Raw genomic sequence first — 72,089 nt, forward strand, 5'->3', positions numbered from 1 at the left:
AATTAAACTTCTGTATCAATACCTAAATTTTCTATGTCCATCCAAATTTCTCTGAGTTCTTTAAAAATATGAGAGCCATAACGAATGCACATTCACAAATATTAACTAGTAGACACAAGATTTGGCAACATGAGACAAAAAAAATTCTTCATGGACAGGACTCTGAAGAATTTCTTTCTGATCCTTCAGAGAATTTCCTTCTGGCTGTTGAAGGCTTAGAGTTTTCTATGTCACTGTGATTCCAACATAGGATAATTCTTTATTGTCTATGAAAATAAAGCATTAAGAATAAGACCTGGACTTTTTTTTTTTGCTATTTTTGTCTAAATCCTTAAGAGTGAAATATTTTTTCACAAAGCAACTACAGTTCTAAGAAATAAACAAGGAAACTGATTTTTCTATATATTTCAACATATGTCTTGTTTGGTTGCAAGAATCTAGTGTTATACCTACTGTCCCAATATTCCTTCCAGTTTAGTATTTGTCATTCTAAAAAAGTCACAGTTTGGACAAAAATTTGTATCATTATACTCTTTATGGGATACATTTGTGGGGTCTTTCTAGGATGGAAGAATTTCTATATAGTTTTCGCTTAATCACTTCTAACAGCCCTTTTTCCGCTAATTTACCTCATATCATCAAATGTCTACCCTAGAGTCTCTTGCCTCTCATGCTCATTGCCTGGAAGATGGGCAGGGTAAAGTTAAGATGTCTCACACCCAGCAACTTCTGCAGTGTTTGATCAACCACAGGAACCGCCTTCCTTTGAACAATACTGGGACTCCAGGTTGCTCTGCTGTCTTCTCTTTCATTGTCCCACCAATTAGGAAGGGAAACAAAATTTTACATTTCTTGTCCCACTGTTTTTCCTAATCTTCATATGATTCTCTTGAATAGTTCCATTTGACACTAAAAGGGAAATTTCCTCACCCGTCTTCTCCTATTGGGAAAACAGTTGAAGTAGTCACTATCCTCATTGACTATTCCAAAAACATGATAACTACTACTATTTACTCTCCCTAGTCCACATGTTATACATGCAGTTCATTTAAGATCTTCAAAGAATTATTAGAGTACATGTTTTGTTTTTTTTAAATTAAGATTTTAAAACCAAAGCTGGTGAATATGAAGAAAGAACAACTGGTAATTTCTACTACTTTTTTGTCTGTTTAACTCAGTCTTGAGAAATTGAGAGCATTTTAAAAGAAATCTATAAAAATTAGACTTCTTTACTAGTTACTATACTAGTATACTAGTATACTAATGTAATTAGCATGAAAGGTAATGACTGAAATGTTTTATCTTAAGATAAAAATAACATATATGAGTTATTATGTTTATTGAATACGATATGTGGTACCTCCCTTCTATTTTTAATAGAACATTTGTAGAGCCTGTAACATGTCTCATTGTACAGAAATTTTTTGCTAGATTTCAAGAATAGATATTTTATTTTATAAAAATATACTCTGCAGCCACCTGGGCTAGTCATTATTTCCTGAATATTCTTTACATCTTGGGCTATTGAGCTTTTCTTCTCCTCTTTTTTCCCTCCTACCTCTACATTTACTGATGCAATTCTAACTTTATATCTAATGTATGTCTCTACCTTCCTGCCTTCAATAAACCCTGTCCTAGATTCCATCCACTCATCAACTTGAAACTTTTTTAAAGATATAAGCCATAATCCCTAGGACATAAAATTGCATTTAAACATAATAGAAAAAGTGAGTATTTATTGATTTAAATCAGTAGAAATATATGTAACTGGTTTTAAAATGTTGTCTTTTATGAAGTATAAAGTTTTCACTCAATAATTAAGTTGAAATAGGCTTTTACTCTGTGTGAAGTTTCTGGTAAATAATATGTTTTTAACTTACACATGGTCTTTAACAATTACAAGATTATCTCACAAAGTTAAAAGATAGAGAGGATAGACATTATCTCCATTTTACAGGCGAATACACCAAAGCTGAGGAAGATTAAACTAATTCTTGAGATGGTACTGTTGTGAGTGAAGGAGCCTGATTTGTTAACTAGAGTCTTTTCTTTGTCCATGACATCACTGCATTGTAGGGGAGGGTCATGTGAATCTTTGTATTATGATTTATAAATATGAATAAGTTTTAATAATTACCATATATAATAAACAATTTTCTAGAAGCTCATTCCAGGGTCATTAAAAGTAAGTTTTTATATTCATCAAAGAGCTATTCTAGGTCTTCTGCCCTTTTTCTTCCTCTGTTGTTAACAGGATGGTTCACAATAAACCTAATTCATCTTCTATTTTTTCAAAAGAAAGTAGTATATTAATTAAAACTATTGTAGAAATTTGGAGTGAGGACAATAAGATGGGCTAGATAGACTACTTGTGATTGTTAAAAACAAGAGAAAAAAAAGTGTAAGCCTCTGACAATATGGTGCTCTACTCCCAAAGGAGGCTGAGATTCCTGCAGTGCACACACAGGTCTATTGATGGATGGGGCCATGGCAGCACTGTGCAGATGCTACTTCCAGGTTCTACCCACAACAACTTCCCTATGGGCCTGACATGAAAGAAGAATGATCTGTGGCTCCTGTGAGGTGGCAAATCTCAGGAGACCAAAATGAAAGGTGGTATGTTTTGACCTTTTGCCTTATTATGAGGAAGAATTCTAACTTCTCACTGCACATTCATTAAAGGGCTTCTCCTGCTCTTAGCTTCATAGCAACTGGAGAACCCTGAGGGAACATCAGCTTTAGAAAGCTCCTAGTTATAGTTCTGAGATCCTGGGCCTCATCCCAGAGGGGTCAGCCATTGGGAATTAAGGACCCTTGAAGTGAGAAATTACCTGAAATACCTTTCTATGCCTTATTATTTCAGATTAAAATTCTGGAAAAGAGATGAAGGGAAAAAATAATCTGCTGTATCCCTGAAAAGGTATCATTTAACCCCTGATTTCCAAAGTGAAGAGATAGAATGCTCCTTGTGCATTGGAAGTGGACTCACCATTATAAATATGCTGCTTCAACTATTTTACTTTCCCTTAAAGTTATACATAAAAGGATTGACAGAAAAGGAAATCATTCCATTACTTAAACAGGTACAAAATCTGTCCTTTATGAAGGGAGAAAGAGACTTTATGAGCATTGTTTAATAACTGCTCCTTTCGGCCTTTGTATTACCAGCAGCGATTAGGAGAGAGATTTATTTTCCTTTTAATTTAGCTAACATGTCTTAATTTAAAAGGCACATCAATACTTTTGACCATAAGTAATCTACTTTTTCCATCCTACTCTCTTTGTCCCAAATTTATGCAGTAGTGTTCAAGTTATACACTTCTCTTTTTGAAATGATAGAAGATGAATTGGGTCACCATTTTTAACAATAATGGTGTTAAGAGAGCCTTAGACCCCAGAATAGCTGCTTTGGTGAATGAAAAAAAAAAACTTAAGTCTCCCTCCACACTTCCAGGCCTTGACCTCTGATGTAACAGACAGCAGACTGTAAGTACATATACTAATCCCAAACATTAACACTGTATGATACGGTGGAAAGAGAACTAGACCTAAAGTCAGTGTCACGGTTACCTTGGGTATCACTTACTGTAATGTGATCCACATATCACTTACAGTCACTTTTCTTATCTGTAAAATGGGAATCAAGTTACCTACCTCATTCTGATGAGGTGTTTCCAATAACTTGTTCTGCTCTCATCCATATTCAAGGATCATGTAGAGTGAGCAAGTTTTAGATGTACTTTTCTCCAAGAAAAAGAAATCAAATATCCCTATAAAGAAACTAAATAAAATTCAGGTAATCTATGACTAGTAACAGAAGAATCTCCAGTAGCAAAGGGTAACTGGGCAGGTATGAAAGCCTCAAATTATTCTTTTTATATTAACCTTCCTGTTAGGGATATATGTCCTATATGGCAGCCTCAGGGAAAATCTGCTCATAATTTTCATATACAGACACCCAAATATTTTTATAATTCCTTATGGTGTAACAGAACAGTCTGGAGCATTTAACTGAGGCTTTATTCATTTGGGGGAGGACTACAAACATGAAGGAAGGGAAGACTGTCACAAAACTGGAGAATATCTTATAGGATATAGTTTGTGGCTCTTCAGGCTCGCATTGCCCACCTCATCCAGGTTTCAGTCATGCTTTTGTGTAGTGAGTACCATCTTAACACCATTCCAGAATCCATTCCTAATCATAACCCTTCCTTTAGATCCTAAACCAGATTCCTGACATTATTATCTAAGTACCTAGATTCAGACATATCTGAAACACAAACTTTTCAATTATGGGAGCTAATTATTTCCATGTTCAAATTAAGCATGTTTAAATTGTTTCTCTCATTTATAGCCAAGTTAGTTATAGCACATGATTCATCTTTATAGCTTCCGCAGAGCCTGTTGCTATTATCTTCTAAATAAGTGCCTCAATTATTAATCACACTACTATTTGGAAATTAAAACACACATTATCTCTATGACATGATAATTATGGCAGAAGTAAGTACAGAAAACTTTTAGTCCATTGTTCCATTCACTGAAAAACATTTCTAAAATAAGGGCCAAAAGTAGAATTAAATAAATTTTTGTCATTTATTTATCAGACATAAATTCACTATAAAATTGACTCACATATATTTGAAAACATTTTAAATCATAAAAAAATCATAGTCATAAAATATTAAGTGTTAAATTATAGTTTACATTTATAGTCTATCCAATTTAAAAATTATAACTAGATGTCTGATTATGTTAATGTAACAAAAATATAGATAAAATAAGACAAATGTTAAAAAACATACTTATAACATATATCTGTAGCTTGTAAACCAATTTTATTTGGTTTCATGAAAAATAGAGAAAAAGTGATGTGTTTAATAGTTACCTTATGCATAGCTTTTGGTAAAATTGAAACAAATGTAAAATTGTGTATCTTGAATTGATAGGCAAGAGGTAACCTTATAAAAATTATCACTGGATAAAATAATTCTACACTTTCCTCTGTACCTGTGATGTAAGTTGTTTGTTGAATTCATTTGTCATACTTATTTTTAAATTTTCATTCTCTTAAAGTAATTGAATAGAGCAATTCTTTCCAATGATTCACATAGTTTTTTCTTCTAATTTTTTAAAATTATAGTTTTTCCAATTGCCCTTTTTTCTAGGTACTAGCATATACAAATATGATTTATTTTCAGGTGATTAAAGAACACTAGAAATTCCATTAAATTTTAAAAATTGATACTAGATTATAATTTTCATGGGAGATTAGGTAAGAGAGTGCTGTACCCACAAAGCACTTGACTCTTTAAGCCACTTAACATCCAAAAGCCTCATTAAGGCATCCTGACAAAGAAAAAAACATTAAACCCTAAATGCTAAAGATACAGGTCTGGCCATATACATCAAACAAAAGAGGTGCAAATCAACAAGATTATGGTTAAGAGAAGAAAATCCATTTTTAGAAAATCTTATATACAATATAAAAATATTCATCACAATCACAAAAGTAGGTTTTATTTTTCACTTTATATTAGTAAAATATTAACCATGGTTTACGGGAGAAGCATGGTAAAACCATAAAAATTAAAACATACTCAAGTGAGAGACATTTCCAATTTCTCAAACATCAACAAAATAATTTTCTATACATAATTCAAATGAATATAAAATGTGTTGATATGATCACAAAAAGATGTGGTAATTTTCTTCCATGCTACCATCCATAATATAAGTGAGGGCAAGTTATCATAATTTATCACAAGTGTGCTGTAATTTCTTTAACCCAGGCTGAGACCAAGTTTCATTTAAAAGTTATTACATTTTATGTGACTTTGATTTATGTACCAAATGCATTATGCTAAGCCTGGGTGTTTCCTCATGGGGCATAATACATAGTAAGGCACATAAAAATGCAAAATAAATATCTGTTGACTGGTCAATTTTATCTTACAGCTTGATCATTTAGACTTTCAAAATAGTTATGTTGTTTTCCTGATTCCTAGTGTATTAAAGTACAACAATTCTAATTCTTAAATGTGTTATATTAAAATGAGATAAGTTTTACCCATGAGTGGCACAGATACTAGAATTTGAAAGGCATTTATTTTTTTAAGAAAATCAAATATGTTCTATCTCTTCCTAAGTCATTAAAATACTCTGGAGAATAACATTAGTTAATATCTTGGATTTCCATTCATTAATTTTAAAGTAAACTGGGGGGTAATAAAACTTTATAAAAAAGATTATTTGCTTAGCAAATAGATTACCAAAAGAAAGCAAAAACCAAATAGTAACAATGACAAAAGGTATGTCTTAACTACAAATAATTCTAAACAGCATACTCATGTTCTCAGGCATTGATTGTACAAAGTGACATATTAAGAAGTGAAAAACAGAAAAATGGGAAAGAGGTTCAACATGGTGGATTTTATCATGAATTGAGGTTAGTTCAAAAAACACAGGCATATATCTGTGTTTTGTAGATTTTTTTTTGAAAAAAAAAATAGAAGAAAAACTAGCATGAGCCCTAAGAATGCATTTTTTTTTTTAATTTAGGAAGAAAGAAGTCTTTGACATCAACATTTGCATTAAATCTTTGGACTTATTTAAAATTAATGTTTCTATTTGTTGGATGCAAGTTATCCTCACACAGACTGAATTAACCTGTAAGATGGGCTCATAACAGAAAAAACAAAAACAAAAACAAAAACAAAACTATGATCAGAGCAGTGGTTTCTAGAACTGGCTCACATTTCTTTTTAATTCTATATAAAATTTATCCAACATGCCTGCAGTGCCTATTAAAATTAAAGAGAAGAATGAACTGGGATGGCAGTGTTGGAGTAAAGCTGATGGAACCTCGCTCAATTCATAGAACATTAGTGCTTATCTAGTTTAACTTTTGTAATCTGCACCTAAGCAACTGCATCTTCACACTAGGGAAGTATCTTTCATGAGGTCACAACAGATGTGTCGATCTAAACCTAATGAAAGTGGCCGGAGTGTCTAAATTGCTCACATTTTATCACCACCTAATAGCACAGTGCTTGATACATAGTAGGTGTTCTACAAATATTTTGGGTGGGTCAATGAATGAAAAAAATGAATACATGAATAAATGGATGGATGGGTGAATGAATGAATGAATGAATGAGTAAGGCAACCGCAGAACTAGGCTAGATTGCATTTTCAGAAATAGAAGATTGTCAGCAACTGGGTAGTTAGGAAGGTAACTTGGTCTGTTACTCTTTCAAAAATGTTCTTGTTTGAGCCATATTGGTTAAAGAGACAATGCCGGGTGCCTATAGAAGCTGATACACCATGAGCATTTTGGAGTAATAGTAATTCTCTTTAATCTTTAATCCATGGTATTGCTTATCAGTAGAGTTACAGCTGTTTGAAGAGACCTTGTCAACTCCACCATGAACACGCAACTTACTGAAATGCACTACACATAATGTAACTCATATCTAAATTATGTCTTCAACAATGGTGATGGGCAAAGACACATTTCTACCCCACCTCCAGCTATTCAAACACTCAATAACAGGTACTTGGGGCAATAATGGTGCTTATTCTAAAGGCAGTTTTCAGAAATAAAGAGGAACAGGAGAGGGATATCAGTGAAAGTGTGAAATCTATGAACATTTAAACTGCTTGATGAAAGAAGAAAATATGTTAGATTTGTTAAAATTGGAACAGGATATGTAGGTCTCAAAGGAATATAAAGGCGATTGGAAAATACCTTTTCAAATATAGGGCAAAGGGAGGAAGTTGACAGCAGGTGTTGGTGTGTAAACAAGTCAAATTTAGTTGAAAGAAGAATAGGCATGTTTCATTATGGATTTTTGGAAGCCATTCCCTGAAGATTTAAGTGGGTAATTGAGAGTGACATTTAAAATGGCAGGAGACAGTCCGGGAAATAGCTTTTGTATTCCACACAGTTAGGTTCAAGTGCAAGAAAGGTCTTTGTAAACAGAGTTCATGGTAGTCTTTCAGATGGAAGAGAGGTCACTAAGACTGTTTTGGGACCCAGGTAAACTTCCAGCCTCCTTCCTCATCTCGACGAACAAATGCTTGTCCCTGGTGGAAGGAATGAGTTTTCACATTACAGTGAGGGCTCAGGGATGTAGAAAATGCCATCTCCGTCTTATTGGGTGACACGTCACAAGTATAGTAAGGAAGAGTTTGCAACTCTCCTGGGGGATTTGAAAAGTGAGGAAGGAAGTGAAAATTGTCCCTGTGGCTGGTAATGCTGTGAGAAGAGATTGTTCTGTCACTTCCATAATCAATTGGCAAATCCTCTGTAGGGGCATTTTCATAATCGACTATATCCTCTGGAAACTGGATAAATGCACTGGAGATTCTTCTGGGATGAGAGGACAGGGCACTGTAGTTAGCTGATGAGGTGTCATCGATGGTGTTGAGGTCCTTTAACCCAAGTGTTTGAAGGACCCAGGGATCCACAGGGGGCCCAGGTTGTTCTTCACAGTGAGCAAATTCACTAGACAGGTTTCTCTTGGCATTTTTGAAATGGGGGATCTCAGGAGGAAAATATCTTTGTTCTTTGGGTTTCCTCTTCCTCTTTCTGAATTTTCCATATGCTTTTGAGAACTCACACGATGACAACAATTTCTGGGGAAGTAATATTTGAAAATATACATAGTCAGGTAATAAAGCAAGATTATTTTCTTTACTGTTGTCTAATTATACCTCCTTCAAACATTTACCAGTTACCTTAATTCCTTAGAAAACTTAATTAAATGTTTGTTTTCTCACACACACACACAAAACTGGATTAGCTTCTGTTTCTAAATTAAAATCCATGGTGAGAAGTTACCACCTACAAACTCAAATTTATATTTTTTACAAGTTATTTAAAAGTTGAAAGGAGTAAGTTATGTCTTCAATTAAGGGAAGTAATGACTATTATTGTAATGAAAATAATAGCAAATATCATGTATTGAAAATTAGTTACATGCATAATCTCATTTTATTAAAGTATTAAAATCTCCTTTAATGAAGAAACTGAGGCATAGGCATAGTGACTTGCTAAGTGCTAAGGATCACGCAGCCTAGGTTTCCACTGAAACCATCTGAATCTAGACAGAACCACTGATTGCAACACTATGTAACACCATTTCCTCTTATTTCATTATTTTTCATAGCGCTCCCATGTGATTTGTTTTATATTACACTGCAAAATTGAGAACAAGAGAGGAAAAACTGCCTAATAAATATCACTTACTAATTTAATAACTGTTCTTTTTCTGTACTTAAGAGCCCAGGCTAATGACTGTGAGATGTGCTCCTTTTTTTAACAAAGCTAACTGAAGAGTAAAGGAATCAAATATAGTGTGTTCTTCCTTCTCTGAACTGTTATATCTAGTAAGAGTAGTAAGAAACATCATCAGTTTAGATTAAGTAATATCAAATAATGTGAGGTAAAGATTGATGATAGAATCAAGAGTGGCAAATAAATAACAAAAAGTACAAAACCCAAAGAAATGAAGAAGAACAAAAAAGGACTATGGACAGGCTATTTACCCTTGAGTTAGGAATAGTTCATTTTAAAACAGTAACAAAAAATATTCATTAAAAAATAGTGTAATTAGCGATATCTAACTGTTAGTCAAGAGACCTGGGCTACAGTAATATTCATAACATTTTAGAGCTGGAAAGATTCTTAAAAGATCTTTTAGCCCATCTATTTACAGATGAAAGTAACTGAGACTCTAAGTGATAATGATTTACCAAAAGTCAAACAGATAATTAAAAGAACTCTCTCTCAGATGTGATTCCTCTCCAATGGAATCTAACTAGGTAGATGTTCCATCTTACTCTGTCTTTTGATTAACTTCTGTTGTCTCAGCAATTCTCTTAACTGGTGTTTGATTCTTAAGCAACTACTTTTGTAATATATGACTAAAATCCACAAACTAGATACTTCTAAGGAATGATACATAAAAATTCTTGTAAAAGTGCTATATTTTGTTCAGAAAAATCCATTCATCCTATAAATGCATTTGAAATCACATTGTTTAGTACACTTCCTACATTTAACTAAGAAGTTTTACCCAAATGGTCTCCCATCTCAAATCACCAATCTGTCCTTATAAAGGGAATAGTTGCATACCTTGGTCTTTTCTTCAAGACATTTAACCAAAGCAGAACTCAGGTATTGTCTGAGGTGATTATTCTCTTCATGCAACCTAGCAAGTTCTTCCTCCTTCTGCACCAGAGTATCTTGGAGCTGTAAAAAGTAGACAATGGTGAAGGCTGCTCCACTATATTGACTTTGTAACCTTATAATAATGCCACTGACCCTTAACCTATTTAAACCTGATTATTATTGTTTGTTTTAAGAACTCAAACTCAGGGAGCTCTCGTCCTCAGAGATTTAAATTCAATCTGCACCCACCTACCACCTGATTGTTCAGTTTTGTGCTCTGGAGTTTTTTATTCATTGCAAAGTGTTTGAAGAGATTATATGGCTTTTAAATTGTAACCACAAGGGAAGGTATGTAGGAAAATGAACTGTGTGCAACTGTTTAAATATAGAAAAGGGTGTTTAGAAAGGTTTGGTTGGACTCCTTCCTTACGCATTACAAAAAGGAGAAGAAAGGTGTGGATTGGCTTCCCTCAGCCTCAGGTTGAGGCAGCCCACTAAATTAAACTATTCTCTCAGGAATAACAACAAACAAAACATGGGATATGAAGCAATCTTTGTAAAAAACTTTTATAATTATTATCCCTTCTCCAAGTGATAATGTATGTTTATGGTTTAAAAATATTGTCACACTCATTATATCATTTAATCTTTCCAATAGCTCTTTGAGAAAGGCAGCAAAAATATTCTGATTTCACAGATAAGGAAAAATATTTAAGAGCTCACACAACAAAAATGTGTGCAAAGCTGGGGCTTGACTTCACGTCCTTCTAGAGGATTTTGATTGTTGGTGGTGTTTTTTTTGTTTTGTTTTGGTTTTAGTTTCTTTTTTCTATGACATTTTCACCTAAATTTGATCACTCTGTGGACATATGTCCACTTTGGTTCTAAACTGAAAGTCAATATATAAATTTAACAAGAAAAAAGAAGTAGTGTGACATCGGGGGACAATGTGAAGAATGGACTACATGAAAAATGGCTGGTCTTAATGTTTTGATAATCTGTACATACCTGCTTGTTCCTGTAGAGCTGAGAAGAAAGTTGAGCCTCTTCCCACGAATAAGAGTTAGGAAAGGGGAAATTCGAGTCACTAGATGATTCTACATGAAAACACCAAATGGGTAACTGAGAAAACCCCAGTTTTTGTGTAACAAAGAATTCACCAAAGAATTTCAGCAAATTTAATAGGTTCGATTGCCTTTCTAAAAATAACTATTGCCTCCACACATGAAAACAAAGTATTTAAAGCTTTCAGAAGGGTCAAGCATGCCATGAAAGACAAATACTTATAGATTATGCAAAGTCACTACAGAGGTGAATTTTAAGGAGCTAAGAAGTCACAGTCCTTCCTAACACATGTATTCCTGCTGGCTAAATTGATAGAGATGGTTTCATCTGCATTATTAACTCATTTAAATATTTATGAATTCTCCAGTAGGCATAACATTGCAATTCCACCATGTTTTCCAAGTTCCTATTTTATTTTCTAAGCTTTAGTACTTGCTAATACAGTGTTTGACTCTAGAATAAAATTCTATATTTGATGTTACCATTTTCCCCAGATGAAAATTTCTGCATATCTGCCCGTCAGTTAAATCTGATGGAGAGTATTTATTCAGAATTCCATGTGGTGGCAATTTCTACTTTAAAGTAATTTAGAATTTGTTTCTCTGAAGACCTAGACAAAAATCTTAAAACTGTAATTCGAACGCATGTATTTCAAATGTTATTCTCTGTATGTTTTTTATGCTTTTCCAAAAAGGTTTCTTTATTTTTTTTTTCATATTTGACAGTAAGCTATACCTACCCACTCACCTCACCCCCACAAAAAACAGACTATGCTTGGACCTGCTAAATTGGTTTACTTTTACTATCTTTTACTCACCTAGTACAGTACTGACTCTTGCCTTCCTCTACTTAAACTTAAATATTACTGAATTTTTTTTTATAAAGTAGAATGATGAGTAAGCAGACAAGAATAAAATTTTATACACTGGTTTTATATTCTTGGGCATTCAGTTTCTCTGTCTCTTGTAATAGAAAGCTAGAATTGAAAAACTTCCTGATATATACATGATTTTTCAATAGTTTGGAGCTTTTTGTGTCTTTTCTCAGATTCTAAAAATAATCATGTGGCAGAAGCAGTAGTGCAGATATTTAATTTTAAAGCATCTGAGAGTTTTCCCAGAAACTTGAGTGTTAATACAGAAATTTCTTTAATATTTACAAATATTGTTTACTGAGCCCCAGGTAAATATTAGTATGCAATTTTCCATTCATTGTTCTACTGTACTTCCTTCCAAAGTTGAAGTCTTCTTTAGGCCAAAAAAAAAAAGGGGGAAAGGGAATCATTATTTCCACTTTCAAGACACCTTTCATAGAATTTCCTCTATGAAATAAAAGATTAACTTAATATGTTTCCTTGCTTCTCTCTCATACCCAGGGAAACTTTCCTGAATTCTAAAAGAAATGCTTCAACTGGTATCTTGACTCCAAAAGCATCCCACTAAACTTTGACCCAGACCTAGCTTCCTCAGTGAGTTGGAAATCTCCAAGAACCGTAAAGTATAGGGAGAAATACATATTGTCCAGTAGGCAAAAAGAAGAACCCCTTTTTCATTATTTGGCAAATATAAAGAACAGGTTATTTAGGTTGTAAAATGCAGGAGTCTTTGGGCTTTCTTAAACTTTCCATATCATTTCCTCTTCTAGAGTTTCAGCCCATGATGCTTTGCAATGATGGGTGTTGGAAAAGGGCTTTAGATCTACCAGGAAAGCAGAAGAGATGAACTTACCCTGTGCCTGTGGTGCTTGTTGGGGCTCTTTGTTGTCCAGGAGACCAGTAGCCCAGAAAGAGACCCAGGTCTCCGTGGAAACGTCAACACTAGATTCTGACGTTGTAGTGGAATACGGGCAATTATAGCTCTGGCCTCCTACAAAGTACTGGTCTTGGCAAGGCAGAATGGTGTTCTGTGAAATTCAGTATGAGAGATAGGGAGGTTCCCAGGAGATGGGGTGATGGGAATTTGGAGGGAGGAAAGAGTAAGAGAAAGATGCAGAAATTACATGCAGTGCATCAAAATCAGTAAAGGTGCTAAGTGTAGATCCCAGATTAATTTTGAATTATAAAAATATAATTACTAGAAAGGAATCACCTCCTCGGTTTACCCAGCACTTTCCTTAGGCCCTTTCAGTAAAGAACAGGCTAGTGTTAAATGGACGAAATTTGTAAATGTTCAGGGCTATTCTCTATTGCCATGTCTGAATCATCTAACAGGCTACCCAGGATCTAAGTAAATGAAATTCTACTTCATAATTTAAAGACATAAGAACTATTTGACTCTTTCTAGTAAATATCTTAATTATATTTCCAATAGCTTTGAAAGACAAGGATTCTAGAATACCAGGGCTGAAATGAACAGAACATAACATATAATCTAACCTTGTTATTTTAGTTTCTTACTTTCTGAATTATAAACTTGCCTCATTTGTCTCTTTCTTCTTTCTCTGGCTTTAAATGCTGCTGGATGAATCCTGTGGTGATCTAAATGGTTTGAGATAGATACATAGATATATTCCAGAGATCGCTAATAAATGTTACTCCTAACTCCTAACTCTAACCATAGGAGTATAAAGCCACTCCAAGTAAATATGTAATCAAAGCTAAAATAACTTGGTCAGCAGAGACAGCAAGCTTTAGGTCTTTCCATTACTGATCTCAATACCCTTCCAATGTTATCTTGCCACTCTTAACTGCCTGGCAAGTAGTCTCCACTGGTTCTAAGCCAGAAAATATCCACCCACCCCTGACTCCTCAAACCTCAAACAGACAGTCTTTCCAAATGTCCAGGCAGGGGCAAGTATGCAGCAGTCTTCCTGGGTTAATTTGTATAACAGCCCACTCTTAATTATTTGTCAATGTTTAATCAGGTAAAAGCCATTCATTTCAGCAGAGCCTAACTTTGGACAAACATTTTGACCACTACAAGTCTTTCGTTGACTTGAAGACTTTTGGGGGCATAACATAAAACAGAGAGAAGACAAATGAGAAGAGAAAAAAAGTCAAGATAAAAAAGTCACACTTTGTTAATGTTCTCTGTAAATTAAGATTGAAAAAGTCCTGTATTGAAGTAGGTCCAGCTTGCACAGTGCAGACCAAAGAAATTTAGCCACAAGTTTATCAAGTGCTATTTTATTCTAAAAGGATGTTTGTAGGTTTTTTCCCTGAGGTTATTACTGGAATTAGAGCTGAACTATTATGCAATTGACACCTGAGAAGAAAACCCCAAATACCCCTAGACTAGTTCAAGTCCAAGTGTTTGCAAATATGTGCATAATCTAGAGGAAGGGGTGGAATGAAAAGTGAGTGCAGGTGTACAGGGAGAGAAAGCTGAGAGAAAGTACAGAGTAGAAACAACGCAGAGGATAAAGGAAGAGAGAAAGGGAGAAAGAAAGGGAGGGAGGGAGAGAGAGAGGGAGACAGAGAGACGAGAGACAGAGACAGGGACAGAGCCAGAGTGACAGATATGCAAGGATACAAGAGACGAAAAGGAAATGGGCAACAGAGAAGACCTGTCATCATTGGCAGGTAGAGGAATCTTATTTCCAAAGCTGAAGAAATTCTAGTTGCAAAACTTACTAGTCCTCAGAGCCCCAGGTTTCGCCAGCGGACTAGCTAACGCCAGCTCCTCACTTACCATCTTGCTGTAAAAGAAGGCGGTGCAGAAACTGAGCCCACTCTTAATTTTTTGGTTAAGCGGATGGGAGCTTTAAATGGGACTGAGGGGAGGAGCTAGGAGAGGCGAGTTCTAATCTGCCGGAGCTGCGGGTGACGCTCGGGGCTCCCGGTGAGCGCCGCCCTCTGATTTGGAGCAAGGCTGTCAAACTGGTGACGTGGGTCTGGAGACACCAGCCAAAGCCAAAGTCACTGGCACTGACGGCGACCGCCGTGTCGGGACCTAAAACTTGCGGGTCGGGTGCCCAGAGCTGCTTCAAAATCCGCGCCTGTGCCGACTCGTCGCGGATCAGCGGGGCGTCAGGAGTGCGGGTGACCCTGCGGCCCGGGCCAACGGGGCGAACACCGGCTTCGGCCCGCGGGAGGAGCAGCGGCCAGGCTGGGCGGGGCGGACTAGTGGGCCGATGCCAAGGCGTACGGTCTGCCCAAACCTGCATCTCAGGGATCGCCGGCAGCACTTGGGGAAGCCTATCCAACAGGTTCCAGAATCAAAATTGTTCCTGTGTATTTTCTGGACAGTGATAAATATCAACGGTGCTGTACGACATTGTGAATTGATTGGCTTTTTTCTTAATTTTCTATTTGTCATGTCTCATTTTCCCAACTCCAAAAGTGGTTGTTTAATGCGAAGGTGATATATGTTCATTCTAGAATGAAAGCTTCAGGAGAATGGAGGTTTCTGTTTTGTTGATTGTTGTCTCCACAAAGTGCCTGGAACAATTTCTAACACGTAATGGGGTGCTCAATAAAGAACAAATTAGACTACAAATTTAAGAATCTAAAGTGCCTGTCTCTGTGTCGGTTTTATCTTCACTACTATTATATAGAATAAATTATTATAATTAAGAAAAAATGGTGTGTTAATATTCTCAGTTAAAGTGTTTGTTTTCTGCCATCTTTTCTCACGATTCCTGTGATGCTATATCCTGAGGAGAAAGAGGAGTAATTTACATCCTTAAAACTGTTCGTCTACCACTAATAGCCAGCTCTTATTTCAACAGATAATAACCTAGGAGGTAGGTACTCTTGTCTCTGTCTTAAAGGATGATGAATGATGCACTGAAGCTAAGAAACTTGCCCAGTGTTTACGCGATTAGATATTGGCAGACTCTGCATTTAAACCTCTGGCTCCAGCATCCACACTTTTAACACCATAGTTACTTTTTTTTTTTTTTTTTTGACTCTGACTTCTATTGCAAGTTATAGCCATTTATGCGATAAGTGTTTTTATGGATTGAATTGTGTTCCTCAAAAATTTATATGTTGTATTTCTAACCCTCAGTGCAACTGTATTAGGAAACAGGGCCTCTAAAGAGAAAATCAAGGTTAAGAGGTTAAAGGGTGGTACTCTAATCTAACAAGACTGGTGTCCTTATAAGAAGAGAAACACTAGGGATGATATGCACAAAGAAAAGGCCATGTGAGAACACAGCATGAAGGCAGTCATTTCCAAGTCAAGGAGAGAGGCCTTAGGAGAAACTGATAATGCTGCTGACATCTTGATCTTGGACTTCCAGCCTCCAGAATTGTGAGAAAATAGATTTCTATTGTTTAAGCCACCCAGTTTCTGGTTCTTGTTATAAAAGCCCTAGCAAACTAATATAGGCATGGTGTAGGAATCGAGAGAGCTGGTTCTGGTTTACATAGTTCTTTCTGTAAACTGATTGTTTTTTCTTCTTTTTTAAAGATAATTCTGAAATACAGTTTTTTATATATAAAACAAAAATTAGCATTACAAAATTTGGATGATGGTTTTAATTTCCCAGTCTTCATGAAGGTTATATATTTGATAGCAGTGATGTTTTTCCTTTATGCTTTGTAGCCTTTTCCATTTTTATCCTTTTCTGCTATCAGTTTTGACCTCTGTTTATTCCGCCTTGCATTGTACTTATCATCTGTAGCACTTAACGGTGACTAACATACAGCATATGTTCATTAAGTGCTCTGTGTCCAAAATTAAGAAAGGAAGGGAAAAGGAAGAAGAGGAAGGTGCCAGATGTGGTAAAGTTCTTTCCCCTCCATTCCAATCTGTCTATTCAGAAACATTTTTGATTGAATAATACCGAGTTTGAAAATGATTGCCTGGAAGATTCTGCCTGGGTTACTCAATGTGACTCATTCAGTGAGTGATGTAATAGAGTGGTCCCCTCTCTGCTCTCACTGCAGAAGCTTCAAGAATACCTTGGGAATATAACCCTGAGATGATTGGGGAAAGGAGATCAAAATCTATTTAGGCAGTGAGAATCAATGATTTTGTTCAGAGCAAAGAAAACTCTAATTACTTTTGTGAAGAGCACCAGGGGAGGAACAAAGAGGATCGAGTTGTGTTCTGTCTGAAAACTGTTGTAAGTGAGATGTGTGAACTTCTGAAAATGAGCTTTGAGTCTAAAAATGACTCAAAATTGGCAATTGTGAAAACATGGTATGAAAATAAAGGACATAGGCTTTGAATCCAAATATACCTGGTTTGAAATTATTGTTCTACTCTCTGAGATGGAATCACCTAGAGATATATTATCATGATCTCTAAATCCTCAGTTAGGGCCTCTAGTAAATTAAGAAATACCTATTTGAGAGGTTAAAAAACTGACCACTAATGCTCGAAAATTTGTATTTCACTGCCTGTATCATGAATAGTAGCTATTATTATTGTTAGCTGTTGAGGACTGCCTTTAAACATATATGCTGCCGTGCCTTGCTTGTTAAAAATAACTGAAAATGACAGAAACATTTATAAAACAAGTTTTTTTTTCTTGAGAGCTAGAAATATTTTTTTAGAGTCTTTGATGGATTTTAAGCACACAAATGTTTCATAAATCATTAACTACTTTAGCTTGGTAGAAGTGGGAGTGTATATGGTGGCAGAGAATCCCTAAAGTTAAACAGTCAAGAGCTATTGACAATTAAACATAAATCAGAAGATAAAGCTTTCCTGAAATAATAAACTCATGGAAAAATTTCCGAATTCTTAAGGCCTGATATAAGCACATTTTTTAAAATTTAAGATCTACTGCTTAGATATAAGCCTTACTTTGTTTGTTTGGTGATTTATGATTTGAAAAATAAGTCAAGTAAGCAATAATGTGAAATCCTTTGGCCATTTATTATTTGTATTTTTGAAATATAGAAGTGTAACTCCTTAGTAATTATAACACATGTAGATGATTTTTTATCTATGAACAATAAGATCAGTTAAAAACTGCCTCTTGTATTGTGGCTAAAGTGATGGTGTTAAAGGGGAGGTGGCTAATAACAACCCAGTTGTTGAATCAGGGCAGTGCCTCCTGCCAGGGCAAAGTTATAACAAAATAGAAGGTAATTTGACCTGCACACAAACCAAGCCTGCAAACAGAAAAAGGTAGGGTGTGATCAGAGGTGGGCCAAGGAGATAAATAGCTTGGCATATGGAATGTTCTTTAATTTCATCCCTGGAGGACACTTTAATCAATTGCTTCATTAGTGAATTCAGTAGAATATATAATAAAAGAGCAATTTTAAATTCTCTTTACAAGCATAGTTTTTTTTCTCATAGTTTCAACAGCTGAATCTCCAGGCAATAAAAAGATAATATTTCTGCTTTCACATAGGTAAAGAAAAACATAACCCTTAGAGAAAATTCAGTGCAGTAATGATTGACATTGGGAGATTTAAAATTTGCATTTTTTTCAGCATATCTGGAGAATTATGACACGTTCAGTTTGTCGAGACATAGTTTTGAATTTCATCTCTCCAGAATGATATGTAGAAATCTGTCTTGTTGCTGTGATTGCCTACTACCCACCACTATCAGTATAGCCTCTAGTAACCATCAAATGTATAATAACTTATGCCATGGTGAAAAACTATTTCTACATGAACAAAGATGTATACAAGAAACTAAACTGTGAATTCTGGCAACAAAATGAAAAAAAAAAAGTTTGAGAAAATTATATCAGTTTATTAAACAAAAAAGAGAAAGACCTTATTTACAATCAAATCAAAGAAACTTACTTGCTATTTTGGATGTTTCTAGTCAAGCATTTTTGCATATTGTTTTAATAAAGAGAAAGCAAAATGCCAACTTCTATCCAGTAGAAACATTTATATATTCAAAAACAATCTGAGAAAAATACAGAGAATTATAATTTCTATGAAATTAATAATGCTAAGTGACATTTGGATGAATGAACAGAAGCATAAGAATTTTAATAAAGTGCCATGTTAGTAATAAAGTAAAACTTCAAAATACTCTATAAATATAGAAAAAGAGGACTATGGTAAAGACGATGTAGATAAGGTTTTGTTTTGTTTTGTTTTGTTTTGTTTTCTTATTCAACCAGAGGCCTTCCTGCTATTACCTCTAGAACAGCAGTATTATCACTGTATGACCAAATCATAGCCAATAAAATTAAGTAGAAAAATAAATGTCAATAGCTTTGTTTATAGGTGAGAGGGCATCAAAGACAAGCAAGCAAATTGACTAAACTCTTTAAGAAATGGTTTATTATCCTAGACTATGACTAGTAAAATCTAACATAGCATATGACAGAACTTGAATATTAAAAAAGAATTATTAGCAATTATTCTTTGTGTATTCTTTAGTATCCATCTAGATGTATATAAGTGTACATATTTATATGTTTGCATACATACATATGGTTATATCTGGGAGACTGATTAAGCCCACTACCTTGAAAAACTTACAGGTAGAGCGTAAAGGTATTGGGAAACAAAGATTCTCCACTCCTCCTTTTTCTATAAAGGAGCAATGATTAGCTATGAGAAAAGATTTTTTTTTTGACTGGTGAGATTGGAAGAAGGAATAAAAACATGTTCCCCACGTTAATGTCAGCATCTACATGACACATTCTTTCTCATTCCCCTGAAGAAGGCTTCAGGAAAGGCTCTGTCCCAAATAGAATTGTGTGTGGCTCACCTGTAATAGGGCACGTAAATCTGTATTATTCAGCAATGCATATTAGGAAGCCAATTAAAGCTACACATATAAGTCATGTTTGGCAATAAACTTTTTTTTAAGTGATAAAAGTAATTTTATTTTCATGTATCTGTCTTTGGGTCTCTTGCTTATTTATTTCTTAGCTCAGGAGAGAAGGGAGTCTTATAGTGTCGTGTGTGTGTGTGTGTGTGTGTGTGTGTGTGTGTGTGTGTAAAAATAATTGTATGCTTTGTATTAAAACATAGTAATAAGGAAAAAAATATGTAAAATTCAGCCATATAAAAATATATTTAAAGAACTTTAAAATATTCAAATACTTTAAGTCAGCAAAGCAAATCAATTTATAAAAATAATAAAGTTGAACAGGAATGATATATAGCTTTGTTCATATCAGTTTAACAAATATTTGTAAAAAACTTTCTAAATATCCAATAATAAGAAATTCTTTCAATAAATTACACTACATCTATAGAATGGGTTGTATAGCCACAGAAAATCTTTTTTTAAAAAGTTAAAGATGTGGGCAAACAATATTAGGTTAACTAAAGTACACATAAGTATATTCACACAAGTGAAAAAACAAGGGGAAGATATATTAACATGTTAATGATGTTTATTGTTTCTTAAGAGAAGTGTTGTGATTATGATTCTATTTTCATCTTCCTGTATTTGCCCAAAATTTTACAAGGAACACTTTTTTTTTAATAATCAGAAAAAGTTATCAAAAATATATGTGAAATTATATATATGATTAGAATGATATATTTTATGGAATAATGACATATTTAAAATTAAAGCAAATTGAACAGTAGGGAGAGATATCCGTCTATTGTTTAAAACAAATATTCTATGTTTCTACTTTTATTCAGATTTGCAGAAAACGGGGTGAAGTGGGGGTACAAAAACACTTTATTTATTTCCACCCCACAAATTAAAAACTGTTTTAAAAATTTTACAGATATACAGACAGGAAAAAAAATATTTTACAGCAAAATAGCCATTTTATTTAAATACTGTATTGCTCCAAAACACCGATAACTACAAAGACTTAGTAGGGCTTTGACACAAGATAAAAAGATGATAAAATGAAAATTAAATTTTTATATAGAAAAAATTAAATAGTTTATGATTATAATCTTCAAATTAAAAGTATTGAAGGGATTAAATAGAACCAGTTATAGTAGGTAAAATTAAAAGGCAGATTTTAGTTTAAAAAAGAGATATTTATAACTCAGGACTATGTAAAATAGAACTTGATACTCTGAATAGTGAGCTTTTGATAACTAAAGGAATTCACAAGAAGATTGGATTATAGTAATCTCAAATATTTTATATTTCATCCTACACTGGTAATAAAAAGATATGCTCCCTAAAATTATTTCCAGTGATAGGAAATGACAATTCAACATGAGTCTGCTATTAGAAGTCTGCCTTTGTAATTAATTTTCATACAAATCTTTAAAGAGACAGAGAATATTTTGCCTTTTCTTAGATGGGGATAATTTTGCTGATATTTAGTGGAACTTCCATCAGAATGAAGGGTGATCTGGAAGACAGGATGAGGCAGCAGTGGACGAGAACATTTGTGGTACAGTAGGATCTCTGCTTCTTATTACCATCCTTATCGCATCATTTTCTTCATTTCACGGACACTAGGTCCTTAGAACTAGTCATGGTAAGTAGCAGAAGCATATTTAGTGAGAGGATATTGAGCCCAGCTCAGGTCTTAAGGGCTTAAGATTTAAGGGGGGGCGGGGGAAGAGAGAGACCTTGGCTACAGGACCCTTATGGGTCATCTTATACTGAGCCATAACTTATCAGAGGTCAAAGGAAAGTTAAATTTCATCACGTTGAACTTTCCTCCCACATTTATGCTTTGATTATGCTGTGGAGACTTCAGACTGTGAGCAGATCGGGATTTCCAGAAAATTAAAAAATACACGGTGAAAGTAGATGACAAATCTTGGATAAAATGTAAAATTTAATAAATAAAAAGAAAATAAGGAGACAATAGTCCAAAAAGCGGGCAATTGAAGAGAAGAATGTCAAAACTAAATTCCTGAATACTTCGTTTCTTTGAGGTTAGTAAACCACAAGTTAAGTATTTTACTTTTGTTCTTTGTGGAACAAAGTTTGACCTTTCATCTTTTGCTCTCCTTCGATCAGCCATTTCCCTACAGGCATCAGCTTGCACTATTCCTTTTGCACTAGAAATGTGCCTGTGTTCTAGTTGCAAATGTATGTATAGACAGAGAAAGTCCTGTGTAATCAATGACCCACAAGAATCACATATTTTATGTAAAGTTAGAGGCCAAAAGAGAAAATGAGAGAAATTACAGGGACACAGATTTATGTTCAATAGTTGAACGAAGGTGCTTTTAATAGACTTGTCAAAAAAGAAATACTTTTCCTTATACAGCAGTGGGGTCTCCATCCCTGGAGGTATTCCATCAAAGGACAGAAAGCAGAAAAGTTATTTAACGAATGTGAGCAGCATTCATTCAAACGCTGAGTTCCTTTTCCCGCTGCATTATATAAGTACTGGGGCTAACTAAAAATGAATAAAACAGACATAATCTCTGTCTTTATGGTGTTTATACTCTAGGGGGGAAAATATTGCACATATTTATGTAAATTCAAACTGAGATAGTGCAATTAAGGAGAAATTACAGAGTGCTTTGGGAGTGTTGAATCCATATTCCTGACCCATCTGAACTGGGGGAAGAAAGGTAGGAGTAGACTGAGGTGTCAAGTATATTTTCCTGAGAAAATGGCATTTTACCAAAGACTTGACTGAAGTATAGTTGTTGAACAGGTGGAGAAGAAAAGGGAAATAAGCAACAGGGAAGACAAAGCAGCACATGTATAAAGTAATGTATAATTATTGTACTTTTCTTGAATTGTGAATAGAGATGATAAGTGTGTCCATTTCATAAGGTTATGATGGTGAGGATTAAATAATGTTCACAAAATGCTTAAATTTACTCAAATTATCATCAAGTTGCCAGTATTCTAATATATAGTTCTTGTATATTTAGTTACTGTATTGAGTGTCATACAAAGGTCTATGACTACATATTTTCTTCACAAAGTGTGCCTTTTATTAATACATGCCATCTCACTTTATACCCTGTTTACCGCTTTTAATCCAAAAGTCTACTTTCTGATATAATATTGTTATTCTCTCTCTCTCTTCTCTCTGTCCATCTCTCAATTGCATTTACTTTCACATGTTCATTACTTTGTTTTCATTCTGATTCTCATAAATCGCATAGAACTGAATTTTTTTAAAAAATACAGTTTAAGAATGTAAGTCTTTTATGGGATATTTTAGTCCATTTCCAATTTACATAATGATTTGTTTATGTTTTTATTTATTTGGTTTGCTACATTTTAGTATTTTTTGAAGAATAATTTTAATTTTATTTTCATTTTATTTGATGAACATGTATCTTTTCAAGATCTAGAAAATCGGAATTACTCTTTTTTTTTACTCAACAACTATTTTTTAATCCATAAGACATAAATACTATCTACCTTTGTTTACCTCTTGGTATTATTGGAATTATAAAACAATGTAGATGTATTGCTTAAAATATATATATAATTAAATTTTTAACATGTCACTAATATCTTAAGGAAATATTAATATAAAAATAAACATTAAAAACTAAAATAGGCTTATTCTATTGTACAGTTGACACAATTCTGTTGTTACTAATACATATAATTAATTCAGCAAAGGTTACTACATTTTTTTAAATTACTACACTTTATTATTTTTATTAGTTTTAGAATAATCGAGTAGAAAATATAGAGTTCTCATACACCCTCTTCTCACCTCCCCAAATTTCTGCTACTATTAACATTATTAACATCTTGCATTAAGGTGGTACATTTGCTACATCTGATGAGACAATATTGACGTATTATTATTAACCAAGTGCCATAGTTTACATTAGGGTTTATTCTTTGAATTATACATTCTATGGGTTTGACAAATATGTGGTAGTGTATATCCACCAATACTGTATCATATAAAATAGTTTTACTGCTCTAAAAATTCCTCACTCCACATTTTATCTTTCACTTTATTTTGCTTTTATTTATTTGGTTTAACTATTTTTAACTTTGCTATCTTTTCATTCCTTATCTTTCTTTCTTTGTTTGATTAAGCTGGAATTCATTCCATTTGTCACCTTGTTTATTTGTAAACTGTACCATATTTTTCCATTATTTCATGGTTGCCTTTTTTTCTTGATGTTTGTGTTATGATACATTTCTATACCACAATTTGGCTGAAAGTAAATAATAATATTTATTGAATAGATTATGTGCATATTTTAAGTGTTAATAATCTATATTATTTTAGATCATATTATAGACAATATAATCTATATTATAGTAAAGAACATATAAAAATCTGCATGATTTAATATAGTCCTCAGGACAATCCTGTAAGGTAGATATAATTATCATACCTAACTAATTTGGAATCCAATACAGTGGAACCAGAATTTTGAAACCAGATAAACTGAGTCTAGCCAAAGCTTTGAAACTCTAAATTATATACTGATTCTTGTCGATTTGAGTTTTTTACCTCAGGAAGCATTCTATTTCCTCATTCTTCCTTTCTACCCCAATAAGATGATATTTTAAAAGTACTTTCACTTTTCTCTCCTTTAGCCTCCTCAGCTTCTCTCAGGAGACCTTTGTAATGCCTTTACACTTTTTGCCCATAATCCATTCCTAATTATTTTTCTGAAATAATTTAGAATATTTAGTTCTGGACTATTAGTTTTACAAGCATCTTTTATTTAATAAATTTAAATGGGATACTATTTTTCTTAGTTAAAAAAATTTAAGTGTATAATTCAATGTTTTTGAAGCTAGTACACAAACAAATTGGTATGTTTCTGTACAACAGTTTGACAGATATAAATAATATTTACATGTTAATACCTACTGACCTATTAATTCCACTTTAAGAACATATGATAAAGAAATATTCAGAAATTAATACGTAAATTTAAATAAAATTGTTTATTACATCATTAACCGTAAAAATATAAAATCTATCTAATATTCCATCACGAGCTGATTAGTTTTAATTAATATGTATCCCTATAAAGGAAGTTTGCTCAGCCATTAAAAATAACATATGAAGAATTTAATCACACTAGAAAAATCTTAAAATAAGGCATTAAGAAAATATGAATATAGACCTACATAATCTGAAAACAATTATATAGCATACATAATATGAGAATAGTTCTGTTTGGACTTGGAGATAATCAGTAATTTAAAAATTATTTTTACTTTGGGATAGGCCAAATAATTTACAATAATTACACATTACTTTATAATCAGAGGCCTTACATCTCTACACCTTTTATTTTTAAAAAATCTTATGGTCTTTTCAACAAAAAATGATTTAATACTGAGTCGGCTAAAACCATGCTGCCCTCTATAGGATTTTGGCTGATCCACAATTTTATTTATTTTTCAACTGTGGCCCAGAGATTTGCACAATGCATTCTCTTACATTAAAGAATCCTATATGTAAAGTGGATATATAAAAGGAGTGTACGTTAAAGGGCCAAGATAGTCACATGTGGCACTGAATTAGTGTCATTGGCCTAATATTAAACTCTCTACAACTGAATGTAGAACACATGCCTGGTAGAAGTAAATCTAAATTTTATAGAAAAAAAAATTGATTTAAATAAATTTAACTCTTTAAAACAGTGATTGAAACATAACCAATCAATAACTTTGAAAAATAAATGGAAAAGAAATGTGTTAGTTGTACATAAATTTGATATTCACTTGCAAAGTCATTTGCCCTTGTGCAGCCCTTGGTAGATACAATGAGGCTCATTTAATTCCAAAGATGTAAGAAATCTTAGGCACCCTTTAGTTAATTTCTCTTGTTTTATAGACAGAGAAACTAAATAGGAGAAAGATCATGAAACTTTTCCAGGCTAACACTCAAGACCCTAGCAGAGCTCTTTTTTGGATATAGTTCTCTAGATTTCTAGGCCAGTACAGTCCTTCCATGACACAGAAATATCTCTCTTCTGTTTCCGGGCTATATAAATGTCTGCCTTTGTGTTTCAATGTCTCCTTACATGGAACATTTTCTGGATTCCCCACTTTTTCTTTTCTCTAAACTTTTCCCCTCCTGCTTTCTCTTTAGTATTGCCTCAAGCTCACTTAGCCCATTAGATTATTCAAATTAAAGAAACCACTGAATAATTATGGTATAAAAATGATACTCAAATCTCTTATTTAAAATTTAAGATGTACTATATCTGCAGAGTAGATAACAAAATATGCATGAATCTAAATATTGAATTAAGTCAACTAAGACAGATTATAGAGAAAATTTGGACTTTGAATTCAGACTATGGTTTAATTCACAGCTCTGTCTCCTGCTAGAAGTGATATTGTGAACAAATTACTAAATCCTCAGTGTCTTTATACATATATTACTGCATACTCTGCATAATCATAGTGAAGAATAAATGTAATTAAAGATTGCAGTACACAGTCCCTTACATTTATTAGGCACTTAATACATAGTTTCTAAAATAACTGAATATTTAATGATGCACACCCCAAATTTGTGTATTATTTATTAATCCTATCAACAGTGTATTGAATATTTACATCATACTAAACAAAAACACCTTTCTTACCATGTGAGTTGCCTTTGTACTCTTATTGGTATTTTTTTGATGTCCCAAAGTTCTGAATTTTAAAATACTTCAATCAATCAGTATTTCCTTTGTGGTTTTATATTTTAAAATGTTTGGATACCCCAAATGTATAAAGACAAATCTTTTCTCCTTCATAAATATTTTCTTCTGAAGGTTTTATTATTTTAACTTGTACATTTATATTTTCAGTCGATCTGAGATAATGTTTGTATCATGTGAGATAAAGATTAGAATTCATCTTTCTCCACATACATATTTAATTGCTCCAATATATTTATTAAAACAGTTGTTCTTTTTCTCCACTGCACTGCAGTGTCATCATTGTCATATATGACAAATCAAGCGATCATATAATTGAGTCCATTTTTTTTTTTTTTGCCTCAGTACAACACTGTCTTAATCACTAGAAATTACACCTTGAAATCTTACAACTTTTATCTTAAAAGACTGGGCTATTGACCATTTGCATTTTAATGTTGGCTTGACAATTTTCACCAAAGACTATTCGAATTTTGGTTAGAATTATCTTGAATCTATGTGCCATTTTTAGAAGAATTAGTATACCAATAACACTTAGTCTTTTAATCATAAAGTTAGTGTACTCAAATGCAAAATTATAAATAAAATAAGTATCCTCGAAGACAGAAAGAATGTAGGATTCAGCATCCAGAGAAAGACCAGTGATTAGAATTTCAGTGAGAAAAACAAGTAATTGGTGATAAAAAGATTTGGAAGGAAATTGATGTTACATACCTTTTGATAGAAAATTGAAGAAGTGCCTACTTGATAATTTCTATTTTCTCTATTAAAAAAAGGAGAAAATAAAGCAATGAGAGACAGGCACAGGCTTGTGGAAAGCTATGAAGGTTGAAAATTAGCACAGAAGAGAGAGAAAGAAGGAGCTGATCATTAGCATAAGTGATTCAGATAAAGAGAAAGACCATGTATCTGTAGTAACAGAATTATGTGCTCAGCAGCACAGGGATGGAAAACAACTCAAAAGCATGTTTTGATTGATCTTCAACCAAACATTTGAGGGTTTGCTGAAAAATTTTATAAGAACTTCAATGTAGTAACAGATTTGAAGGGTTTGATAAAGGAGTGGTAGAAGTGTTCCTTCATAAAGAAAAAATGTCTCAAGAGGGTGAAAAAATTTTAGAGGATGGAATAGTCTAGACACTAGAAACCTTAGTGAAGTCAGAGAGCAGGCATAGGAAAAATAAGTGAGCAAAGTACTGGAAAGAATGATGGATTATTGCCAGATAATGGGACAAGGTGGAGTTACAAAAGCTGTCCCAAAGCTTTTGATCTCTTCCTCTTGAATATAGTATAGGACTTATTTTAGCCATGCTTTTGAAATAATCATTTGCAGAATAATTTGCTAAACTTGGGTCCCTCTCACAAATAACTGAATGCTCCTGGGTAGAATGGTGAATAAGGAGGAGAAAAAGAAGTTGTGGTAAGAGTTGAAACTATCAACTATATTTGATGCAATTGGAGCTTTTATAGAAGCTTAGAGATTAGCTGATTATACCACTGTGTTTTTAAAAAGAGGAAAATGGAATGTTGATGGAAATATTTTTTGCCATAAGGGCAGAATTGCAATGGGAACGAACTTAGATCTCCTTCTGTGTCTTCTCTTCTACCAGGGTATACCCATCACACTTTCCATGTACTGTACTAGTAGGTATTCTATTTCTTGAACCAGATAAAGTTGTTCACTGGTTGGAAAATGTTTACAACATTTTAGGTTAAATGGCATTTCCATTAGATTTATAAAACTTTCATATGTATAGCTCTATGAGATTCACTTAAATGTTTCATATTTTCAAAAAAGGAATCATACAATATTGTATATACCACCTTAAATACAGAAACTTGCTGAAAGTAAGGTGGGGAAGCATTGCTAGGAATGCTTTGATGCTTTGACTATTTCTCTGACTATTGGACTGGTATAGTCCAATAGGACTACCCAATGATGAAAGTTTTTTTGTAAAAATAAAATGAGTTAATGCTTGTAAAAGTACTAAGAACAGTGCATGGCACAAGTTGGGTTCTAAATATATTTTAGCTTATTAGGTTTTTACCTTTATTTATGACAATGATGATGAAAATTGAAGATGAAGAAGAGAATGAAATTCCTATGAAGTCTTTATTTTTAAAGAGGACTTCACAGTAATTTGATGCAAATGATGAGAGTGGCTAATAATAGATTCAATAGAAGCAAGGACATTTTCTATATCTCCAAGTTCCTACAATTTTTGTCTGGCATAGAATGGCTAAATTAATGAGTAAACAAGCCAATATTGAATTTCGTTAGTTGATTCCATGAAATATATCATATAGACTTAAGAATTCTCATCCACTTACATGCTATTCCCCAAGCATATCTAACACTTTTTTAATTTGATGCTCACAGTTTGTTCAGGTGGAAGCTTTTTATCTAAAACATTTTATGGCTGTCCGAGTCCCACTCAAATCATATCTTCTTTGTTCCCTGACCTTCTACACTGGTATTATGGATGAGGAGGAACTCATGCATTGGTTATCCTTAGTACCTGGAGATATGTATATTGAGAATATGCCTCTGGAATGCTCTAGCATCATATTTCATAATTGCTAAGACAAAGAAAAGGCTGAGAATTGAAAGATACTAAACACAATATGTTCCCATCTCCAAGCCTTTGTACTTTTGTGTTTACCCTCCAGACCATGAGCTCCTCGATACACATCTCTACCCTTACAGTACACTCTCACATTCACTGCTCATTAAAAAGAAATGGTTGAATATTTTTCACAAATGAATTCAAATTGATATTTTTAGAGATAGTTCTTATAGTATTTCTTGAGAGAAGACTTGCTTTTTTATTCATTCTGGGGGAAGGAAGGGGAGACCAAAAGTTGGGCACTTTATTTAAAGATAATACATCGTGACTTTTTAAAACTAACAACCTCACTGGCAGATTATTATTATGAACTGGAGTGGGCAGGAAATCAAGACTATTGCCTTGTTATGACATTTTCATATTCTGTATTACAGTAAACTCTATTGACAAGAATAAGAGAATACTTGCTAAGTGACAAATTTTAGTGAGAAATTAGCAGCTAAAATTCATTAATGATCTTATCTTCAAAACCACAAACAAAATCCAATTTTTGCATATCATCATTTTAAGAATTCTTCAAATCCCCTGTCAAGGAACTCTCAAGTATTATAAATTTTAACCTCCTCATCCTGATCCTCTTATGTCTGCATTCCTATTCTTTAGAGAACTGTAGTTTCTATCTCTTTTTGCTAACTTTCTTATTTTTTTCCTTTGTCTCAATGACTCTTCCTTTATCTCTATATCCTTTCGATTTAAAAAATCCCTTCAAATTCATCCTGCAAATTCCTTGCTTTTATTCTATTCTGAGTCTTCTTGAGCCAAATCCAAGTCTGTAGGTTGTTAAGAGACCTGAGTTCTACAACTCGATATACCATTGAATTTCATCATGAATTAGACAAGCCATTTTATTTCTGGGCCTTCAGTTTTCCTATTCATAAACAAAATGGCAACTTGAGTTGATGGTCATCATTGTCCCTGTGAGCCACTTTAGAGTAGACACTAAATTATTCACTGTCTCTCTCAAATCCTTTGCTAGTGAGCTGTTGCATCCTTCAGACACTAGAGGGGGCTTCCTGAAGACTTTTCTAACATAAGCAGATTTAAATAAGGAATGAGTGTTTCTTATTGACAATTCACATTCTGATTGAGAGATGCGATACTACTTTTTTTACTTTAGAGTAAATGTGAAAGAAATATTTCTTTGAAATTTAAGGAATGAGCTCGTAATGCTTTTATTTTTAAGTGGATCTATTAAATTACACTTTTTTTTTTCTTCAGCATGCTCTTTAAAACATATACAGGGCTATCACAACTTTCCTTTAACACTATCATCAACTAAAAAATATCTTAGTTGAAAATAATGACTTTCAGAATCCTTCTCTCATGATTGCACATTTCCATTGGTTTCTACATAACAGCCCCATATTTTCATAAATTTAAAGATAGAGGATAGAAAATTCCAGACCTGGTTGTTATTTAAAGCAAAATAAAAGTAGCCTCATGCTAGAAAAGCATATTAATATTTATCAACTTCTTACAGAAGAGATCTTGCTACCAACAAAATATGAGCTGGTCACTGACTCATGTTCAGTCAATGAGCAGCCCCTCTTCCTATGGGCATAAACCAGAAAGACGGTAAAGAAGTTAGAATTGTAGACAGAAATGTCCTTCTCTATGAGTTAAAGCAGACATGTGAAGAGTTATTTTTCCTTTCACAACACTGACAATTAAGTAAAACAATGTAAAAAGTGTTTGCCAAACTATAAATCACAAAAAAAAATTGAGAGATTTACAGATACATTTATTAAAGGAGGCATTTATTTATTTGAACTATTTGTGCTCCAGGTGGAAACTACAACATTTTTGAGGACACTTTGCATAGGGTGCTTATCACTTTTGTTGGAGTGTGGTAGGTACTCAGTACATGGTTTTTGCTATTACAAGTGTTACTAGACTTAATTATTTGACAGCTCCATTCAATCCTATCAATAAAATCTGTACATTTCATAGGGTTTTCTGAACTATTAAAATCTCTATTATTTATAGTAGTATTATTAGTAATAATACTAATAGGGACTTTGGTTTGGAAATCATAAGTTTATAATTCAGTTTCCTATAATAAATGTTAAGTATTGATATAGTTTTCAATTATTCTTCTTAATTTCATTATAAATGACATCTCTTTCCTCATGATTCCCCTTTCCTCAAAATATTCCATTTCCTTATCTATTATGATACCATAGTCCTCTTAACTCTCTATCTCTGACTTTAGAGTCTCCATTGCCAACTCCTTCTCCTCTAGCAGAACATTAGAATCACTCAGGCTTGTAGTCTTGTCCCTTATTCTATGAATTTTTTCTGAACAACTCGATCCGCTATTATGGTTTTGACTTTCTATACCTTTATGACTTCAAAAGTTCTATATTTAACATGAACTTTCTCTTGACCTCAAGCTGTGTATATTTATTACATTGTTGTTATCTCCTACTGGATATTTCACAGGCAAGACAGGAATGACTTGTACAAAACCGAACACATTCTTTGCTATTATTCTCAACCTTTCCATCTCAGTAAATGGTAACACCATCCACCCTCTTGTTTGAGCCAGAATTAATCATGGAAGTTACACTTGACTCCTCCTTTATCCTCACCTTCTACAGTCACAACATCTCAGTTGTAAATGCCCTTCCTAAAACTCCAGTCACAACATCTCAGTTCTAAATGCCCTTCCTAAAACTCCAGTTATTTCCATTCCCAGCCCGTCACTATGATCCAAGCTTCTATATTTTTTATCTTGAACCATTATGATAGTAAATATCACTCAGATATCACCTTGCTGAACTCAAAGATTAATGAGTAATCTTGGTAATTTACTGGCTCTTTAATAAAATTAGAAATCAATAACATAAACCAAAGCCAATATAATCGAAGAAATTAAAAGCCACATCTACATGTCTAAATAATCAACACTCTAAAGAAAAATCACAGTGAATATTATAAAATCTTTAGAACTATATATAATGCCATTTTCAATAAAAAAAATTGTGAGGAATAAAGACAGGCGATTTGAAATAAAAATGCTGGGAAACATGAAAAGTCAAATATAAACTTTTTAATCTAAGGAATAAGAAAAAAACCAGAATTAAAAAGGAGAAGAAAAGAAATTATAAAGGAAGAAAAAGAGCAATTGCAAAAAAGAACTAAAAACATATTGTGTTAATCAATTACCTCAATAGTAAGTTTTTAAAAAATAAATCCAATAGACACATCTATGTATGTCTTGATTATGAAAAGAGAAGTTTAAATATTAGAAATAGAAAGGAAAGTATAACTTTAGATATAGTTTAGTTTTTTTAATCATAATATACCATGATGTCAGAAATTTAGAACAAATGCCCAGTATTTTAGAAATATGAATCAACAAAATGACTCAAGAAAATATAACTCAAAGTATTGTGAAAACTTTTAAGGAAACAAAATGTGCAGTCAAAACTCTCCTTGAAAAATATGCGTTAGGCTCAGATGGTTTTATAAATGAGTTTTTAATCAAACTTTCAAAGAACTGATAATCTCCATTATTACAAATAGTTCCAGAGAATAGAAAAGGAGAAAACATACCTCAATTCATTTTATGAAGCTGGTGTAATCTCCATATCAAAATATGGACAAGAACAGCATTAGAAAGGAAAATTTTAACCAATCCTTCTTGTAAGCATAAGTTGTAAGTAACTAAATAATACACTGTAAAGTGTTGTCTACCACTCCTTCATATTAGTTTTGAGGAGTGCTATGCACTAATAGAACAGTCTATAATACCTCATATTGATTGACCACTCTGGGTCTCATGCTTTAGAAAAGGAATTTGAAAGATGCCTGTGATGGTTAATCAGGTTTAACTGGATTTTAGCCATTTTCTTTATCTTTGACCTCTATGTTCCACAAGATGTTTTTACCTTTTCTTGCTTTTTAGAATTTCATTAAGTCTAGTAGATGTTGTTACCTCTTTTCTTAACACTCTTCCTGCATTTTCATTCCTGACTTCTTTCTCATCCTCCCCTTTACTCTGGGAGTTAACATTTAGGTCCTAACCTATTGCACTTCTTAATTTATATCCACTCCCTTGCAGAACACGCTCATTTGCATGCATCTAGTAATTCTCATCAAATTGATAACTCCCAGACTGAAAAGTTCCCCATCTGCTCATGAGAACCCTAGGCCAGTCAGATACTGAGTACTATTATACATAACTTTCATCGACTTTATTTTGACTAAAACTAAACTCAGCATTTTCTGTCAAAAAAACTGACTTCTACTTATTTTCAGAATACTTTTGCCACTGTCATAGTTTTTGCTACCAAAGCTTGCCAATTTGACATTATCATTTTGATTTTCTCCTTCTGGAATTAGCTGTGGCCATCTGATTCAGTATGTAATATATCTCGTATTTGTCTTTCTATTCAGTCCCATTTTCACTATCCGTGGTCAAGTACTTGTTACTAATATTGAACGTAGCATCTTCAATAAGCCCCGTGTTCTCCTCCAATATTCACTGCTCAGTTTTTGTTAAGCAACCTGTTCATCCATCATGTCAGATCACTATTTTCTGTTCTTCAGTGGTTAACTATTTTTATTGCAACAGGGCTGCAAGATTTTAAGATTCCTCAAAATTATTTTTTTAATCTAATCAACATTATTTCCCGTTTCTAATCTATCTGCATGTCTCACATATAATACTTATTATAAATTAAATCTCATTATAAGTTAATCATATTGGAAGCTAAAAGAAAGACGCTTGATGTGTCTTGTCTGACATTATTGTAAAGGGGTTTATTAAGAAAATTGGCTGTAACTTCTACCAATCTGTGGTTTCTGCATTTTCCCTTTGGCTTATGTTTTCTAATTCCCTGGTCCCAAACCACATCATTTGTTTCTTAATTCACTTTAAGCCGCATATCATCATGACAATGTCTGTTACTCAAGACCCCTAAGTCTCTTGCCAATCTCAATGGTTATTTAATATAATAGCAGAGATTGTTTGATTGACAATGAAATTAGATCTCAAGCTGATACCTAAAACAGTGAACTATCCTTCATAAATATCTAGATGTTGGGTTGCTCTGCTCCTATTCTTTACATTGTCCAAAATTCTTAGATTACTTCACAAGAGAATTTCCTGATAACGGCAACTGTAACAACAAAATCACAATATTTTATTATTAACATTGTTTAAAACAAAAATCTGTTTTCTCATTTATAATGATTTTGACATAAATTTTTTAATCTTATTTTTTAATTCTATTTTTTATCTTCTTGCTTGTTTATATCTACATTTTTGGTCTCGTGAGTGTCATTTGTAAACATAGTGTTTTTTTTAAAAAACACAATTGCATTTTGTCATTCACAATTTTTATAGCAATTTTTATTTTAAGAGTATACATTACAAATACATATTTTTGCCTAATATTTTTATTTCAATTTAAATACACTAATTTATATAATTTAAAAATAAAGTTTATAATATTTGTTATAAAAAAATCATAAGTTTTCTCAAGTTTATAAATTTATTCCCCACATTCTTGAAAGCTCCAAAACATATTCCTTTAGTATTAACTTTTAATCCTTTAAGTTATATTAATAAATTTATTAGATCATCTACATAAATAACTGTGTCAAAAGAGTAATTCTTCAGTGATCTCACTTAAATAAATTTAATGAAAATGTGCACTTTTTTCGAAATATTAGACATTTTTTCTTTAGTCATACGGGAACAAAAAAGATTTCAGAATTCTCATTGCCCTAGAACATTTGTAAAACATTGTTTTCCCATAAAGAAAAAAACACACACTCAAACATGTAAAGGCTCAAAGAGGAGATTGAAATTTTAATTTACATGTAGCACTCTTACCTTTAGATGAGATTTCTTAGCCAGCATTGTACATAGACTGCTGTCTCTAACATTAATTTCTCACTGCCTGGTAACCTCACTACTATCTAAAAATGTGTTCCACTGGCTCATAAACAATTATATCATCAGTCCCCTCTGTGTGTAACAAGAGACCTTAACCACAGAACTGGGAAATAAAAAGAATTGTGCCAGAAGTAACAACGGTGCCAGAAACCTGCTTTGCAGTGATTGGCTAAATGAGGCCAACCAGTTGAGTTTCATTCATCAGACTCGTTGAGTTAACCTACAAGCATTTTTTTTTTTTCATTTTCTCTATTTTTCTTTTCTGGGGTCTCCTTTGATTTCATGCTGGCTTTTTAAATTGAGGATAAAGTTAATTCACTTAACAATGCCACAGCTGGAATTAAGTATGCCTCTTCTCTTACCGCTGAGGGGAGGGGCTGATGCTGGTTGGTGGTATCTTATTGGATGCCCAACACCCTTGAGGGCTGTTGCTGAATCAGTGATGCCTCTAGCGACAGGCAAGAAGTTAACTAATTATGAACATATGGTTTGGCAGATACCTTGTTAGCTTGCTGCTGTGTAGGTGTTTGGAAGGAGGTGAAGGGGAAAGTTTGAGGTAGAGGTGTGGTTAAAAGTCCCACTGACAAGCCTGGGGGAGATTTGATTGATCCTAATCTATTCTTTTTGTCAGGAATCAGCATGCTTCTGGCAGCAACAGCTTGGTAATAACAGAGATTTGTGGCCCTTAAGCTCTTGTGGTGATAGCCGGCACACGACCAGTCAACTGGCTTCTTACAAGGTCCCTGTTTAATTGGCCACAATGGTGGGAACAGAAATAAATGTTAGGTCAAGGTACAACACATGGCCTACCTGAAATGGTTCACAATGATCTGAGGCACAGATGTCATCTTTTATTGGTGTGATTGCCATCAGAGGACTAACAGAAGCTTTGAGAAAAGGGCTGCAGGAAAGCCTTTAGCAAGAGCTATGCGAGTGCACTACCTAGAGAAAGAGGCAGATGTATAATAGATTGGGAGGCTACGTATCAGACTGGGTCGAAACTAGATCTGATAAAAAATTAAGTATATGTTCTATTTTATAAAAAAGGAAGTTTCTTGGGGAATTAATAGTAGATGCTTTAAAATAATTTTTGAATTTTGTCTGTCAGATAAATTGAAAAATCACACACATTCCTGGTATCCAATTTCATAGATATAGCAAAGAGATATTTTTCCATCCTCCATAAATCCATATATAGTATTTATATTCTGTACATGTCACTTGTATAGACATCCTTTAGTCTCTGTACCATAAAACTTTCCACTCAAAATCAACCTCAATCAATAGGAGTATCATTGGTTTTCATTCATTGACTCTTAGATCTATTGTCTAACTTTTATAAACTGAATCTAAAACTAAATTTTCTGGATTTCAAAAAGAAAAAAAAAATCCATGATGTCTATAGAAGACTGGTTTACCTACCAGCAAACATTCACTCTTGAAAGATTTGCTAGATACTTTCAAATCCTTGTTTTCTACTTACTGATTTTCTTATCTTAATTACTTAGGGTGCTACAGATAATATAGATATTATATAGCTTATTTTAAAAAGTATCGAATTATAAAAAGTGATTATATAACCTCCTTTACTAGATGGTCACTAACAACTTCACAATATTTATTAGTAGATTTATAGAAGGAAGAAGTGTTATAAATATGACCGAGTACTCACCCCTATGATCTGCCATTACATAGAATACACATGAACACTGTTGGGCGAATGAATATGTGTGTGTATGTCTACGTGAATATAGTTATTGTTGTTTTGTTTTTCTCAGAATGGGTTGTACAGACTTTCTTTGTTCAAGCAACAACAACTCATTCTTTAAACACTTAAAACTACATCTTACTGAAATATACCCGTAGGAATCTTTAAATAAGAAAGATCAGAAGTGGGACAGTGTAGAGCATGGATCTGCAGTGAGACAGTTGTATTCGATGCTCTAACACATAACAGCAATGTGACCTTGGGCATATTGCTACCTTCTTTAGGTTGTGGTTTCCTTAACCATAAATAGCACCTGACCTACCTATTTTCCACAGGGAGCTAGTGAGTTAAGATACATAAAGACTTTAGCGTCAGACCTGGCACAATTTATTTGCTAAATATATATTTGCTAAAATGAGACAAAGAGGCACATATATTATTCTCATATAGTTCTAATTATCCTTAGGTAGCCTGATACCTCGGCATAAATTTCATAGAAACATTGAATTCAAGCCAAGAAGGTCAGGATATAGCAAGTATAAAAATAGAATTAATTTAGGTCATTAGGTAAAGAAACCACACACAAACAAAAAGTTGTTTCAACCACTCTACTTGCCTGCCCCACACTTAGAGTTAACATTAGGAGCTCACACATCAGTGCTTTCTCACCATAGGACTTCATTTTTTAAAACCTTCCACAATGTCTTCAAAACAAAATGGCTTTTCATCAGCAACTACCTATACTACAGGCCTGATTAGCTGACTAGTTCCACTTGATCATGGTGCCCTGCACAAAAGAAATGTTATGTATTTGCTTATGAAAAAAAAAAAAAAAACTATTTTCTAGGCTCTTTATTTCAGCTGATGGAAGTTTATTGAGCAGATCAATAAGGATTAGATCCAAAAGAGTCTGAATTCCTTAGTATTGAACTACTGCTAAATCCACATTTTTGGGGGGTTTGTTTTATACTGTCACAAATTGTGAGCTAAGATTGTCTGATTCTTTTAAGCCCTGGATACATAATTTCTCTTTTTCTTATTTACATAAAAGTCCATAAGTCATCTACATCCTGGTAGGATGCTTTATTGTTTTCTCTTTCAGATAAAGCCATTTCAATCATTAGGATAATTTGTTTTTAAGAGAATATATGTATTTGAAATGTGCATAAAGATAAATTTTTCTATCAGTAGTAAGACTATTTTATCTTTTCCACAGAATCATGGGTAACACTTGGATTATATATTTTGCATGTAACAAGTTAAAAAATATCATTTCCCAAATATTATCTCATGTATTTTTATTCATTTAAGACATCTATCTTTTTAGTTATCAGCATAGAGACAGGAACAGCTTGTAGCTTTAAGACTTTACCAAGATTTACTTTAAACTAGAAGCAGAAATTTTAGGACCAAAGATTATTTGCAGCAGGAGACATTTAAACCACCTAATTCAACAACGTATTTTATTTATTTTATCTTTACAAAAGAGAATCAAGATGATGAGTGAGTGGTGTGACTTGCTCAAATTCACAAAGTTGAGACCAAATGCAGAATGTCCGTGTCAAATATTTCTTATACGCGAAGTTCCATTTGTAGAAGAATTGCATAGAAATATGGGACAATCTTGTGAACAAAAAAATTAAGTTGTTACTACTACAATTTTATTTACAAATAAAAGAGCCCAACTTTGCTTAGAGAATGTTTTGTTGCTTTAATGCTTAACATAAGAACCTATTCTTAAATCAAACTTCTTATATTTATCAGTCATCTCAGAATTCCAAGAATTCACGGTTAGTAATATTTTTTATTAAATTGAAGACTAAACAGAACTAGTACCTTCACATTATATTTTATAAGATATTTAAATAAAATCTTTCTCAGTAAAAATTTATCAGGCCACAAAAATTATTATCTGTGTTAGATGATGAACATCATATTTACTTGTGACTGCCACATTTTCTACATTAAGCATTACCTAGTCTATAAATGGTTTTAAACCCCTTTTTGAGGAAGACTGGGATTTCCATAGTGAAATCTTAAGGAGGCAGTGAGGAACAAGCAGGTGACTGAGCAGATAGGTTTTTGAGCTTCACCACATTCACTGACACTCCTCTCTTCACAAGGTGGAGCTTGATAACCTCCCCCTCCCCCCTTTGAGCATGGGGCTGGACTTAGTAAGTCACTTGAAATAAATAGACTGACAAAAGTGACCAGGTGGTCACTTTAAGACTCTGTCATGAAAAACATTGTGGCCCATGCCTTTTCTTCTCTCTGGAACTAACTGTGCAAAAAACCAGTTACCATGTCATATGGTCAGGCAATCTTGTGAAGAGGCCCATGTGATATGGTACCCAGGCCTTCTGCCAGTAGCTGTGTGAAGCAGATCCTCTAGCTCAAGGCAAGTTTTAAGTTAACTACTGCCCTGTCCCACAGTTTTAAATAAAGTACACCCCAAAGGGTCATAGTTCCATTGAATATGACCCTGGCATAGCCAATTCTAGCTGAGTTTCTAACTTCACTTTCTCTGGTTACTCACAGCCTTGGACGTACATATCTCTGTGTCTTATTTCTTCCCCTTCCTTCTTCCTCCTTTAATGACTATCACCAATGTCCTATCTTTTAAGAATTTTTTTTAATCAATATTTATTGATCATTTATTACATTTTAAGCACTACAGTCGTTATAATTATCATTTTTCTTATGAAGAAACTAAGGAGTAATTTCTTTAAGGTCTCACAAATTTTGTAGTTACTGTGGTTAGAACTTAGGTCTGATATCTGATTATAGGCCCATGCTCTTTACCACTAGGTATATCTCCATGAACTATGTCATTCAAAGTCCTTGCTTCTGCTTCTGAAATAATATAGCTCATCTATTTTCTGTACCATCTACAAGGAGAAGGAGAGAGATAGATAGAGGCGGGGAGGGGAGAGAGAGAGAGAGAGAAAGAGAGAGAGAGAGAGAGAGAGAGAGAAAGAGAGAGAGAGAGAGAGAGAGAGAGAAACACAAGGTAGCAGGAGTAGAAAGGGCTAGAGAAGTAGACAAAGCTCAGACCATTCTGAGGCTAATAAATTGTCTGAAAGATTTTGATTTCCATCATCAGAACACTGTGTGAAAGCATTACATGGTTTTAAACAAGAGTGGATAATAAAAATAAAAAAAAGTTACATGCTTTCCAAATATATATTTCCAGTATTTCCATATATATTTTCAAAATACTAAATATGCTGTCTTATACTTTGAGAGCTCTATATCCATTTTGCTTAGTCAGTGATTAACAAGCAAGTGCAGGATTTTACAGCTTTGAGTTCTTTCACGATTCCTATGCCTTTATATTCAGGCTTTGTTGAATCAGAATGAGCACTCTACATGAGAATTTGGGCACTGAGTTAGAATTCACTGGCAGGCTGTCGAATGCATGGGAACTTTTGTTTGGACTTGGTTAAAGGAAAAAGATTGATCTGTTTTTACTCCGATTGCAGTAATATCAATTTACTTCTAAATTCCCTTTAGGATTTCACTTTTTAGTAACTGGAAACACCATGCCTAGTCATTTCTTTTCCTATATTATTTATTTCTATCTCCAGAGAAATACCTTAGGGACACAGGTCCTAATATTCATAGACAGTATAGAGTAGGTAAATAATACTTATTTTTATCTGAGATTATGTATCCTTTAGGGAATGGGCTCTATTTTGTCCACCTTGTGGTCACTTGCAATTAGTGCCATATCTAACGTTGTGTGGCTCATTCAATAAATGCTGTATAAAAGAACTTGCCTACACTTGTGTTTGAACATATGTCTAACATGTAAGAGGGTCTTGGTGCTGGAATATCTGTTGTCAGCTCAGCATCTTCTCTATCCTGTTAAATCATGCTACTACTGTCTATAGCATCTTTATCAAATCATCTCCACTTTCTCCAAACCTCCAACAGCCCCCAGCTCCTTGACTGTCGTCGACTAGTTATCTCCACCTTAAAATATATAAAAAGAATATAATAGTAAAAAAGCCCCAGTTTTCTTGATACCAACCACTAATTTATTTATATCTGTAGCTTTCCTATCTTCTTTTTCACTCTATAAAGAAACTATTCCTTTTATTTAAGACCGTTACTTCCACTGTTACCTCCCAATGCATCATTTATTTCTTCATGGGAAAGCTTTCTTGTCTCAAGTGGATTCTTCTCCTGAAATTTTAAAAACACTTGTTTCTTTTATTAAGAGGAAAAGAGGTGGAGAAAGCACTCAATCCCACATTCTCTCTACCTCTTTTCTATTTCCTCCCATTCAAACACATTGCTGGCAGGAGAAAAGAATGGGGAGTCAATCAGTGTTCAGTGGGTACCGAGTTTCAATTTAGGAAAATGAAGTTCTGGAAATGGATGGTGGTGATGATTGCACAAAAATGTGAATATAATTAATGCCACTGAAATGTACATTTAAATGGTAAAAATGGCAAATTTCATGTTATGTATATTTTACTACCATAAAAGAATAAGTTATTTGTGTTTAATATTACTATTTCCTCATCTTCTACTAACTCTTATACTCATGCCAATCTGGCTTCTACTTTCTATCACTCAACTGAAACAGGTCCTATTAATGTAACAGATAAGGTCCTTGTTACTAAATTCAATGGACAGTTTTCAATCCTTATCTTAATAACTTCTCAGCAGCATTATTTAACTCTTATCTTCTGGCTGAAATCCCCTCATCACTTGGTTTCTTGACTCCGCACTGCTGGAGTTGTTTTTCTCTACCTCAGCAACAACTTCTCTTCTTATCAAGTCTTTTTTTTTTTTCTTTTTTTCCCCTGCACCTGACCATTGTATGTTGAAGTTTCTCAAAACTGAATTGTAGACCTTCTTGTTTTCATTTTTTCACCTTTTCCCTCAGGTTTTTCATCAATGTCCATGGCTTCAACTACCAACAATATGCTGGTTCCTATAAATATATATCTCTGTGCAGACTTTTTTCTTAGCTCTAGACACAAAAATCTACTCCCTCCTTGTATATCTAATTGGGATATCTTCATATACAAAAGTGAACTAAGTCCACACAGCACCTCCCCACCTGATCCAGCATTCCCCCACTCCCTAAATATCAACCTTTTCCAACATGTCGTCAATTAGTGGCACCACCATCTAGCAAGTTTAAAGTTAGAAACCTGATCCTTTTCTCTTCTTCACCTTATTTGTCATGTAAAATCTGCCACCAGCTTCTCAGATTTATATTTCCCAAATATCTCTCAAATTTATTCCACTTTTTCACCTCTAGCGCCATCATCACGCCCAAAAACCAGCACCAATCTTAACTCAAACTATCATAAAACCTAACTGCTGATGGATTTCAAACTAGTCTTCCCATATCCTTTTAGACTTTCCTCCAATTTAAAACTCCAAATTCCATAATACAATTAAAATAATCTTTCAAGAATGTAAATTTCATCTTATCAATACCTTGATTTAAAATCATCTAATGTTTTTACATTGTTCTGATGAAAAAGATCAAAATCCTTATAATGATTTATTAGTCTAAGCGTGGCCTGGGCTTTATCTACTTTTCTAGCCCTTTTGGACTCCTGCTCCTCCTGTGCTCACTCTCCCCACTCCCGCCCCCATCCACCACCCTTTCTCTCTCTCTCTGACTTCCAGTTGCACTAACCTCACAGATTGAGACAATCATCGTTACATAACTCCCTAGAGGTCATTTCTAGTTTTTATCCATAGCCTAGAATTTATTGAAGCATGTTGTATTATTTATATAAAACTGACTTAGAAGAAAGCTCATGGCTGGCACTATATTTAGTCTGCTAGTTCAATATAGGTGCTGATATGGCTGATCTGGATATCTTACTAGCCAGCTAAGAGGGACATAGTGTCCAAATAGTACAGAAAGAGATATTCTTTTAGTAACCAGTGAGTTGTTTAGGTGTTAAGATGAAGTAACAGTGAGTATGAATAAATACGGAGCACAGCCATAGGAAGTTCATATTCAGAGAAATGAAATCTTAAGTAAGCACTTACTGTGTGTTATGTACTATGCTATATCTTAGTCATTTCTATAGTGAAGAAGAATTAAAAAGGAGCTAATGTGATGAATGCTACTATAGAAACATCTAAAAACTTCTTCAGGAAATGGTGCAAAGAGTAGCCCCTTTCAGAAAAATTTAAGAAAGATTTCACAGAAAAGATGATATTTTAGCTGGGGCCTAAGATTAAGTAGGAGTTCGTCAAAGGGAGAAGGGCAGATGAAATTTTAGGTAGAGGGAAGAAAACACAGAGGTAGTCTATATTTAACCACGCCTTTAGCTGAAAAAAAGGTCTGCAAACCTGAAATTTTATCTTAAAAATAAACAATTATTTATCATTAGATAGTATTGGTAATAACTTTGTAATAAAATATTACTACTTATACTATTTATAATTTAAAAGCTTGGCACATTGGTCTCTTTCCCGCCAAATACGATGTTGCCATTAGGGTGACTTGCATCCTGCTGAAAGCAGTATGTCTGATGTGTAAGGCACAAAGACATTGTTTAAAGAAGCCTTATGATTTTGAACAAACTAGCCCAGCAGGGACATTTTAACCTGCCCTCCCTAACATGTACAACAGCCTGTGTTTGTAAACAGAGCCTTATTGCACTAGTGTGAGCAGACACAGAACAGTGTCAGCTCATTAATTGGGTGTCAGCACCCTGCTAGGAAGAAAGCTTAATGAGTCATCTTTTCATAAAGATCTGGAGCTCGAAGGAGGGGCAAATGGCTTAGAGAAAGGAAAAAAGATTTTTCCAGCAATAACTACGTGTATAGAAAAGCTTGCAGCCCACCTGTCGGGATAAAGAGAGAGCAGCATTTGGGAACTGATGGTTTCTCTGTATTCTGCTATTCAGAGGGAAACCTGAGTTTATTAACTTATAAATGCAGTAATTATGAGTGCATATATTCATGCTTATTGTGAATATAGTAAGTTGAAATTATTCAAAACACATTTTTGCATAAAGTTTATGAAATTTTTATCGTATTATGTTCAGCAAACATTATGAAAAAAATATCAAATTTGTGGTGTGCTTTATAGTCATTACATATTTTAAAACTATTTAATAAAAATACATTCTGAACCCTTAAAAAATAATCTCCTTTCTTATTTCTTATTTTCAAATTTATCCCAATATTAATGGACGAAGGTATGCCAGGTTTTCATATAATGCTGCAGGCTTACAAGTCATATTAGTTTATTATTAGAACACTATGTTCTCCCACCTTGAGTCATTGATCTTATTAATTCGTGAGATATTTTAATATTAAAAACGTTAGTCTATTGTTATATATTTCCCCCAATTTGTTGTTTGTTTTGACTTCTCTCATGGTATTTTTGCTCTGCAGTGAAAGCATATGTTTTCTTCGCTAAACAGTTTTTTCCTTGAGAAGCAGAGCTTTTAGGTTTGGTTTCAGTGCTTAGACTGTGCCTTGTAAATGAGGCAGCATTCAATTAATTTGGAAAAGAAAATTTCACCCATCTCTATGCAGTTCATCCTTTTTTTTTAAAAAAAGAATAGTTTTATTAGAATATAATTGACATACAATAAACTACTCATAAAGTATACAATTTGATAAGTTTTGACATATGTATAAACCTATGAAGTCATCACACCAATCAAGATAATGAACACATGATACATTATCCTCACAAGTTTTTTCATTCCCCCTTTGAAATCTCTCACTCCTATAGCTCTCACCCATACATTTCTTAAGCAATTCTTCATCTGTCACTATAGATTAATTTGTATTTTCTAGAATTTTTATATTAATGGACTAATAGCATATGTGTTCTTTTTTGGGCCTAACTTTTTTCATGTTATTATACATCATTTTTTCATTACTAAGGACTGTTCCAAATCTATATACAGTTGATCCTTAAACAATGTGGGGGTTAGGGGTACTGACCCCCATATTGTCAAAAATTCACGGATAATTTGACCTGCACAGGTCAAACCCATGTTATTCAAGGGTCAACTGTACAATGATTTGTTTATACATTTGTCTACTGATGAACATTTGGGTAGTTTTGTGTACTAGATTTTGTATGGAATGTCTAGGTCATATGTTCAGTGTATGTTTAATGTGCCAAGAAAATGCCACACTGTTTTACAGAGTGGTTATACCATTTTATCTCCCCACCAGGAATGTATTAAATTCCAATTACTACATATCTTTGCTGTCAAATAGTATGGTAGACATTTTAATAGGTGTGTGATGCTATCTCATTGTATTTCTAATTTATATTTTCCTAATGACTAATGATGATGAATATCTTTTCATATGCTTATTCACTAGTTATATATCTTATGCTGAACTGTTTGTTCAAATATTGCCCATTTTTAAATTGAGTGTTTTTTTTCCCTCATTTTTGAGTTTAGAGAATTCTTTATGTATTGAGTATACAAATCTTTTGTCAAATATGTGACTTACAAACTTTTTTTCTGTGTCAGAAGATTGTCTTTTCATTTTCTTAACAGTATCTTTTGAAGAACGTAAGTTCTTGATTTTAAGATATCTAATCACTATATATTTTTTTAATATTATGGCTCATGCCTTTAGTACTATAACTAAGAAAATTAACCCTAGGTCACAAACATTTTCTCCTCATTTTACTTGAAGAAACTTTATAAATTTAAGTTTAACTTTTAAGTCTACGATGTATGTCGGGAGCCATTATGAGACACTGAAGAAGCCACGTAGCTGCTAGCCATGAAGCAGCTGCTGAGACTGCTTAACAATGGTTCAAGGAAGCAATATGTTAACTTAAACATTACTGACCCTGGTGGGGAGACTTGCATCATAAAGAAACCCTTTTAAGGTAATGGAATGTTTTACAGCCTAGAAAAGAAGGATGTTCAAGAACTTATGCAAATGCAAATGTCAGCATTTCTGATGGTATGTACTTTGTGCTTTGCTATTGCATCCAAAAACTTATATAAAGGCTATGCTAAATAAACTCGAGGCTGCAGCAGTGACTGTATGCGCCCCCCCCCCCCAGCACTTTCCTGTCTTCTCTTTTTTTCTTAGGCTTCACGCCCCTCTTTCAGGTACTGATCGACTTTAGCTGGCTGGCTCCAGCAGATGTATTTTAAGATAATTTTTGTATCTGTTGCTAGGTATGGATTTAACCATTGTTTTGCATATGGATATCCAATTGTTCTAGAGCCATTTGTTAAAAAGATTGTCATTTCTCTATTAAGTAGCCTTTGCAAATCTGTGAATTATCAATCATCCATACCTGTATGGGTCTGCTTCTGGATTCTCCATTCTCTTTCATTGAACCATCATCTGTCTATCCATTTGCAGTTGTTCCACAGGTCTTCAACTCTATATTTATTCATCTTTTAAATATTTTTCTCTTTTTTTCAAATACTTTCTATTACTATATCTTCAAATTCACTAATGTAGTCTTCGGCAGTATCTATCATTTATCTAATCTAGTATATTTTTTCTAGACATTGTGCTTTCCATCTTTAGAAGTTAAATTGATGTTTTTTCATATCTTTCATTTTTTCCACTTAATGCTCATTATTTTTCTCTAGATTATTGTGTACATGAAATAGATTCATGATACTGTTTTTATGCCCTTGTCTACTAATTATTATCATCTGTGTCATTTTGGAGTGTGTTGCATTTGACTAATTTTTCTCCTTCTTGGTTCTCTGCATGCCTGGGAATCTTTGATTAGATAGCAGAGATTACAAATTTTACCTTGTTGAAGAATGCATTTAAAAAAATGTATTTCTATAAATGTCCTTGAAATTTTGGGGGGATTAAATTGAGTTCCTTGGACACCGTTTGATCCTTTCGGTTCTTGCTTTTAAGCATTGAAAAACATGACCAGAGCATATTTAGTATAGAGTTAATATTTTACAACTACTTAGGAGAAATCCTCTGAATACAATCCTCAATGTCCTATGAATTATGAGGTTTCTACTCTTACTTGTGGAAACAGAAACAGGAACTAGTCTATGCCCTATGTGAGTTTTAGAGGTTGTTTCTCCTAATTCTTTCAGGTGTTCTTTTCATGCCCTTGGGCAGTACTCTCAAATAAACACAGTTCAATTTGTTCTCAGAATTCAGTTAAATCCTCAAGGGGACCCTTTACTGACCTTGAGTTTTCCCTTTGTGTAGTTTTCTTTACTCTTGAACTCTGCCCTGTGAACTCTAGTCACCTTGACCTTTCTGGACTCTAAAATCTATTTCCCCAATGCAGAAAGTCTCCCAGGCTCCACCTGTGTCCCCTTTTCTATGCCATTGCCTGGAAACTTTCGGATATTAAACTAGAGTAATTTTATGACTTAACCTCTTTTCCTTCTCATATCAGAGTTTGCTGTCCTTCATTGGCTAATTATATCTTTAAAATCATATTTTCCATTTATTTTACCTAGTGTTTTAGTTGTTTCAACCTTGAGGGTCTTCTGCTCCCTCATGACCAAAAGTAGAAATCCTTCACAATGTCTTATTTATTTTTGTGACTTTTATCAACTTCATTTTCTCATTAAAGTTATCTCTAATAATTATGCTGTTACTCACTGTTCTCAATCTTGATGCAACGAGACAGTATATTTTTTTATATGTCTACCATGTACAAAACCTCAGATGCTGGGAAGACAACAGTGAATGAAACAAGCATGCTACCTCAGGGATCTGACAGTGTGAGAGATGGGTATTAAACACATGTAAGGAGTAAATGAGCATGAAAATAGCAGGCAAGAGGATGTCTTAAATTGAATTTAACAAGGCATTTACTTACTGTGTTATTTTAGCAGGTTGCTTAGCCTTCTTTAGATGAAAATGGGAATTATAATAGTACATGGAGTACATAATATTTTATAGTGTTTTGTGGGGATTAGATGAAATAATTTCTATAAAGTAATAAGTATGATAGCTGACACAATGTAAATGGTGAATATTTACAAAAATAAAATAAAATTAAATGGATATATGAGAGGATTTATTGAGAGGCCCACATTTTGATAGAGTATAAACAAGCAGCAAGAAACAAAGTTTGTGAACCCAAAAGGAAATAAAAAAGTCTGGAAGATGAGTTGGAAACAACTTTTACTTCTGTTCATTCTTGCTAAGAAAATTTCCTTCCAGAACTCTTCTTGTCTCAGAATTTTTATGGTTTTTGATTTAGCAAGGGTAAGTATTTCTTTGTAGAACTTAACTATTTTATTTATTTTTCTAACACAAAAGTTGTATGAAATTATACACATAGGTTAAAATGAGAAAAGAAAGAAAAGAAAATGTCTAACCTCAGAACTTTGATAATTTGTTAGAATGCTAATGCTTGATTTTGGTGGAGGGATCAACAAACTTTACCCTCATATTCAAGTAGAAAATAAATTTCTTCTTAGAACTTCAGTTTGAGGTCACCATCAAGACACCCAACTGTCATGTTCACTGTCCTCCAATTATTTAATGAATATATGTCACTTTATTAAAGAATGAGTCCCCATTCTGAGATCAGGGGCTATGTTTGAATTTTTGTTTGATTTTCTTCACAACACTAAATACATTAAATAGAAACTTTCCTTCAATATTTTCCTTTCATTGACACAACCTTTTCTTATTAACCCTCATTTTCAAACATTCATATTTGGCTTATCTAATAGCACCTTGAAAAACCTTCCTTTCCCTATCTCGACATGACTCGTTCCTCCTCGGAACTGTGGCACATTCTCTGTTCTTCTCTAATGCTGTTTGCCCTTTACCTTGTGCAAGTCTTATCTACTAGTCTGCATGTTTAGTCTTCTTTAAGCAGGATGATAATAATAGTGCTGATTCGAGCTTTCCAAATTGCAAAACTTATTCAAACACATAATTTTATTTGATTCTTATTTTCTATGGTATTATCTATGGTGTAGCAATTTTGTTCTCTCTCTCTGAAAATCCTTTTCAAAATCCTTTGTAATTCAAAAAGCGAGCCTGCCTTTGAACCCAGATATTCTATTATCTAGTAAAGTATACACATAGAGAAGTTAGCTAGTCTCTTAGAAACTTACTTTCTTTACATGTTGTACAAGAACATTACACTTAAATTATATTTTGTGTTTTTGTTAGTGCTTGGTCTATAGCTATATTCAACAAATTACAGTTATTATTATCAATTGCACAAAAACAGATAACTATATCAAGTTTGAATTGTCAGTATATTTTAATCCAGCAGCCAGCATTTGCTTTTCCTCTCCCACATCAAAATTCTAAAGAGAAAGAACATATAAAACAATATCCCAATCCTATACAAATTTTTTATCTGTTTTTGAATTATAGTTCTGAATGTATGTGTGGCATCTTCTACATGTATTTACCACTTAATGCACTGAGGAATTAAATAAATATAATTTAGAATAATCAAGTTAACTAAATTCACTGTCCTTCTTTGATGAAGACAGTATTTCTAATCTATCAGAAATACTTGTACTTTGAATCATTGTGATGGCTCTTGGTTACAAAAATATCATTATCTTAACTAGCCTGTGGTTTGGATTACAAGGTTTGAGAAAAATCAGCAGGCACCTTTATAGGAGTCAAATCTGTGACTCTAAATTTTTAGTATCAAGATGTATTTGAGGCCTTTCTCTCAGTGACAACTATATTTTCTAGAAAGAGTTTATGATATTGACTTCAACTTCTTGATAGGCTGATGGTAAAGCATAAGTCTCAGCTTGAGTCAAAAGATTTGAATCTGAGTCCTTGCTGGTATTTTCCTCATCTGAAAAACTTTAACACATAAGATGGTTGTAAAGAAATATAACATAAACAATGGGAGTGCCCCTTTAGTAGATTTTATATTTTTAAAGATCTTCTAAACTCTTAGTTACTGAATTCATAAGGCTTTCTAAAAAGAAAAAAAAAAAGTAGAAAGGAAAAAGAGACAAAGGAAAAAAATACATTCATCCACTAGAAAGCATCACAAGTATATAAATGCCCATACTTTCAGAGGTCATACTATGCATAAAGTGACAAAATTCTCCAAGTATAGGTCAAGCCCCCTCAAGCCTCTTTTTTAAAGGTTTTGATTTAAGTTTCAACTTTAAGAGTTATAAGAGGCAACATACTTTGTAAATTCCAGCTAAGTAAATTATAATTACACTCCAGATTCCAATTAAGAAATTTCAACATTGCTAAGCTGAGGAATGAAGCTTAAAGATACAATTAATATGAGCTTATATTAAAGGCTTTAGAGGAATTAATAAACTTTATAACAATAGATTATTACTAAATCTTGAACACAGACAACAGGTTCTTTCTGTCAATAACTAGCAAAGCAGGCTACCTTCTATTTGCTGCTTTTGAATAGTGGTATTTTATCAAATAAAACCCTGTAACCAATGTAATTATGAAGGACTTGGATAATTTTAATGGAAAATAAAGAAAAAAACTCTTGAAATCCCACAGATTAACATTTCCATTTAACCTTCAAATATGAATAATGTAAGTACTGATTCTGAAGTATGCACTATGAAAGAAAGGATAGTAGAAAAGAAAAAAAATGAGTAATTAAGGAAAAAAATGCTTTTCTTCAGAGAAACTAAGGAGATGCAGAAATACAGAGATGTTAAGAGAACAAGAAATAAAGACGAGATTTTGCTTAAAAAGATAAGAATAATGTATTGGTTACTTTGTATACCTGGGTCACTTCCTATCAATATAGTAATAAATTGGTTGGTACCCTGAAAGAATAGTGATTCCACTCAGTAACTTACTTTTGTGACTGAATTTATCCAATTTACTGACAAATTCAGTCAAAGAGCTATCTTTTAAAAAGCCCCGGCATTCTCAGTATTTCTCACATTAATAAAATTATATTTTTCTTTACCACCAAAGCTGCCTTTCTCTGTGACTATCAAATAACAAATGTAGCAGACAAATGACTCAATTGTTTACTTTTTAGGAATTTCACTTTGAGAAGTAATTGGGTATGTAAAAAGAAAACTTGCTATTTACTTATGAGTCCTTTGGAAATAAGGCATAGAGATAAAGTAAGCTAAAACTAAGGTCTTCCACCATCTCCTCTGTCCCTACCCAACCCCCAATTCTTATTCATGTACAACAAATATTAACAAATTCAAAAGACTTGGGCCAAGAGTAAACTTCTTGGATTACTCTAAAAGCAGAAACTCATTAAAGATTATAGTGAAAAGGAAGGTGAGGTTTAAGAAGTAAAACAGAGAAGAGACAGCAGACAACAAAGCATATAATCTTTAAAAATCATGTGTAGGCAACTGCAGCTTAATTCCAATGGGGAAACTTTGAGAATCAGAAGACACACCCCAGAGTTATTCCACCTAAGGTCCTGGCTTGGACTGGCATAATAAAAAACCAAGACTGAGTGACTTAAAAAACAAAAATTTATTTCTCACAGTCCTGGAGGCTGCAAAGTCCAATATCAAGGTCCAAGCAGTGTTCAGCTTCTGGTAAGAGCTCTCTTCCTGGCTTGCAGACGGTCCCTGTGACCTCAAATGGCCTTTTTTCTGAGCAAAAGTAAATATGGATTTCTGGTGTCATTTCCTTGTTTTATAAAAGCACCAGCCCTACCCACCCTTATATTTAACCTTTATTATCTCCTCCCAGGTCCTATCTTCAAATACAGTCACATTGGAAGTTAGGGCTTTAAAATATGAATTTTGGAAGGACACAAGCATGTAGTCCATAATAGTAGCTAAGGTCTTTATACACTAATTCCCATCACATCAATACTGGCACTTCTGGAAGACCAAAAGAGTGAACAAAAGGGCTTCAGCAATCAGAGGAAGCCCTTAGATAAAGATGTACAATTTGTGGCAATTGGGAGTAGGGAAGGTATACACTGAACATGTAAGATGGGGGAATACGAATGGATGTCAACTACTTCTTTAATATTTTCTGAATAGCCTCCTGTAATTTACCCTCTTAAATAAACTTAGTCATGTAACTGGAAATTCAGAAATTCTGGCTTTAATTTAAATCACCAATAGAAATGTGTAACAAAGATCAGTTTTTACTGAATTACTTTATTTTATAATTTTATTTTTCTTAATCATTTGTGCTCTCTTCCTATTGTGCCGATAAGAGATATCCAAAACCCTAAACTGTAGAATCAAATTCGTTTTGAATTTTTTATGATAAAATAGGAAATCATTTTCATTTACTCATATTTTCAAAGTGCATCTGAATTTTTATTGTAATTTTATTGTTTTCTGTACTTAATTTTCCAAAACTTTAAAATCAAAACTATTGTTTTGTGTCCTATACCTCAGCATCTTGCTCTTGGGTAATATAATCCTTTGTAGTTATGGTTGTTTGGAAATTTTTCTTTTTATATATATATATATATGTTAAGTCATGTTTAGATATATATACATATATATCCAACTTAAATAGAAAAGTTAGCAGTCATTAGCAAACGAGGTATTTTAACAAATTTCTGAATGATAAAATGCAGATGGAAAAATGGACCTTTATGGCATTATGCTAAGTGAAATAACTCATACAGAGAAAGATAAATACTTTATGATCTCACTTAGATATGGAATCAAAAAAAAAAAAACATTAAGCTTAAAGATATGGGGAACAGATGGGTGATTGCCAAAGGAAGGGTAGTGATAGGGGGATGGAAGAAATGGATGAGGAGGATTAACTTCCAGTTATAAAATAAGTCATTAGAATATAATGTACAGCATGGCGACTATAGTTAATAATACTGTATTGCATATATGAAGATTGATAATGGTGTAATTCTCAGAAGTCCTAAGAAAGAAAAACATTCATAACCATGTATGGTGACAATGTTAACTAGATTTATTGTGGTGATCATTTCCTAAGATATACAAATTTTGAATTAGTATTTTGTATACTGGAAATTAATGTTATATATCAATTATACTTCGATAACTAAAACAAAAATGAGAGCAAAACAAAAACAGATGGAGGAGTAGCTTTGGATGTCAGAACTATTGGGAAACTGGAAGCTAATGGTTAAATGACATTGTACAGAAGAGTTTGCCTAACACGCAGAGGGCAATGGCAACAAGAAGGGGATCATTTTTTTGATGCAGAATCTGAGAGAGCTTCTGGACTGTAGAGAGCTGATGGAAAATATTTGATAGAAAGTCTGAATAAAATTAATGATAAAGTTTTTGGAAACAATGCAAAGAAACAAAATAGAATTAAAACTGATAGAGATACAGATGTGATCACTGGCTCTGCATGACCCATATTTATGTAATCAAAGCAGAGTAAACATTTTATTGACACACCACTTTTAGAAATAACCTATAAACATAGGAGAGAAAACATAAGATTATATAGAATGCAAGTGTTATCAAATCAGAGAGCATAGAAAATTGGGAAGATTACCAGAAGTGGAGGGATGGTGATAACTTCATTTCACAGAGTGCAGAATGGATGGCGCCATCTGTGTTGACAGTAAGGAATAAATGTGTTAGGAATTTATTTAAAAATATATTCTTTAATACAATTCAAAAATCTCCTATCTATAATTCCAAAATCCTGAGAGCTCTGAAAATCAGAAGTTTGCTTTCCCCTAGACCAATTGGCTATGCACTTTTACCTGATCTTAACATATCTGGTGATGAAATATGACCAGAATAACATGAAGCTATCTATAGTTTTTATTTATCACATTTGTTATAGGTATCTATACATTTTGCTGTAGAAATATTAAAACATTTTAATTATAGGGTCTGCTCCAGACTTTGACCCTGCAAAGCATGTTATATAATGTGTAATATCTATAAAGAAACATTTTTCTTAAATCTGAAAAGTTCTGAATTCCAAAATATATATGACCTTTAAAGTATTGAATAAGAGATAATTGACGGGCATAAAAAATAAAGACTTGTATGAAAATAAGAAATGCCAAATTTAAGAGATGGCTACTTTTGAAGGGAAAAGAAAGAGAATTTGATAGAAAGGTTTTTAAGAGGATCTTGATGTATTAATAATATTTAGTAAGCTGAGTATTGGTCACATGTGTACCTGTTATATTAATTTATAGTTCCTTTTCCACATCTATAATAGTTCATAATGATAAGAAGGTAGCCAGAAATAGAATTTAAAGTAGTGATATAATCATATTGTAAGTATAAAAGGAAGAGAAGACAAAAAGGTAGCTTATATCCTAAATTGGTTTTGGTCAGAGCAGGAAGACAATAACAATAAATAGATTTTTATTTTAAAAAAAGGAATAATTTTACATACATAGTATTTAGATATATGGAGGTAACTAATATAATAATGAAAATAAGCTAGAAGTCATTGCCTTTAGGAATAAAGAGTGGGAATGAGGCAAAGCACTTTTGCTTTTAATCATGTCCATATATTACTTTGATGGTAAATTTAAAATGTAACTTAAAAATCAATATTGATGCATTTCAAAGAAATTATATGGATGAATAACAATACTTTTATAAAGCACAATTTCTGCTCTTTTGCAATAAAATTGAGTCTATTAGATTCATCATGATTTAAGGAAAATGATCATTGTGAGAATAAAATGGAGTAGTGAATGTGAAATTACTGTGTAATCTGTAAATCACTATACATGTAGTTACATAGAAAATAGTATTTGCAAGCAAAATACAAATTCTCCCTATTTAATAAAAAATAATCTTCTTTCATGTAGAAACACAGTTTAACATTTTCTATTAAATTTAGATAATCTAAGTCACTGCTAAATATTACTAAAATATATATATAAATCTTACCATAAAGACTTTCGGTGGTGGAAACTTCTTTTCAACTGTTGTCGTTGTCCTTTCCTTTCATCAACAAGAATCATCAAGTTCTTCCAAATCATCACTGACAGGGCTTGCTGCCCTCTCACTTATAAAATCTCTAGCAAAGTTTTCATGAATTGAAACTTTATATTTCAGAGACTTTCTGCGTTATAATTTCAGAAAGGATTTATAAACGCAATTAGGTGTCATATCATTCTTCATTGCCCCCAGCCACATACTCCTATTTTTCTCCCTTATTGCCACTGTGTTTGATATATTATCAGCCTCAACTATCTACTTTTCTCTATTTCTTGTTATTTAAAAACTACAAGGCCCAGTTCAAAGCGCCATATTGCTCACAATGCCTTTCTTGATCACTCTAAGAAATTTGTTTGGAGCTTTGTTCTAATTTGGAACAAAGAGAAAGAGAACCAACTTGGTCTCTATGGTCCATGCACAATGGTACTCCCCAATTATATAAGTGTTTGAGGACAATTTTGAGGTATCACTTATTGGATTATTTATTTATTCAGCTAGTCAGCTGACAAATAGAGCACTTACTATGTGCCAGGAATAACAATATTTTACTTTCCATCTTTCTACAAAGAAAGTATAATATGCCTCACTGTAGAAACAGTTAAACTTTGTTAGTAGGATAAGGTCATAAAGCCATAAAAAAAGTAAATATTTTAGCTTTAGAATTTTAGCTATGATCTAACAGCTGAAATTTAGTACATAGAAACTAAAGAACACAGTTCTTGAAAAAAGGAAGATGAGCTTCACCTGCATTTTGACCATGAGACATAGACTTAACCCTTCCTGATCAATTATTTTTCTTGCTTGAGAATTTCTTTTTCTAATTGTGGGTAAAAATCCCTTAACATCAAAACTACCCTCTTAGCAAATGTTTAAATTGTTAACTACAGGCACAATGTTGTCCAGCAGAGCTCTAAAATTTAATCATTTTGAATAACTGAAACTTTATACCCATTGAATATGTTCTGGAAGATCTTTATGCTAAAGCATAAGTTTACAGCATCAAAATGGCTAAGTCTTAGAAATAAATAGTACTTTTAGTTTTCTGGAAATACTTCTTCCTAATTTTCACACCCAGTGTTAGGATGAACATCGTGGAAAGACATTTATTTCTTTATCTATTAATTATATAAGGGTTAGTACTACCTTGATTTTCTCTAAATGCCTTACAATATTTTGTGAATATTACAGTAGCCCCTTTTTTTATTTGTGAAGGATACATTCCAAGAACTTCAGTGGATGCCTGAAACCATGCATGTATAATACTGAGCCTTATATATACTATGTTTTCTTCCTATACATACATACCCATGATGAAGTTTAGTTTATAAATCAGGCACCATAAGAGATTAACAGTAATAACTAATAATAAAATAGAACAATTATAATGATATACTGTGATAAAAGTTACATGAATGAATTCTCTTTCTCTCAAAATATTTTACTATACTGTACTCATCCTTCTTCTGTGATGAGGTCAGATAATAAAATCTATGTGATAAGGTAAACTGAGGTAAGTGATGTAAGAATTGTGGTATTGCTTGAACACAAACACTGTAATACATCAACAGTCAATCTGATAAACAAGATGGCTACCAAGCAACCAGCAGGCAGAATGATATATGCTGGATAAAGGGATGGTTCACATTCAGGGTGGAACAAAGCAAGACAGTGAATTTTATCATACAATTCAGAACAACATGAAATTTAAAATTTATAAATTGTTTCTGGAATTTTGCATTTAATATTTTGGACTACAGCTGACCACGGGTAATTGAAACTGGAAAGTGAAACCACAGGTAAGGGAAAACGACTGTACATTTTACATGTTAGGTGCTCAGTCAATTCTTTTCCTAATACAAGAGGAAAAGAGAAATAAAAAATTTCCTCTTCTGTCTCTTGAAGTCCACATTGAAACCTGATTCTTAACTTTTTTACAATCATCCATCGAAATAGGGATACTGGTGAAGATAATCTTAAATTACTATAAAAATCACCTAATTTAAAGACATAATCTTCGGGGAGAGGGTGGTTAATTTAATTCAGCATTTTCTTTCCTCTTTGAACTTTTTATCTCTTTGACCTTGTTCTTCAATATTTAAAGAATGATAATAATGTTCTGGCTTTTTAGATGTAAGTTTGAAAAAATCATTCTTTATTTTCATGGTTAAGAAACAAAAAGGCTGTGTGTAAGCGGATTTCTTGGTCTGGTTTATCTTTAGAAATGCTTTCGTCTTAACCCTGTACTACAATATGCCAAATCTTAATTATTAGTCTTCATATTACTGTACATAGTAGATTGATAGATGATGATAGATAGATAGATAGATAGATAGATAGATAGATAGATAGATAGAAGATAGACAGCAGACGGACAGAGATGGAAGGAAGAAAGGAAGGAAGGAAGGAAGGAAGGAAGGAAGGAAGGAAGGAAGGAAGGAAGGAAGGAAGGAAAACTAGTAACCATTGTTTAATAATCCTATCATTTCCATGGCTTCTTATTTAAGTTTTGGTCCCTATTGTCCCCATGTCTCAGCCTTCTCTTAGTGTTTTCAAGCAATTCTTGAATTATTTCCTGTTTTTTCCTCACTATTTCATCCACGGTACTATTATCTGACCCCAATTTTCTCCCGGTTATATACCACAGCACTCACCTTTGCAGTCCTACCTTTTAAATAGATTCATATCCTTTTCTAAAATAGCTAGTATAGAGCAATTTCCTTTTTCATAATTTTAACTCTCACTGCTTACATATTTTAAGGAAACTATGGAATAATTATGTTAATGCAAGAAGCTATATAAAGGAAAATCTCGTGATAACTATATATCTATAATGTATGTTAAATTTACTCTTATATGCACAGCTCTATATAATTACCAAAGTCTACAAAGTGCAGATAGATTATCATGTAGCATCTGATGGCTGCCCTTATGCTGCAAAGTGAGTTTTCAGAAATAATTTCCTGCCACATTCCTGACTGTATTTGCAGGCTGAGTTGATCCCCTTCCCTGCTGTTTTCTGATCTGCCCCTGGGTTACTAACAGCCCCAACAGACAGACTGGCTCAAGCTACCTGCTGCTCAGACACAGATTAACTCACTACCAGCCATATGGACTAGCGACTTCATAAATTCCTCTCCTTTTGCTTCTGGCTCTTAGAAAAGTTAATGGACAGTTTTCTGGTGGAGAAAAAAAAAACAACCTGGTGGTGTGCAGGCTGGGGAGTAATCACCTGCACCGGACACAACTGGCACCTCCATCTGCCTTTCTGCCACTATTTGTGTGAAGGGGATGGATTACTGCCTTAGGTGCTACTCCTGCCCTGCGTTGTTAGCCACTGCCATTTGCCTCAATCAGAAAGTCAAATGATTTAACATCGAATTCATATTTATATTATTTACCATAATTACTGAATGCATCCATTGTTAAAGAGGATCTCAAAATATTTCTAGGGTTAAAAGAAATATAAATTATTCTGATCTATTTTGACTAGCACATTAAATCACACATGCTTATTTTTAAGTGTAGTAAATAAATCCTCTAACAAGCAATGTAGTGAATTTGGTTTGGGTTCATTGTGATTTAGTTCCCTTTCTGTGCATTAATTCCCTCTGATATATCTGAGTTTGTAAAAGTGCATTGTAAACCGTACCAAAGAATAATTATAAAACACCACTGTTAACTATTAGTTTTTTGCAAATCAAAAACAGAGATTATCCAGAAATTTTTATTCTCCATGTCAAAAATATTAAGTATTTTTCATTAGCAAGAGATTAATAATATGATCATAATGTTAACAAATCCAGGTGTTTACAATTGCACCAATCTTCAACTCATCATGATTCCTGCCCCCCCACACACAAAAAAGCTTTTTAATGATTTTAGAGATAGAATTATAGAAATCAAATAATTGGCTTTGGAATTAATAATCAATTAAAAATATTTTATTTCATAAATTTTTTTCTCAGCTAAAGGCATAATTTACCGGACCTTTTGATAACATTATATGCTATAAGCTAAGACATTTAATTAACATTTAGTCATTTTGTGAAGGGGATAATTTGGAAATCATATAAATAATTAAATTATTTCTATAGTTATCTTTCCTTCATGAAATCTCATTTCTTTTAGACTTAGACTTCTCAGAAAGAATTCTTTTTAAACTGAATAAGTAGTCTGTTCTATTACTAAGTAATCTACCAACTTGAATACTTTTTACAAGAAAATATAGTATATAAAACTGATCTTAATTATTTTTTCTCATGTTTTGTTTTTATTTGAATTGGATAATTATTAAGACTTTGTGGAAGTAATATTAATGCTAATTTGATATTGATTTCCATGGACAAAAATCATATTATAATGTTAAAACATTACTATTAATTTATTCATCACATAATATATATAGTTTTACCTATATTATGTGTTGTGTGATTGTTATTGGATTGCGTGTGTGTGTGTGTGTGTGCGCGCGCGCATATTTTTGAAAATATATCTTTGGCCAAGTATACAGTATTAAAAAAAAAACTGGTATGTGCTTAAGTCACGTATTCTGTCTAATGAGAATATATTTAGCTATTCTTTCTATTTATTTTTAAATATTTAAAACAGGTGGGAATAAATCTTAGTTGACTTTGTATACCACTGTCTATCAGAACCTCATATTATTAATTGCAATATAAATCTTTAATTGTTGAATCATTACATAGGAGCAACCAGGAATAATGGAGACTATTGTGTCCTCTTCCTATTATAATATGAGGAGTTATTACACTGGCTTGTTATCTTAGAAATCAGAACAGGTGAATAAATTAGTGAGAGAATATGAACTGTAAATGATTATGAAGTCAACCCATGTCTAATATTATGAACAGTAATCCTAGTTAAAATTGATTGGATCCAGTACTTATTTTAAACTATGTATGATATTTCCCCTAAATTTCAAAAAGAGTTTTTGGTTAAAATTTGCAATTGGCCATTGACTATGTTATTTTTAAATGATCTGGATGTTCAAAAATAATCTACAGCTTCTTGTTGGAGAAGATTGCATGCATCCGTTTCTTCCCTTTCCTCCCCAATACAACTATAAACCCTAGAAATAATTCAAGAAGCAGCCAAAGGAGAATGATAAAAGACGAAAGAGGAAAGCCAAATGATTTGGTATGCAGGACTGGTGGAGCAATTTAATGGGATGAAAGCTTATGACCCCTTTTACCTGCCCTCACCACCAAGGTGAACCCGGGAGTTTCCCAACCCCCAATCAAGTAGCAGAAGGCAGCCCGGCTTGGTTCATCACTTTCCTAGATTAAACAGGAATTCACTGCCAACACCAGGTAATTATGATACCAGGAGCAAGGGGGTTCCCTAGTAATAACAGCCAGGGGAATTATTCTTTTTCCAAGACAAGTCTGAGACTCTTTTTTCCACCAAGAGATATTGGACATCCACGCAGCAACAGCAAAAGGAATGCTGTCACAATACGCAACGCAACTAAGGATACCTTTTGATTCTTGTCGGCCCGAGACTAACTTTTTAAAATAGGAGTGATGTGGTAGTGGGACAGCGCCAACAAGTGGAACTCTACCATAACGAGCGGCCAAACCCATGAAGCCATTTTGTTTCTGAGACTCATTCCTTTGTTTAGAGGCACTGGGGTCGGAGTGGAGGAATCTGGTATGGGAAATCCCACAAGAATGCTCTCTGTCTTCCACACACAGGGAATCACACTACAACAAACTGCTGCCCACAAAAGCCTCTTCTCCTCAGAAGACTTGAGACTTACCTCCCCCATTGAGAGACGCTGGGCAGCCCTGGTGGGGAACCATCTCTGCCCTCCTCAGGCAACAACTGCAGGAACCAGTAGGAGCCTTGGCAGTAACACATAATCTTACCAGATAAAAATAACATTGCAAACTCTGAAATTTAAATTGTCAGAGAAACAACAGCCCACAAAAGTATGCCAGGACAGGGGTGCTAAATCTAAACAGGATGACTGCTAGAATAAAAGATTTTGAAAGATCCAGTGTCTCCTAACATAACAGACAAAATATCAAGGATACAGTGGAAAGTTATGCAGTTGTATCAGGAACCAAAAAAAAAAAAAAAAAAAAAAAATCATGACTTGAATGAGAAGACTAATTGGCACCAACACCAAGATAAATAAGATTTTGGAATTTATAACAAGGATTTTCAAGCATTTGTCATATGAAAAATAAAAATTTCCACAAGAATGGAATGGAAGTTATAAAAGAAGGAAACGGAAGTTATAAAAAAAGACCAAATGAAAAAAATAAATCTGAAAAATACTATAACAATAGTGAAATACTAACGGGCTCAATGGCTCTCAGAGACGACAGAGGATAAAATTAGTGAGATTAATAGAATTTAAAAGGAAGACAATAGACTTAAAAATATATGAAGAAAGTGTCTGGGACTTGGGGACAATAACAAAAAAATCTAATAATTGTATCATTAGAGTCCCAAAAGTAGAGAAAAAATAGAGTAGGGCAGAAAAAGTATTCAAAGAAAGAATAATTGACTTCTCAAATTTAGCAAAAAACATACACCCACTGATTCAAGAAGCAGAATGAATTTTAAATTAAAAAAAAAAAAACAACTGGTATGTACTTAAATCACGTATTCTGTCTAATGAGAACTAGAAAAATCATGCTAAGAAAAATCATAATTAAACTTTCGAAAACTAAAGACACAGTGTTGAAAGCAGCCACAGATGAAGGAGGCATTACCTATAGGGGAATGTCAATTTCAATGATAGCATACCATTTTTCAAGTACTGAAAGAAAAAACAAAAACAAAAACAAAAACCTGCCAATTCCAAATCCTGTGTTCTGTGAAAATGTCCTTCAGAAATGAAGTGAAAATGAACACGTTCTCAGGATAAGAAAAATAAAAAATCTTTCTGATAACAGACGTGTCTTGCTAAGATTAGCTAAAGGCAGTTCTTAAGCAAAAATATAATAAATATATAAAAAGGAAAAAAAAAATTTAGAGCACCAGTAAGGAAGATGGAATGAAAGAGAGAGGGGAAAAAAAAACAACTTTTAGCCTATACATACTATAAATCATATTTAATAATTGAAGCAAAAATCATATGTAAATGATATTCAAGACAATGATATTTAAAAGTAAGGAAGGTAAAAAGAAGGACATGGAAGTGCGATTTCTACACTTCACCTTGGTGGTAAAATGTTCATACCAGTAGACTATGAGAAGATTATACATATATATATATATATATATATAGAGAGAGAGAGAGAGAGAGAGAGAGAAATCGCATTATATTCAGAGCAACTAATACAAAAAACTGTGCCAAATAGTGCACTCAAATATATTATCACATATAGAATGGAGGAAACCCAGCTAAAATTGGCTGAGCTGGGATTTGGACCCAGGAAATTGAGTTTCGGAGCTGTATTTCCTCTCAATAATTAGATGCCACATATTTGCAGAAATGAATAAAGTAGCTAACACTACTGTCCATAAGCCAGACACGAAATTAAATAGTTTTGATGGATTAGTTTACTTAATCCTAATAATGATCATTTCAGAACAATTATATCTATCCCCATTTTACAGCTAAAAGTGGGAGCAAAAAGAATTTAAGTAATTTGCTCATAAGTTAATATTAATTTTTAGACATGAAATAAAACTGAATTCTTAATAAATTCTCTCTGATTTTTTTCAGAATTAACATGCTCTTTTTAGCTTCTGGGTATTAAATTGAAAAATTGTGGATTTTAACTCAATTTGAGTTTAGTGTTCATATATTCAACTATTACCCACCCAGCCTCCTAAGCAAACACTTTTATTCTTTCTGTAGGAAAGCACACCTAAAATAAAGTTGACTATCTCCCTATCCTAATGTTCAGACTTCGTAATGGTTAATTTTACGTGTCAACTTGAATGGACTAATTGTAAAACAGTATTTCTGGGTGTTTCTGTGAAGGTGTCTTCTAAAGAGATTACCATTTGAATTAGTAGGCTGAGTAAAGAAGATAGATCTCACCAAGGTGGGTGGACACCATCCAATCCACTGAGGGCCTGACTAGAACAAAAATGCTGAGGATGGACAAATTCACTCTCTGCTTGAGCTGAGACATTTATCTTCTCCTGCCTTCAGACATCGATGCTCTGGACTCAGGCTTTCAGACTCAGATCCAGACACCCTCCCCACACACATACCCCACTCATCCTCAGGCATTCGGACACAGACTACATTACACCACTGACTTCTCCAGTTTGCAGATGGCAAGTAATGTGACTTCTCGGCATCCATAAAAATGTGAACAATTGGTATAATAAATATACATATTTATTGCATGTATAATATATAGCCTTACCAAGTAGGGGGTAGATATACATATATATCTTCTATCTGTTCTGTTTCTCCGAAGAATCCTGACTAATACAAGCTCATAATTACCCAGGAGCTAGAATAAAAGAAGTCGCATGTTCATTCTGAAAAAATCAGAGTGAACTAATTAAGAATTCAGTTTTTATTTCGTGTCTAAAAATTAATATTAGCCTACCACTTTAACTTAGCCAGTTGTCTACTGGCTCCCAAGGCGTTTTTACTCTGGTTTATTGACTGATTATTTAGGTCAAGAAACATCCCATTTTCTGGTTTAAAAGAGAAGCCCAGATCACTTTCTGTTTGGAAACCTTTTGTTTCCCCAGCAGATTTCCCCTACAGCGGTCATCAATTTCTTCCTACTGAAAACAGCTTGCTAAAGAGCTGACTACCCTAACAGCTTGCCCTGGAGCACACTATTGTTAGCTTTATAAACTGTGTCACCTGGGTCTTTCATGCTTCTTTTGTGTACAGACCTTCATGAAATTAGTCACAAGGTCTTTGTGGTCAAAGCTAGACACCACTGTTGTATGCTAAAGGGACAAGCCAGATGACAAAAATATAATTTTTGAGTATTTATTCTTAAAGCATTCAGAAATATTCAATAGTGATGTGTGAACAAAATAATAAAAAACTAAATGTTTTTATTTGGCCCAAAATACAGTTTTCTATTTTAGCCCACCTTTGTTGTGGCAAAAGAGTTCCTAAGTACATAAAGCCTCACATATATGCAATACACAGATTTATGTAAGAAGCTGTGGAGGAAAAGAAGGAGGGAAGAAGCTATGGAGGGAAGACAGATCACATAAAATCATGTAAGACTTATGATTTAAAGAACATGGCGTTAAGATATTAAATCGTATAATATTTTTAAGAAGAGAGAGCTGCTCAGATCAACAATAATTAAAATACAGCAAAATTGTGAGAAACAAATCTCTCACTATCTTTTATAGCCTTGTAGTGTGTGTGTGCGTGCATGTGCAGTCAACAGTAAAGAAAATTCAAAAAAAGAGTTTCACTAGTCAGTTCAGTTTGGAGTAACGAACAGGTCAGCTGATAGTGTCCATGAACAAGCAGGCTTGCTATTCACTAGCTAAGCAAAGCCGCTGCCTGTGCTCTGGGGTCAGGAGCAGTGCTGCTGACTGGGCTCCACATTCAAGTGAGCTTCTGGGTGGGCTCCTTGATCAGGTGGGGCCACTAGCTGGGTTCTGCAATCACCTCTGGTCAGTCAAGATCACAGGCTGTGCTCTTTTCAAGGTGGTGCCACTGGTTGGACTCTGATCTTGAATAGGGCTTTAGACTGGGCTCCAAGATTGCTCCTGGTTGGGTGGAGTCTCAGGCTCTGTACATCATAACTAGGTAATGCTGCTGACTGAACGTAAGGTCAAAGTGGGACCTGTGACAGAGCTTTATGGTTGGATGGGACCTCAGCCTGTCTCTGTGATCAGGAAGGATGCAGGATGCAGGTTAGGCTTCATGATTAAGTAGACCTCTGTATGTTCCACTGTTGGGCAAGATTTCTAGCTAGACTCTCTTGTAGAGGGGGCCTCCAGCTGTATCCTGCAGTTAGTTGGGACTAAAAACTGTGCCCTGCATTCTTACTGGTTGCTACCTAGGACATCTTAAAGGCAGGGGCTGAAGATTTACACTTTGCAATTGGGTGGAGTCACTGGCTGGGCTCCTTGCTTGGGAGAAGCTGAGTTTGGCAACCAAGCAAGGCCATAGGCTGGGTTTTACTATAGGGCGGTACCATAGACAGGGCTCCAAGGCTGCCCAGGGTCACTGTTCAGGGTCCCTGGATATATAGGGCCAGTGGCTATACTTAAAGTTGGGCAGGGCTTCTGGTATGGCTCTTTGCTCAAGTCGGGCTTTAGGATGTTCTTCCTGGCTGCTTAGGTTCTCTGGCCACACTTCTTAGTCAGGGGTGACTATAGGCTATACTCAGCAGTTGAATGGAGCTATAATTTGCTTCCCTGCCCAGGTAAGCCTAGAACAGACCCACAGTCTATATGGGGACCCAAATCAGGCAGAACTGCCAATCCAGCCCCCCTGGCCAGAAGAGGACACTGCCTTGGCTCTGTAAATGAGCAGTCACTGCCTGGGATCTTTGCTTGAAAGCACTCCCTGCAAGCAGGAATGTGGTGGGTCAGGATCTAGCCCTGGTTACTACTGTAAGTCCCATTTCCCTACTGAAAGTCCCATTTCAAAATTTAAATTCCTATTTAATTCCCAGTGATGAAACCCCATGGATTCCCCCAGTGATTCTCCATGAGGAGAGCTCTGAACGGGCTTTCTGGAAAGTTTCTCATAATGCTGGGGGAGCTGGATGTCCACCTTGGGCTTTCTTTTTGCCACTGGAAAAACTATAGACCCAGTGGGGACTTTCTTGGTGCAATGCAGGAAGAGTAATGCTGGGGGAAGAGTAATGGGGTCAGAATATAGCTGCTACTCTTTCCCTTCTAATGTGGTCCTCTTAGTCTCTGTGGTATAGGACAGTTATCCCCAACCTTTTGGGCACTAGGAACCAGTGCTCCTATGAAAATCCAATGCCTGATGATCTGAGGTGGAGCTGAGATGGGGGTGCTAGTGCTGAGGAGCAGCTGCAAATACAGATGAAGCTTTGCCAGCTTGCCCAAGGCTCGCCCCCTGCTATGTGGTCCTGTTCCTAACAGGCCACAGACTGATACCAGGTCTGTAGCCTGGGAGTTGGGGATATGGGGTTTAAGGGGTTGCTTCAGCTTCATCTCCAAGTTCTAGGATTTCACAGTGCTGCCTTATCTATGGATAGTTGCTAGTTGGTTTTCTTGTAAGAGGGACTGAAGTCAGGAATGACCTATGCCACCATCTTGATGATATCACTCATCTCCATGGAATTTATATATGAATAATCCTGTGTATGAAGCATATGGTTTCCAGAGCTCTTCTCTAAAAAGAAACTATGAAAAATAAATAATAGGTGTTCTGGATGTGGCTTCCTTGCTACTGGTCTCCAGAGGGTATTGGATATTGATAAATCTGTGACAGGGCAGGGCATTGTTTGGATTGAAGACGGCCTCCTACAACTAAATATACACTGATTTTAAGAACAAGAAAAATGTCCACAATTCTATCTTGAATAAGGTTGTCATCCCAAGAGGTAAAGGTGAAATGTGAATCAACATTTACCTAGGCAAGCACTTATATATAATTGTATTAAAAAAAAATCTTGTACCCTTAACTAGACACTAAAAATAAATTAAAAGATATGTTTGATTTTATTATACACTTAAATTAAAATTCCTTTTAGCCATGCCTGGATGAGTTGTTAACCACCAGACAAGTTTCTTAATTTTACTTTATTAGAATGTTTTTTAAGCTTTTATATAAACTTCTCCATACAATTATCTATATAACACTATTAAATTCAGTTATTTCAAATACATATGAAATATTCATGAAGATACACACAAAAATAGGAAAAAAGCTCAATAAATTTTTAAAGATTAAATTTATATAGGCATGTTCTCTGATCAAAATTTAATTAGATTAGAATCAGCAAAAGAAAAACATTTGAAATAAAATCCCCCAACTTTTTAAAATGTAATATTTTGAACTGAATGAAAATGAAAATAACAGCAAAAGGAAAAAGAAAAATACAAAACCAATGATCTAAGCTTTCAACTTAAGCAATTAGATAAAGAACTAACTAAACTCAAAGTAGAAACAAAGAAATAGTAAAGATAAGGAACAGAAATTATTAAAGTAAGATATGAAAAGAAAATAGAAAAATATCAATCACATAAAAACTAGGCTTTTTAAAAAAGATATAAATTTGACATGCTTTTAGGCAGGCTGATAATAAAAATAAAGCTCAAATTACCAATAATAGTAATGACAGATGGATACCACCATAGATCCTCAGACATGAAAAGAATAACTAGAGAATACTATGACAACTTTCTGCCAATAGATTTGACACCTGAAATGGACTAAATGTTTGTATCCCCGCACCCCCCTCTCCAAATTCATATGTTGAAATCCTCACATCTAGTGTAATGATAATAGGAGATAGGCTCTTTCTGTGGTATTTAGGTCATGATGGTAGAGCCCACAAAAATAGGATTATTGCCCTTATAAGAGGGACACCAGAAATCTCTCTTATCTTCTTTTTCCGCTACGTGAGGATATAACAAGACCACAGCCTGCAACCCTGAAGAGAGTTCTCACTAGAACCCAACCATATTAGCGCTCTGACCTCGGACTTTCAGGCTCTAGAACTATGAGAAATAAATTTATGTTGCTTATAAACAATCTAACCTATGGTACTTTGTTACAGCAGCCAGAAATGTCTAAAATAATAACTTAAATGAAATGGACAAATTCCTTGAAGACAAATATAATTTATAAATGGTAAAAAAAAAAAAAACAACCTATATAATCTAATTCAATTATAAAATTTGAATTTATAATGAAAAGTATTTCAAACCCAAACGGGAGTATTGAATCCTATTAACCTTTTAATGGGAAATAATACAAATCCTTCACAAATTCCATCAGAAAATGGAGAAGTGGAAACTTCCTAAGTCATCTCACGATAACAAAATAAGTCAAAGACATTACTAGGGAAAAAAAAACCTGTAAGCTAATATCCTGGATTAAATAAAATAATTGAGATTAACCTAAAAATGCAAGATTGATTTAATATTCAAAACCAGTGTCATTTACCACAATGACAGAATAAAAGTGGAAAAACCTCGCGATTATCTCAGTATATACAAGTATATACTTACACATGATTAGTGAAAATGTAAAGGTACACAACCACTTGAAAAAGAGTTTGGCAATTACTTAAAATGTTGTAAATACATATATATGGTATGACTCAGCAATCCCATGTCTAGATTTCAAGTATAAAATGAAAAAAAAAAGAGTCCTCTCAGAGATGTATATACGAATATGAATAGAAACTTAATTTATAGTAACCCAAAACTGAAAACAATCAAGTGTCCAAAACCAAGTGAATGGTTAAATAAATTGTCACATATACATGAAGGAGTAATAAAAGAATTATGAATACATGGAATCACATAGATGAATCTCAAAACATGCTGAAAAAAAATAGTCAGACACAAGAGTATATATTGAATGATTTCTTTCATATATAGTTCTAGAAAAGGCAAAATTGTGATCAAAAGCAGATGACTGATTATTTTGGATTTGGAGTGGCGGTAGATTAACTGCAAAGCATCATGAAGAAATCTTAAGATGTAGGCAATATTACATATCTTGATTGTAATGATATTTACACCAAAGATGTATATATTTGCTAAAACTCATCAACCTGTACTCTTAAAATGGTTCTTTTTTATTTTATGCAAAGTTATCTTAATAAATTGATTTTAAAGAGAAACAACTACTATAAAGCTTTATTGAGCATTCTCAATGTCCAAAGCTGCATGGTCAAGGTCTTACATGGCTCCTCTCTTTTCACAGTATAATAAAGCTCTCCTCATTCAGGTGCCAGCCAGCCCAGCCAGTTCTCTTCATAGGGGGCTGAGCTCTTAATGAAACCAGGGGCTAAAAGGTGAGCCCAAACTGCCTCACAACTGCTTACTCTGAAAAAAAGGCACCGATAGCCCTCCGAGGTAATCCTCTTAAAGATGTAAATTTATAGGAAACATTTTATGTGGAGTGCCTTCCCTGTTCTGACATTTTTGTAGTGTCTGCTTTTTTTTTTTTTTTTCATTCTGAGATTTCTCTTTGTTTTTAATCCTTCTCAGTATGATGATAGACTTATAGGCTGGTAGGGCGGGAAAGTAGCAAGATTAATGAATTAGTTCATTCAATACCTAATAAAATTTATCGAGCCTGGAACACTTTGTGGCTAAAGAGTAGTAAATGGACAAATGGGACTCCTAAGAGATGAAAAAATATGCAAATTGGAAGGAGACCCAGTGCCCTATCTTAATATTATTCTTATTTAACTCTCTTTAAATCAATTTGCAAAGAATAGTGTGGCCAGGGAAAGAAAAGATTTCTTTGTAAAACATGGATGTTCAAATAAGAGTATTTGTACTAAGAAGTGATAATCTGGGCCGTGTCAGAATTGGTTTAGTAGAAAGACAAAGGCTTTATGGTAAGACAAATCTGGGTTTCAAATTAAACTTTCCTTTTTATTAGCCTACTGAGTACCAGTATTTTGCAAGATTGAAAAACAAATATAGTTGCTTCATGTCCTACTTTGGAAAACTTAGAAAAAAATAAAGGGTATTTACAAATCAACGTTATGAAAATAGTTACATGGAATCTCCATACTTGCATAATCCTTTTATAATGCATAATGTTCATATGCAAAAATATTCACGTTTTGCATAACTATTTATTTTGAATGAAACTTGAAAATTGTTGATCCACAAAGAGTCAGAGAAAGAGACTGTGGTCAGGAGACCTAACAACAAATGGAATGTATGAGCAATTGTTCAGTGTTCAATATTTTGCAAATATTTCGCAATATTTTAGCACAGCTTTGTTAAACTCAACTAATTTGGCCTATTGGATAAGTTTTTTAACTTCTTTAGTCCTCACTTTCCTCATCTGTGACCTTCAAAGTTTATCAAAGTGCTGAGAACCCTTGCACATATTCATATCAAAGTTTTTATTTTTTTTATTATTATTTATATCTACAGTACCTGGTCTTCCTCGGTGGTCTCCCATCCAAGTATTAACCAGGCCCAACCCTGTTTAGGTTCCAAGATCAGACATCGGGCTCGTTCAGGGTGGTATGACCGTAGACCATGGACTGTGGCTCCACTGGGGCGCGAACCCAGGACGCTCTACATGTAAAGCAGACATGCTAACCACTACACTATGAAATCGCTTTTAATATATCAATGTTTTTGAACTGAAATAAATGGAGATAAAGTAGTAAAAGTTTATCCTACTTCCCTGGGATGACACTGGCAACAGGTAGGTCTCCATCTGAACAGCCTCTGTAAGCATTTGTGAGTCAGCCTCTACAGTAATGATCCCTCTTGTGCTAATTGTCATCGTTACCATAAAGCAAAGTTGTCCCTGCCTCTTGAATAGCTTAGTAACTCAGTGACAATCTTCAGTGCTCCCTTTTGTGTATTCCTCTTAAATGTGTTGCACATAATAGCTATGGATCGAAAGAAAACTACTGGCTGGTAACCAAAAATCTACCAAATCTTAACCTGGATAGTACCATCTTGAGAAGATTTATCCTGTTTAAATTAATCCACAGATTAAAATTGATCTTCACATTTAATTAAATCAAATAATATATTGTGAATTTTCAATTACTAGCTCACTATTCATTTAAAATGAGAGATTTTTCTCTTTCCAGCCTAATGGTGATTAGGAAATTAAGGTAAATTAAATTAAAGGAAAATGTTGTAAACTTTGACCCTCCTTAGAATTTCTGTACTGTCAACATCAAAAAAAAAATCCAATTAAAATTAATGAAAAATAAGATGATAAATTATGAAACAAAATGATGATATAAAAAATGTAAGAATTTTTTTACAAAGTTACTGAACACTTGAAATGTCCTTTATATGAAAAAATCTTAAATTACTGAGAACAAAAGGAAAAAAGAAAAACCTTTAAATATTCTTAATAAATGACAGAAAAGCAAGACATTTATCTTCAGTTTATGTTTTTCCTGTAACCTAACACAAATTAGAATGTGTCCAAGGACTTCTTGAATACATGATAGAATGAATACTAGCTTCTTCGGTATTATGCAGCATTTGGACTGAAAGAATAATTCTTGTACAGACCATCTGTATAAGCTCAGGAGCAATATTAAGTGATAAATTATTGGAGATGTGTTTTCTGGGGATTGAAATCTAGGAAGTTCAAATTTAATCCTAATCATTTTAAAGTATAGAAATAGAACTTAAGGTCTACTGGAATATTAGTGTATTCCAGATATCAGATATCTTGCACAAACTTTTGCAAATGCTATATTGGCAATTCACAACAGAATTATCCGTTACATGACTGCCATGCTGATATTCTATGTGGTTGACTTAAGTGAGAGTTTGAGTTCATGAAATTGAGGAAAGTAAAATTATCATTATCTCTTTTTTTAAGAACCAGGTTGTGTTCTCACACAGATTAAATGTTCTTGTTTTCTATTATTCAATGATGCCACAGTGGTCTTCTTAAATAGTTTAGACCATAGGAATTGTATTTGTATATATTATGTATGTGTTTGTGTGTACATGTACACATATATATGTTAGTCCATCTTTTGAAGCTAAAGTCCACAATATAATTTTCCCCTTTGTGATTATTCAATCCAACATATAGACCGGAGGTGGGGGGAGGGGTACTAAATAAAGCCAAGGAATGGCTAACAAACTAATTAGCTAAAATAAAAACATACATTCTCTCCCTGCCCCCCATGACTTATAACACTAGGTCCTCCAATAACAATTAGAAAATACCCTTCCCATGTATCATTCTCTCTACACCTCTTGTTTCATTTTTTTCCCCTTCCCTTTATACTTTTGTTTCCCTTTATGTCTCTTTATAATAGCATTCCCTTTTCTGTATCTTTCTTTCATCCTCTGCTCCTGGTCTTTCCCAGATGCTTAGTGTCTCTTCTAAACTACCCCCATAAAGACATACAAGCATAGTATCCAAGAGTTACCACTCGTTAAATGCTTTTCATATGCCAGGCAAAGTCCAAGTAGTTTTATATGTATTTATTTATTTTATTCTCACAACATTCCTGAGGAAAAAGCTATTATTATCTGCATTTTGATCTATGAGGAAACAGGAGCACGTAACTTTCCAAGGTCATATAGCTAGAGACTGACAGAGGCAGCCTTTCTGCATCATAAGCCCACACTTTTATTCACTACATCACATAGCATACTTTTGTAGTATGTGTTCTACTTTTACCATAATTACATTGTAGGTCCTTTTCTGCATAATTTCAAAAGCAGGTGAATTTGGGGAAATAGTCACAATAAGCTACCAAAAGATTATATACAGTTGAACACACATACATACACACATATAATTTTCATGTCTATATAACTAAGTTATTAGCC

At 33.7% G+C, this 72,089-nt stretch overlaps 1 protein-coding gene and 1 pseudogene across 1 annotated transcript; both read right to left on the minus strand.

The window, feature by feature from the left end:
* Positions 1 to 7,843: 7,843 nt before the first annotated feature.
* Positions 7,844 to 35,169, minus strand: GMNC (geminin coiled-coil domain containing). Its single transcript, XM_016136336.2, has 5 exons — positions 35,079 to 35,169; positions 12,970 to 13,144; positions 11,186 to 11,274; positions 10,142 to 10,258; positions 7,844 to 8,640 (listed from the first exon to the last, which is right to left on the minus strand). Exons 1-5 carry the CDS (start codon positions 35,103 to 35,105, stop codon positions 8,020 to 8,022), a joined length of 1,029 nt encoding a protein of 342 aa, XP_015991822.2. The 5' UTR covers positions 35,106 to 35,169; the 3' UTR covers positions 7,844 to 8,019.
* A 34,514-nt stretch (positions 35,170 to 69,683) lies between these two features.
* On the minus strand, positions 69,684 to 69,799 carry LOC118601834 (annotated as a pseudogene).
* Between the last annotated feature and the right edge of the window lie 2,290 nt (positions 69,800 to 72,089).

Source organism: Rousettus aegyptiacus, unplaced genomic scaffold (assembly GCF_014176215.1).
Source record: "Rousettus aegyptiacus isolate mRouAeg1 unplaced genomic scaffold, mRouAeg1.p scaffold_m13_p_4, whole genome shotgun sequence".
NCBI classification, from domain to species: Eukaryota; Metazoa; Chordata; class Mammalia; order Chiroptera; family Pteropodidae; genus Rousettus; species Rousettus aegyptiacus.

Bases quoted from the DNA above. Each gene is read 5' to 3' on its own strand.
- GMNC (XM_016136336.2), bottom strand. From the start codon at position 35,105: ATGCTGGCTAAGAAATCTCATCTAAAG. The intron at 11,275-12,969 runs GTAAGTTCATCT...GTTTTCATGTAG, and splicing joins ACAAGCACCACAGGCACAGG to AATCATCTAGTGACTCGAAT. The intron at 8,641-10,141 runs GTATGCAACTAT...TTACTTCCCCAG, and splicing joins GTCTTGAAGAAAAGACCAAG to AAATTGTTGTCATCGTGTGA.